The 72,089-nt window shown below is 41.7% G+C and overlaps 1 protein-coding gene across 1 annotated transcript; it reads left to right on the forward strand.

Annotated features, from left to right (window-relative positions):
- Positions 1 to 9,861: 9,861 nt before the first annotated feature.
- Positions 9,862 to 15,423, forward strand: LOC125164849 (uncharacterized). Its single transcript, XM_047857601.1, is given in 6 exon segments — positions 9,862 to 10,652; positions 10,654 to 11,033; positions 11,036 to 11,894; positions 12,140 to 13,558; positions 13,560 to 14,044; positions 14,047 to 15,423. Coding segments are annotated over 6 exon segments (5,190 nt in total). The 5' UTR covers positions 9,862 to 9,888; the 3' UTR covers positions 15,330 to 15,423.
- Positions 15,424 to 72,089: the final 56,666 nt, after the last annotated feature.

Below are 72,089 nucleotides of genomic sequence, written 5' to 3' on the forward strand. Positions count from 1 at the left end.
TAAATTAATGCAACCACTGAGGAAAAGAATATAGAGGTTCCTCAAAAAGCTAGAAACACTGTGCAGTCTAATAATTCCACTAGCAAGTATTTACCCAAAGAAAATAAAACATTATTTTGAAAAGGTATATGCATCACTATGTTTATTGAAGCTTTATAATAGCCAAGATATGGAAGCAACTCAAATGTCCATCAATAGATAAACCAGTAAAAATGTGGTATATGTACACAATGGAATATTAGTCATAAAAAATGAAATCTTGCCATTAGTAAAAATGTGAATGGATCTAGAGGCTATTAGACCAAGTAATGTAAGTCAGAGAAAGATAAATAGCATGATTTTACTCAGTGGAATCTAAAAAATAAAATAAATGAACAAACAAACAGGCTTATAAACAGAACAAACTGGCAGCTGCCAGAGGGAAAGTGGGTGAGGGGAGGAGCAAAATAGGGGAGGGGAATTAAAAAATACAAATTTATAGTTATGAAGTCACAGAGATGAAAAATACTGCATAGGGAATATAGTCAATAATATTGCACTAATGTGACTACATTTATTGTGGTAAGAATTTATAGAATTGTCATATCACTAAGTTGTACACATGAAAGTAATATTGTATGTCAACCATACTTCAATAATAAAGTAAAAGAAAAAGATCATGGTAGATGACATAGCAACTCCTTCTGGCCAGTAGATGACTGTCATGATGGCATATCACTTTGAAAATAGGACTAACCCTTTGACTACACTTGTAAAGACCTAATTGTATTACATTTGTGCTTGAATTACCTGGAGCCTTTTCTGTTTACTTACCATCCTGTAAATCAATCACTCTAGGTTTCATTTTGACAAGACTTAATGCAACAACTAATACATCCTGGCACAAAAAGGTGAGATTGATCATACCTCTTAGGTATTTATACTGAGAAATATCAAGAGAAGGTAAATACTTGAAAGATCATGAGGTATAGCTATATATAGCAGGGGTTGGCAAATTCATGCCCATGGACTAGATCCAATCTACTTCCAGTTTAAGTTTTATTGGAATATAGCCACACCCATTTGTTTGTGTGTTGTCTATGGCTACTTCCACTAAAACAGCAAAATTGAGTAGTTAAGACAAAGATTATATGGCCTGCAAGGCCTATAAGTATTTACCCTTGGCCCTTTCAGAAAAGGATTGCCAACCCCCAGGCCATAGAGTCATGATAGGCTCCTAATTTCCATTCTTAGTTCTTATGGCTATGCCCCTATTCACACATGAAGTCCATAATTTGAAGTTACCCTACTAAGTCTGTGCCTTGCAACATAAAGAGGCCAAAAGCAAGATTCATGAAAGCAGGAGGTTACTCTTATTAGAGAGACCAAAAGCTCTGATTACTCACTAACCTGCCCTAGCCTTGCCCAAAATAAAAGCAAAGTGAAATCAAGCTCGGATCAGGCATGTCAAATCACACTGTCAGATTAATTCCAAAGCAAAAGTTCCTCACAATTCAGGGACTCCTTGTATTTATTCACTGTCCTTTTAGACACCAAGTATATATCTGCCATCAACATTTGAACATTACAGTCAGAAAAGCCCAACTTTTTATTGCCAAATGGCATTCATGATCAAGAGAATCAGTATTCTCACATCTGTTAAGCAATAACATCCCAATCAAAAGCAGAGAAACTTGGTGTTTGAATTTGTTAACTTGTCAAAAAAGCTATGCAAGAAAATGAGTAAGTGCATTTAGCCATTTTGAAATACTAAAAACATAGCTCACAAAAATCAATTACTACCTTTTCCAATTCCCAAAAGTTCAAGAACTTTTATTGGGAACTAGTGTCTAAAGTTCAAGGACTTCTATAACAGAAATTCTATCCAGACTTCTGAGGTCACCACAAACCTAGGGTTGAAAGTAACCCTCTCTTGATTTGAGGATTCCCTAATTACCACCACTGAACTTAAAGCCAAGAAACATCCATAGAACTCCCCTTTCACAAAGCACAAGGCTTATAAGTGCCAAGATTCATTTTTGCACAATTTTCATTTCATTTCTGTGAGAAACATTCCCTTTTCCAATGTCAGATCAGTTTCTCATGTTATTCCACCTATGCCACTTTCTCATGTCACCCTTATTTTATAATATATTGCCTATTTCCTTCTGGAAATCACATTTCTCTAAATTCAGGCAGGTTTGTGTTAGGGTTTGGAGTTCTACCCTAATTACTAAGCTAATAAGGTGGCCTGTTACTATTTCATGAATGCTTATGGGAGACAGAAGACTCCTAGGTGAGAGACCATGGATATTATACTAATGGCAAAACAAGCAACATGAGCATTTTGGTTTCATGTCTCTAGGCCTCCCTGAGCCTCATGACAAAGATATGGCAGAGTCTAGGTAGAGGTCACAGTGGGTTTGCATTGCAGCCAAGGAACACTTAACTTGGGAAACTCACCATTTTATAGAAGCAGTAAATAAACCTGTTACTTTTCCCTGGAGGGAGAACGTTATCTCATCCTTCAGAGTTGCTAGCTGAAAACACAACCCTGAGAATTGGCCCAGGTCAAGAATGATCAGGGCCTTGCATTCTTAGAATACCCAAGAAACATGTATAGGAACACTCAAGGCCCATAACTGATTGGCAATGAGCTTTGAGAGATAACTGCTTCCCCCAACAGTTTGCATCCAGTTGATCTGTCTGGCATATATAATACAGAATCCACATGGAAAAGTTCATTCCTGATGCATCAAGCTAAGAAGAGATAACTGGAAAACTTCCTAAAGTTTGCTCAACAACAAGGTTTCTGACATTTTTGTGCTGATGAGGAATAATTTAAAACTCTCTTCCCTCCATGTTTTTTGCCCTGGGGTTTTTGGTAGTGATTGTCCACGATTGAACAACAACATAGCATTCACTGAAATTTGACCCAACTAAAGCAGATTAATTCCTGCAGCCAGTTTTGAGTATCACAGTGTATTAAGGCAGTTCTTTCGGGGGTGGGGGGGAATGATTTTCCAAGTAATCTCTATAGAATTTGTGACCTTAAAGAGCTAACATTAGAAATCTTTATTCTCATACTGCTTTTTCTCACTGTTTATCCTAATTCACTAGACTTTACTATAGTCAATGTGCCTTCTATCCTAGTGACATTTTCAGAAATGGAAAATAAGCAGTCATTTGCCTTGCTATAGTGGTAGTTATTCTCAAATGTTATGCTAATATAATTGTGCCTACTTATAATATTTAATATGAAAGTAAAATGAGTTTTTCTTTGTTAGAATGTGCCAACATTGAGAAGACCTTTCAAGTTTGTTTTTGTTTGTGAGAAGTGGCCTAGAACAACAACAACTGTGGCCACTGTTGTACATTTTACCTAAAACTTGCCCCATGAGCTTTCGAGACAGAAGTTACATTTCACAGAGACCAGATTGATACACTTCCCAAATTTGCTCAGTCCTACCTGCCTCTTGGTGCTTGGCTGCATGGTCAATAGAGAGCCCCAACTGTCACCATCATGTCATCTCCAGCTTTATCAGCTCTCTATGATTCCCCTAGGTAGAAGGCTGGACTCTGACCCTGTGGCCATAGCACCTGCCATGGCAGGAGTCACAGGGACCCAAGCCCAACCTGATAAGACTCTGAGGATACAGCTTCACTTACCACTTGTGGACTTGGCAGAACACCATGCACCATGGAGAAGGGGATCTGGCTTATACAGGCAGCTGCTGGAAAAGCTAAGTGACAACCCGAAAGTGCAGAGGATTTGATGCCAATGGGAAATGAGAGATACTTGGAAGCCAGCAGAGTATCACCCTTCATTCCTCCAGACCAGAAACCGCCATACTTTGGAAACAGACACTGTGGTAGATATGGAGATTCTCCATCCAGACCCCCCTTCAAGGAAGGGCTTGACTTGAAGCTGGGGAAGTACTATTAGCAGGCAGCCCCTAAGGGACAGTGGGAGAGAACTGATTTGCCTAAGCCACACCCTCCCAGGGCAGTCTGTCTACTCATTGAGGCCTGATATAGGACACCAATGAGCAACTTTAACTCCAGAGCACCTCCACCCTGTTGGTCAAGGCTTTGGCCTACATCACATTTCCGTTTCTAACTAGCCCTGGTTCCTTTCCCTTTCACAGGTGGACATCCTTTGAACCCCAAAGTCCATCTAAGCAATGACTTCAAGAGAATCCAAGCTATGAAAGAGATCCCGTGTGATCAATGAGAACATGACCAGTTTGGTAACATAGCACCTTTTTGCTTTTTCTGAAACTCAGGGAAACCAGAGTTAGATGAAAGAAGCAGAACAGAAAGCACAAAATGCAATGTTAAGTTGACCCTTGAGATTTCTAAGAATTCTTGTCAGAGAATTAAGAGAACACCAGGCCTGGATTCTTTAAATGCTTGTATTTGATATTCAAATGTGATACTTGATGATTTAAGTATGTCACTTTTAAAGTAAAAAGATGGAAAAATAAATAGCAAGGTATCAACAAGATAGCTAGTATACAGTTAAAAATCAAGACAAGATCAATACTTGATCTAAGATCATTACCTAATTTTAAAGAGTTTCAATTCAACAGAAATAAAATTTAAGGTTGTTAGATTCAGAGGCTTAGGTTTACAACTTAGTTTAATTGAAAAATTAAGGAGAAATTGAGCAGTCCACCATAACAATCAGAATTTTTTAACTCCGTGCTTACCATAAGTGTAGTCACCATCTGTCAAACAACATTATAATTTTATTGACTATATCCTCTATGCTGTACTTTTCATTGGAAATTTTAAATATACTCCAATCCACGAAATGTTTGTGTTTTCATTCAGCCTGCATTACACAAGCAGCTATGTGTATTCTTACAAAGCTATGATCAACTCAAGTCACCTAACACCTTGTATATGGTTCCTTCTTCTCCTTCCTTAATTTAATCCCCTCATTCTTGCTGCCCTCAAGTCACACACATCTTCCCCCAATAAACAATGTGCCTAAATTTTGTCTCAGGATCTATTTTCTAGGGAACATAGGTAAAGAATCTCAGAAAGACAAAAGTTCCTTTTCTAAGCAATGGCAAAAAAGATGTACTAATAATCTGTGTAACAGTTCACCTGCCCAGTGCATCCAGTAATCAATATATCAAGTTCTACTGGGTGTCAGACAAGTGTGATTGTAGGCACTGAGAGATACAGCAATAAACACTAAGTCCCTACCCTCATGAAGTTTGCACTCTAATGAGGGAGACAATCAGGTAGGGATAAGTACTATAAAGAGGGGGGAAAAAAAACAGGATATAAAGTGAAGGGTGTGATGGGGAAGGAAGTAGTTTTATGATTATTTTAATTGCCAATGAAAATGGCATAGTTGTGATTCACTGTAGCCTGGCATTAACTGATATTACTGAATGATTACATTTTGCAATATTTGCTGTCATTTTCCACTTCCCGTTATTTTACTTGGCTCAAAAGTAGCTTTTGTGCACACATCTGGTTGTTTGTATAGTTCGTGTCTGGATTTAGCTTTGAACCGAAAGTTGGTGGCTTTTACCACTATTCTTTCATTATAGAATGCCAGTGACAGGATACACATGCTGTGGTATGAGAAAGTGAGTGGTTTGAGACTATCAGGTGTTTAAGATCTTCCACCATGTAAGAGACCTGCCTCACTTTGGGACCTATTTTGTTCAACAATAGGGTTGAGAGAACTTCCAATTAATTGAAGGAATCTAGCAAGTTTTGGTCTATAAAAGCTGTAATTTTCCACCATTTTTCCTTTAAAAGTGTGTCTACTTTTGAGAAGTGAACATACAGTCAACCCTTGAGCAATATGGGTTTGAACGGTGCAGGTCCACTTATACGTGAAGTTTTTTAGTCAACACAATACAGTACTTCAAATGTATTTTCTCTATTATTTTCTTAGTAACATTTTCTTTTCTCTAGCTTACTTTAAGCATACAGTATATTATATAACATATAAAATGTGTGTTGAGTGTTGATGTTATTAGTAAGGCTTCCAGTCAATAGTAGGCTACTGGTAGTTAAGTTTTGGGGGAGTTTAACATAGGCAGTGATCATCCATATACCCCCCCACATGGTTCAAGAGTCAAATGTAGTTCATCAGATTTGAAGTGCTGTCTCATACATTCTTCTGTGCCTTGTAACTATTGTGTAGATTAGGTATAATACCTGCTTTATTAGGAAAGAAAAATCCCTCAAAGTCAGAACAGTTAAATAAAAGCGAGATCTCAACTCAGATCCATTTACATCCAAATACTCACCACATCCATGGTTCCAAAGTGAAATTACAGTTATAAAAAATTTCTGAATTGTTCTACCTTTAGTTTCCCTAGTTTACTTAACAGTTTTTATAAATTTCAAAACTGGTTGCTTATATTACCCTATCTGGGTAATTGACTCAATTAGGTGTATAATCATTTTCATTTCTACCACAAGATTACAAGAGTTAGCAGTTTAAGGCAGATGCCCAAACAAGTCTAACTTCACATATGAGACAACTTGTTTTAACAACATTAGCGCTCCTGATTAACTCTGAAGGGCTAGATCTGGACAGATGAAACCAAGATCTTCTCTTATAGAAGTAGCTGCTCCAGTGAGATACACTTTTCTTGTTTTTAGAGTGTTTGTACAAGAAAGGAAAATCTGTATGAAACCAGAAAAGATCCCAAATAGTCAAAGAGATGCTTAAAAAGAAAACCAAAACTGGAGGCATCACAGTTCCAGACTTCAGGCTGTATTACAAAGCTGTAATCATCAAGACAGTATGGTACTGGAACAAAAACATTTAAATGGAACAGGATAAAGAACCCAAAAATGTACCCACAAATGTATGGCCAATTAATCTTTGACAAAGCAGGAAAGAATATCTAATGGGAAGAAAACAGTCTCTTCAGCAAATGGTGTTGGGAAAACTGGACAGCAACATGCAGAAAAATGAACCTGGACCACTTATACCATATACAAAAATAAACTCATAATGGATGAAAGACCTAAAGACAAGACAGGAAACCATCAAAATCCTAGAGGAGGAAACAGGTAACAACCTCTTTGACCTTGGCCTCAGCAACTTATTAGACATGTCTCTGGAAGCAAGGGAAACAAAAGCAAAAATGAACTAATGGGACCTCATCAAGATAAAATGCTTCTGCACAACAATCAACAAAATGAAAAGGTAACCAGTGGAATGGGAAAACATATTTGCAAATGATGTATCAGATAAAGGGTGAGTTTCCAAAATCCATAAAGAACAACACCTCAAAAAACAAATAATCCAGTGAAGAAATGGGCAAAAGACATGAACAGACTTTTCCAAAGAAGACATCCAGATGGCTGACAGACACATGAAAAGATGCTCAACATTGCTCATCATCAAGGAAATACAAATCAAAACCACAATGAGATGCCACCTCACACCTGTCAGAATGGCTAGAATTAACAACGTAGGCAATGAGAGATGTTGGCAAAGATGCAGAGAAAGAGGAACCCTTTTGTGCTGTTGGTGGGAATGGCAACTGGTGCAGCTACTCTGAAAAACAGAATGAAGGTTCCTCAAAAAAGTTAAAAATAGGGGCACCTGGGTGGCTCAGTCGGTTAAGCATCCAACTTCGGCTCAGGTCACGATCTCACGGTCCGTGAGTTTGAGCCCCACGTCGGGCTCTATGCTGACAGCCCGTTCATGCTCTCTGTCTCAAAAATAAACATTTAAAAAAAATTAAAAATAGAACTACCCTATGACCCAGCAATTGCACTACTAGGCATTTATTCAAAGGATACAGGAGCACTGATTCAAAGGGGCACATGCACCCCAATATTTATAGCAGCACTATCAACAATAGCTAAAATATCAAATGTCCATCAATTGATGAGTGGATAAAGATGTGGTATATACATACACAATGGAATATTACTCAGTGATCAAAAAGAATGAAATTTTGCCATTTGCAACAATGTGGATGGAACTAGAATATATTATGTTAAGCAAAGTAAGTCCAAGAAAGACAAATACCATATGATTTCACTCATATGTGGAATTTAAGAAACACAACAAATGAACATAGGGGAAGGGAAGGAAAAATAAGAAAAACAGAGGGAGGCAGGAACACCTGGGTGGCTCAGCCAGTTAAGCATCCAACTTCAGCTCACAGTTTGTGAGTTCAAGCCCCACATCAGGCTCTGTGCTGACACTTTGGAGCTAGAGTCTGCTTCAGATTCTTTGTTTCCCTCTCTCTATTCCCCTCCCCACTCATGCACACTCTCAAAAATAAACATTAAAAAAAAAAAAAACAGAAGGAGGCAAACCCTAAGAGACTCTTAAAGACAGAACAAACAGGGTTGTTGGAGAGGTGTTGGGTGGAGGGATGGGCTAAATGGGTGATGGGCATTAAGGAAGGCACTTGGGATGAGCACTGGGTGTTATATGTAAGTGATGAATAAGTGATAAATCACTAAATTCTACTCCTGAAACAAAGAAGTTGAAACTTTCAAGAACAAAAAATAGAGACAAAAAAAAAAAAAAAGGAAAACTTCAAATTGCACCAGAAATTTTTATACAGATGTGAACCACGTGTGCCAACAGACTAAACAGTAGTTTTGGCCAATGAGCTTTACCAAGGACCATACTATTTTCTTTTTTATTTATTTTTTTTTTAATTTTTTTTCAACGTTTATTTATTTTTGGGACAGAGACAGAGCATGAACGGGGGAGGGGCAGAGAGAGAGGGAGACACAGAATCGGAAACAGGCTCCAGGCTCTGAGCCATCAGCCCAAAGCCCGACGTGGGGCTTGAACTCACGGACCGCGAGATCGTGACCTGGCTGAAGTCGGACGCTTAACCGACTGCGCCACCCAGGAGCCCCCATACTATTTTCTATCATACATTATCAACTCTATAGAACACACCATGGGAAAGTTACGAAACCCCTGATATCAGGTTCTGTTTTGGGGGAATCCAAAATGAGACACATACGTTTATATGTACTGATAGAGAAATATCTATATAATATGTTAAAAAGAATTATAAGTTATCTTTTGGTGTGCTAAGGTATGAAACAGTGTATTTTGATTCTGTTTTGTGGGAATACAGCTGATGAGAGACTAAAGAAAAATTACCAGGTGTACCCATAACCATGAAACAAAAGAAACCCCCCCTCCGCCATTCCTGGAACTAGCCAAGGTGTGCCGGTTGTGGTCTGACCTAAAGGCGGGAACCAGTCAAGTTCTGCTGAGTGTTCAAATTTAAATGTCAACCAATAACAGCTCTGTAACTATGGAAAGCTCCTAACTTCCCCTTAACTTGTTTGTGCCTGTCTATAAAAATGCTGTAAAAACCTCGCTCGGGGCCTCTTAGCGTCACCGGCAACAAGTGCACAGAGGTCCGGGTTCGAACCTGCAATAAACGACCCTTGCCGCTTGGCTTTGACTCTGGTGGTTTGTTCTCGGGGGTTTCTCGAACTTGGGCATATCATTTGGGGGCTCGTCCGGGATACCCCCAAGCCCACCAGACCCCAAGTCAACGGGTCGTTCTTGAGACCGATCCGTAAGTGAGCCGGCTCTGTTTCTGTCTGTCCATTTCTGGCTCTCTCCCGCGCGGGATCTGTATCGGTGACTGACACAGCCCTGGCGGACGCGCTATAGGGCAGTCAGTCGGGTCCAGTAGGAGACGTCCACTGGCACCCATCTGGGGCACCTTTTTGGGCCCATCGGAATTCTTCTGTCCAGGTTACAGACACCCGAAACGCGCTAGCGATCTATGTGTTGTGTTCTTTATTCTATAACCTTTAAGCATTGACCCCCTTCTCTTTCACAGGTGACCTGGCCTGGCGCAAGCGGGAATCCTCCTAACTTTACTATCTCTCCTTTTAATCCTTTTCTCCACCTCCAGGATACAGATGGGCCAATCTCAAAGCACTCCTCTTTCTCTCCTTGTTGCTAACTTCAGGGATGTTAGAACCAGAGGACAGAATTTGAGTCTAGACATCCGGAGGGGAAAAATAATAACTCTCTGCCGCTCCGGATGGCCAACCTTCAGCATTGGATGGCCACCCGAAGGAACTTTTTGCCTCCCTATAATCGCTAAGGTGAAGTCAAAGATTTTTCTACCGGGTCTCGAGGGGCACCCGGATCAGATTCCCTACATTCTAGTATGGCAAGATTTGGTAGAAAATCCACCCCCTTGGTTGGCCCCCTTTCTGTCATCAGGAACATGTAAGGTCCTTGCCATGCGGCCTGCAGACCCCCCAAAGCCAAAGATACCATCTGTGCCCTTGTATCCTATATTGCCTGGTAGTCAGGACCTACTATCCCTAGACCCTCCACCCTATCATCCCCCTCCCCTCGTACCCCAGGCCCCACCAGCGCCAGCCGCCCCACCGGTCGCCCCGCTAATTGCCTCCCTAGGGGAACCAGGAGGGCAGGAAGCAGCAGCAGCGCCAGGAGCAGCTGCATCGGGCCCCATTGAAAACGAAACCGACCACGAAGGGCCAGCCGGCCGAACCCACGGGCACACCCAGCGTGAGCCAAACCTTCGCCTCCCTTACTCCACTGTAGCCCTACCCCTGTGGGAAATAGGACCCCCAGATGAAACGGGCAACCCCCGACTCCAGTATTGGCCCTTTTCCACCAGTGACCTTTACAACTGGAAAACAGAACGCTCGATTCTCTGATAACCCTAAAGACCTAATAGCTCTTTTAGACAGTGTTATGTTCACCCACCAGCCCACCTGGGATGACTGTCAGCAGCAACTCCGTATCCTGTTCACCACAGAGGAACGGGAGAGGATCCAATTAGAAGCAAGAAAGCTGGTTCCCCGAGACGACGATCAACCGACACCTAACCCTGACCTCATTAATGCGGCTTTCCCCCTAACCAGGCCTCCACAGGATGAATGGGACTACAACACAGCAGAAGGTAGGGGAAAGCTACTCATTTATCGCCAGACTCTGATGGCGGGTCTCCGGGCTGCAGCTCGCAAGCCCACCAATTTGGCTAAGGTATATTCAGTCGTACAGGGAAAGACAGAGAGTCCAGCTGCCTACTTAGACTAATGGAAGCCTTTAGGCAGTTTACCCCCATGGATCCAGAGGTCCCTGAAAAACAGGCAGCTGTCGTTATGTCCTTCGTGAACCAAGCAGCTCCTGACATTAAGAAAAAACTCCAAAGGCTAGAGGATTTAGAAGGTAAACAGATCCAAGATTTACTCCGCATAGCACAGCGGGTCTACAACAACAGGGACACCCCAGAAGAGAGACAGATCAAGGCCACAAAGAAAATGACTAAAGTCCTGACCGCAATAGTCCAGAAAGAGCAGCCACCCCCAGAAGGCACTCAAACAGCACGCCCTCCCAGAGGACACTTAGATAAGGATCAATGCACCTACTGTAAAGAAAAAGGCCATTGGGCACGAGAATGTTCCAAAAAGAAACAACCCCGCCCCAGCCAAGGACAATGGCAGCCTAAAACAGCCCCCATACTGTTTACTCAAGATACCGAATAGGGAGAACGGGGTTCGGATCCCCTCCCCGAACCTAGGATAACATTACAAGTGGAGGGGACCCCGGTCCAGTTCCTAGTTGACACGGGGGCACAACACTCAGTTCTGGTCAAGCCCCATGGAAAAGTATATGAGAAATCATCCTGGGTACAAGGGGCCGCCAGAATAAAAAAGTACCCCTGGACAACTCAGAGGACTGTGGACTTGGGAACTGGGAAGGTAACCCACTCCTTCCTGGTCATTCCCGACAGCCCATGCCCCTTATTAGGAAGAGATTTACTTAACAAGATGGGGGCCCAAATTCATTTCCAGCCGGGAGGACCCACAGTGACAGACTCTCACAACCAGCCCATATCTGTACTCACTGTGAGACTAGAAGATGAATACAGGCTCCATCAGAAACCCACTCCTTGCGGGGCACCTGGGTGGCGCAGTCAGTTAAGCGTCCAACTTCAGCCAGGTCATGATCTCGCGGTCCATGAGTTCGAGCCCCGTGTCAGGCTCTGGGCTGATGGCTCGGAGCCTGGAGCCTGTTTCCGATTCTGTGTCTCCCTCTCTCTCTTTCCCTCCCCCGTTCATGCTGTGTCTCTCTCTGTCCCAAAAATAAATAAAAAACGTTGAAAAAAAAAAAAAAACAACCCACTCCTTGGGATCAGAGTATCGAGCCCTGGCTTCAACGCTTCCCAGACGCATGGGCAGAAACAGGTGGTATGGGGCTAGCAAAACATCGCCCAGCCCTATTTATAGAGGTCAAGCCCAAGACAGACCCCGTCCGTGTGCGCCAATACCCTATGCCCGCAGAAGCCAAAAATGGCATCACGCCGCATATCCGCCGCCTCCTTGACCTCGGAGTCCTACGCACCTGCCATTCAGCCTGGAATACCCCCCTGTTACCTGTGCGCAAGCCCAACAGTGGGGAATATAGACCAGTGCAAGACTTGAGAGAAGTCAATAAGCGGGTGACAGACATACATCCAACCATTCCTAACCCCTGTACTCTCTTGAGCGCCCTGAGCCCAGAAAAACAATGGTATACTGTTCTAGATCTAAAAGATGCTTTTTTCAGCCTACCATTAGCGCCTAAAAGTCAAGAGCTATTTGCATTCGAGTGGACTGACCCGGACAGGGGCATAAATGGCCAACTCACCTGGACCAGACTACCGCAAGGATTCAAAAACTCTCCAACCCTGTTCGACGAGGCTCTACACGAGGATTTAAGTGAGTACAGACAACAACACCCAAATATAACTCTCCTGCAGTATGTTGATGATCTCTTGATAGCTGCCGAGGCGCCCAAAACCTGCATCCAGGGAACCGAAGGTCTCCTGCGAACTCTGGGAACCTTAGGCTACCGGGCCTCAGCAAAGGCTCAGATCTGCAAGTCAGAGGTAACTTACCTGGGTTACTTACTGAGAGGGGGGCAACGCTGGCTAACGGATGCCTGGAAGGAAACCGTCCTTTGTATTCCTAGACCAAAGACACCACGACAGGTGAGGGAATTCCTGGGGTCGGCTGGGTTCTGCAGACTATGGATACCAACGTTTGCTGAATTAGCAAAACCATTATACCAGGCAACAAAAGACCAACAACCCTTTAGTTGGATGGAAGAAGCCAAACAGGCCTTCCAGCAAATTAAAACTGCCCTGCTATCAGCACCTGCCCTGGGACTCCCCGATGTCTCCAAACCCTTCCACCTATATGTGGATGAAAGCCAGGGCATAGCTAAGGCGGTGCTAACCCAACATTTGGGCCCCTGGCGCAGGCCAGTCGCTTATCTGTCTAAAAAGTTAGATCCAGTGGCCCCCGGATGGCCACCTTGTCTCTGGATGATTGCAGCCACTGCCCTAATGGTAAAAGACGCTGATAAGCTGACCATGGGCCAAGAACTACAAGTCACCACCCCGCATGCCATCGAAGGCATCCTCAAGCAGCCACCTGACCGATGGCTGAGCAATGCCCAACTCACTCATTACCAGGGACTGCTACTGAACCCCCACAGGATCATCTTCACCCCCCCGACAGCCCTAAACCCAGTGTCACTGCTGCCAGATCCAGACATGAACCCCACTTCATGACTGCGCTGACATACTGGCTCAGGTTTATGGGATCTGAGAGGACTTGCAGTACCAGCCATTATCGGATGCAGACGCCATCTGGTTCACCGACAGAAGCAGCTTCGTTCACCAAGGACAAAGGTATGTGGGGGCAGCCGTGACTTCAGAAACCGAGGTAATTTGGGCAGAAGCCCTGCCCCCCGGAACCTCGGCCCAAAAGGCAGAACTAATAGCCTTAACCCAGGCCCTAAAGTTAGGAAGAGATCTCAAGCTAACCGTGTACATTGATAGCCGGTATGCCTTTGCCACCGCTCATGTACATGGGGCGATATACAGAGAACGGGGGCTCCTCACAGCTGAAGGAAAAGACATCAAAAATAAAGAAGAGATTCTAGCCCTGCTAACAGCCTTATGGGAACCCAAAAGGCTAGCAATTGTACATTGCCCAGGACACCAGAAGGCAACAGACCCAGTTTCCTGGGGCAATAATTTGGCTGATCGGAAGCAAAAGACCTAGCCCGGCCCCCAACACAGTTACTGACCCTGCAGTTGCCAGACCCCGGACCCCGGGAATTGCCCCCCAGCCCTGAATATTCGGAAAATGATATTCAATGGATGAGTAAACTTCCTATGACCCGAGTCAAAGATGGCTGGTGGAGAGACTCCAAGAACAGCATTCTACTCCCAGAGAAGCTAGGATGGCGGGTTCTAGAGCAGATCCATCACAGCACCCACTTAGGTTCCCGGAGAATGTTGGACGTAATGAGACAGACTGGACTGAAAATCAAAAATGTCTCCGATAAGGTTGATCAAGTAGTCACTAAATGTACTGTGTGCCAACTCAACAATGCGAGTAGCAATCCTCAGACAACAGGGGCAAGACAAAGAGGGAGCAGACCGGGGACCTATTGGGAAATAGATTTCACTGAGGTAAAAGCAGGAAAATATGGATATAAGTACTTGCTAGTTTTTGTAGATACCTTTTCAGGATGGACTGAAGCCTTTCCAACCAAGAATGAGATGGTGCAGATCGTAGCCAAAAAGATCCTAGAAGAAATCCTGCCCAGGTATGGTTTCCCAGTGATGATAGGGTCAGACAATGGACCTGCATTTGTCTCTAAGGTAAGTCAGGAACTGGCTTCCATACTTGGGGCTGATTGGAAATTACATTGTGCATACCGACCCCAAAGTTCAGGACAGGTAGAGAGAATGAACAGAACATTAAAAGAGACCCTAACCAAACTGACCATGGAGACTGGCGCTAATTGGGTGGTCCTTCTCCCCTACGCTCTGTTCAGAGTGCGTAACTCCCCATACAAACTGGGACTCACACCCTATGAAATAATATATGGTAGACCACCCCCCATCATCCCTAACCTAAAAGATAACCGTGTCAAAACTGAGAACGATAATGGTCTTGAACTCTTGTTCTCCCTACAAGCCTTGCAGAGGGTCCATGAAGATGTATGGCCCAAATTAAAAGAACTTTATGAGACTGGACCCCCGCCTATTCCTCATCAATTCTGGCCTGGGGATTGGGTCCTCGTCAAACGTCATTGGCAGGGGACTCTGGAACCCAGGTAGAAAGGACCCTTCCAGGTCATCCTGACAACGCCTACGGCCATCAAAGTAGATGGAATCGCCACCTGGATCCATTACACCCACGCCAAACCAGTGGACCCGTTCTCAGACCTCATCGGACCCTCAAAGACAACCTGGACTGTTGACCGGACTAACGACAATCCTTTAAAATTGACCCTACGTGGCCAACGGACTGAACCGTAACTATGGTACTTGCCCTCCTCTCGATTGTTCTGCAAATTCTGTCTGTAGATCCAAACCCCCACAACCCCTATAATTTGACATGGGAAATTACTAACTTAGAGACTCATGAAGCCTACAACAATACCCTAGGAACTTCCCCATTAAATACCTGGTGGCCAGATCTATATTTCAATTTAGAAAAAGTTAGTCCATTAGAAGAAATGGAAGGAGGTAAATGGAGGCAACTGCAAAGGAGGGTGTCAATAAGTAGAAATGGATTTTATGCATGTCCAGGATTTAGGACGGGGGCAATGAGGTGTACATGTGGAGGGATTGAAACCCTCTACTGCGCAGCCTGGAGTTGTGTCACCTCCAATGATGGGGAATGGAAGTGGAAAGTAAAACCCCAATTTATTGAAATGTCCTATGTCCGACCATGTACCCGCACCAGGTATGATGAAAACTGTAACCTTATTCGTATAAGATTTACAGAGGAAGGGAAAAAGGACAGGCGGTGGGTCTTAGGACTCACTTGGGGACTCTACTTATATCAATATCCCTTCTTTGGGACTGCCATTCAAATAAAATTAAAAGTCTCCCCTCTTGTACAACCAGTGGGGCCAAATCAGGTATTAGGAAAAAAAAAAAAAGAAACAAGCCTATCCCCAGGCAGATCTCCACTACTCCCTCCAGCAGGACCCCGTCCTTACCCCAGGAGTAAAAGCACAAGCTGTCCAAGAAAATCAGAACCCAGAAGGCATAGACTCCCTATGGAAATGCTAACAGCAGTGTATGAGGCCTTAAACCGTTCGGGCCCTGAGGCGACAAGGGCCTGCTGGTTATGTTATGATATAAAACCCCCCTTCTAGGAAGCCGTAGGTCTAGCTGCCCCTTTTTCACAATCAGGAGAAGAGTCGCCAGCAGCTTGCAGGTGGAATCGAAAGAGCCCCGGCCTCACACTGCAAGAGGTCACTGGCAATGGGACTTGTATAGGAAAGGACCCCTCTAGCCATATCCAGCTCTGTGCCCCGACTAATTACTCTATAAATGAATCTAAATGGATAATTCCAGCTCCTGACGGTTGGTGGGTTTGTTCTAAGACAGGGCTCACCCCATGTGTTAGTAGGAATGTTTTTAATTCGTCAACAGAATATTGTATCATGGTATTAGTGTTTCCAAAGGTTATTTACCACCAAGAAAATGTTGTATATGATCTGTGGACAGAAGGGACGGAAGCAAGAGAGTCAATAAGAACAAAATGGGAGCCCTTTACGGCCATAACCTTGGCCACCTTATTTGGCCTCAGTACCATAGGGGCAGGAACAGGGATCTCATCACTAGCCATCCAGCACCGGGGGTTCAACAGCCTAAGGGCAGCCATTGATGAGGATATAGCCAGACTTGAGGACTCAATCTTGCACCTCGAAAAATCTCTGACCTCCCTTTCTGAAGTAGTCCTACAGAACCGAAGGGGGCTAGATCTAGTCTTCCTCCAACAAGGAGGTTTATGTGCAGCCTTGAGAGAAGAATGTTGTTTTTATGCTGACCACACCAGAGTAGTCCGAGAGTCCATGGCTAAAGTTAGAGAAGGCCTGGCCAAACGGAGGCGTGAGCGAGAACAACAACAAGGCTGGTTTGAGTCTTGGTTCAATCAGGCCCCATGGCTAGCCACCCTACTTTCTACTCTAGCTGGGCCCCTTATACTCCTCCTTCTCCTCCTCACCCTCGGGCCTTATATTATTAATAAACTAGTTGCCTTTATAAAAGACCGGGTTAACACGGTCCAACTGATGGTCCTTAGGACCCAATACCAACCTATCGTTACCGAAACATTTGAATCAGACACGTAAGACCCAAGATTGGCTCTTGAGGCACCAAAGAAAGGGGGGAATGAGAGACTAAAGAAAAATTACCAGGTGTACCCATAACCACGAAACAAAAGAAACCCCCCCCCCCCTCCGCCGTTCCCGGAACTAGCCAAGGCATGCCTGGTTGTGGTCTAATCTAAAGGCGGGAACCGGGGCGCCTGGGTGGCGCAGTCGGTTAAGCGTCCGACTTCAGCCAGGTCGCGATCTCCCGGTCCGTGAGTTCGAGCCCCGCGTCGGGCTCTGGGCTGATGGCTCAGAGCCTGGAGCCTGTTTCCGAATCTGTGTCTCCCTCTCTCTCTGCCCCTCCCCCGTTCATGCTCTGTCTCTCTCTGTCCCAAAAATAAATAAACGTTGAAAAAAAAAAAAATTAAAAAAAAAAAAATAAAAAAAATAAAGGCGGGAACCAGTCAAGTTCGGCTGAGTGTTCAAATTTAAATGTCAACCAATAACAGCTCTGTAACCATGGAAAGCCCCTAACTTCCCCTTAACTTGTTTGTGCCTGTCTATAAAAATGCTGTAAAAACCTCGCTCGAGGCCTCTTAGCGTCACCGGCAATGAGTGCGTGGAGGTCCGGGTTCGAACCTGCAATAAACGACCCTTGCTGCTTGGCTTTGACTCTGGACTCTGGTGGTTTGTTCTTGGGGGTTTCTCGAATTTGGGCATATCACTGACCCAGCCTCTGCTGCCACCTCTAAAACACAGTTTCTCTAGACAGTCACTATCTGTCCTCAACTCAGTGGCCTAAGAATGTACAATGATTAACTCTCAATATCAATGAATGCTACCTCTTCTGGGCCAAAACCCTCTATCCACTGAAAAGTAGGTGTGCTTAGATTTTGCTGTGCCTTTTAGAACATTTACCAAGGTCCCTAAAAGCTGTAACATTTTAGGAAGCCATGGCAGTTTATCAGCTGATCTTCAGAATGCCTATGGGACAGTTCCCTTAGAAGTACACAAGGAATTGCAGGCCAGAAGTTTCTAAATGAAAATCACAATTACAACTAGCAAGTGGGAGTAGTTGAGACTTGAAGTCTAAATACAACTAATAATTTTTAAATTTCATCTGATTATTTTTATTGTGCCTACAAAACTATTTAAAACATGTGGCTCAAATTATCTCTATTGGACAGAGTTGCCCTCCGGGCAAATTAAGAGGTAGTTCCCTGTGCTGAAAACAATTCCCAAGTATCAGGAGGTTACTATCTATAGTGGTACAAAAGGGTGGCCTTCCAGGCTGTGGATCCTCTAAGAAGGCCCTGACATGAGCTCTGCTCCTAAAAGGCACTCTGTATTATTTCTACTTCCTCCCCAATCCCATTTTCAAAAGACAATGCCAAGATTTCTAAGCATATTATTTTTGAGACAGAGAGAGACAGAGCATGAACGGGGGAGGGGCAGAGAGAGAGGGAGACACAGAATCGGAAACAGGCTCCAGGCTCTGAGCCATCAGCCCAGAGCCTGACGCGGGGCTCGAACTCACGGACCGAGAGATCGTGACCTGGCTGAAGTCGGACGCTTAACCGACTGCGCCACCCAGGCGCCCCGATTTCTAAGCATATTAAGGCAACCATTCTACTTGGGTTTAAGTAGGCTTTATCTTGTGGGTAGACTACAAGGAGAGTTAGGGAGAGTTACGTTAATTGAACATAAGGAACTGTGTGGATAAAAATATGGGCTGGCACTACTCAGGATATGGGCCAGGAACTGGTTTTTCTACATTGCATTAACCCACAGCTTTCCAGCCCTTTACAGTGTCACTATGGATTAAGAGCAGATGTCCATGTCCATGAGGCTGCTACTATTGATAATCATTCGCTTTATTTAGGAGATCCTCCCATAAGAGATCACCGGTACCTATGGCCCAGCCCACATGGCTCCTGTCAGGCCCCATGCTTACAATAGGGCAATTATTACAGACAATAGGAGTCTTTATGGGTCTTTTTCTTCTCTTTTGCTGAAACTTCAGGCTCAAAGTTTAGGACTTAAATTATCATGAGGCAAACAATGCTCTGGCCCCTCATAGGTAGAGCCATTTTGGATTTCTCTTTCCCTTGTGCCTATAAGAAACACCAGCATAAGGCTGCTATGGCCTGGATGATACTCCAACCTGAGGACTGGACAGTGGCCTAAAAAGCTCCTGTCCAGGCACTGGGACAAATTCTTGACTTTTCTTTACTGCAAAGGCTCTTCAAAGTGATAAATACAGGGGGTAACCATTGCAGATTGCCTTCTCCCAAAGGTCCTAAGACCTTTGAACCAAGTCAGGGATAACAAATTTTGCACTGAGTCCAAATGACCTGGCACTTGAAAAACATATTGAACTATCCTATTTTGTACAAGTTACAGAAGTCACACTTAAGAGACACACACAGACTATTCCTAGCATTTGTGCTTTAAAATGTTCTGAAGAGTTAATTCCTACAAACTAGATTCTAAGTAGGATGAAAGAAAGTTGAAAGAATAGTTGCCTTCCAAAAAACTTTCACATCCTCCTTAGAATACAACTAATTCTAATCTCCTTGGCTTATGTGTCACTTGCCAAGCATCTCATAATTAAGATCAGATTCCACTTGGCAGGGGGTTCTATAGGAAAGGCAATGGCTCTCAGGAGGAAACCTATGCTGAGTGTATCTACCTACCTACCTACCTATAAGGCAAGACACTAGAAGAGATAGTCAAGTTCATGAAGGCACTGGATATGGAGGACTTGGAAAGACACCATTCTTCCCACAAGAAAGGGTTTGTTGCTCCAGCTGCTGGGAGTACTGTCAGGTCTGACTTCCAAAAAGTATGTTTCTGCTGCAAGGCCACACCCTTCCCCTAGGGACCTACATCCAATTACTCACTGCAGAGGTCATACAAAGGCTGCCACTTCAGGCCACCATGGAGTAACTCTGATGGGCCATACACTTGTCAATGCTCCTGGGGATGGCCAAACACTGTTGCGTCTACACTGCAGTTTAACTGCAACTGCTTCTCAGTCCTGCTCCCTTTCCCATTCCTTTTACACGGTTCTTCATAATAAACTCGCACCTCAATATTTAATTCTGAAAAACTGAACCTGTAACACTAGGCAACAGGGGCTAGGAGGAACAGGATTCCACTCTGTCTTGCCAGAATACCTATGATCATTACAAAATTATTCAACTCTAACCTCTAATTCAAGAGACTGGCACAGACCTGGTATCTTAGGATGTGGTTATGGTTTCCCGACTCCTCTGGTTTCTAGTTACATGCCAGTTCTAACAGGTATTTATAGCCCTAGATTCCCATGTTATATTCTGGCATTAACTTCATGTTAGCAATTCACCTAGGGATTCTGTGTGTTTCTCATCTATCCAGCCTAAACACACAAATGTCTAAAGAGAGAAAATGGTTCTTTCTCTTAAAGTTAGGGGAGACCACAGTTCACTAAGGGCCATTGATGGTCTGGATAGAATTCAAGAACTGGATTCATATGTTCTGTAATGTCAGGGAGGATCCAAACACAGTACCACTAGCAGAGGGAGGTAAGTTACCAAATATCCACGTTCTCACCACTGAAGTGCTCAGAAATGGACACTCTGTACTGCTACATTTTCCAGGGCTACTTGAAAAAATGTGAATGCATTCTCTGCTCATGTAAATTTAACAGTGTCTATAAAATACACTAGACCAAGTGAGAGAACTGGGTTTTACCCCTAGTCCAAATTATCTGAAGAGATCTACCTGTAACTTCCAGAGGTGGTCACAAATCATAGTCCCAGTAAAAATCATACAGGACAATATAAAAACCACCTTGACTAATACAGAGTCCTTTAACTAGTATTCCATCTTATAATTCTACAGCTTTTCTGGAAGATCTAAAAATTATAAAAAAAAATTTAACAAAGCTGAATAGAAATATTCCTGGCAATCTGAATTCACCATTTGTATTTTTTTATTATGATTGGCAAAACGTATCGACCTAGGAGTCACTATACAAGTTGAAAATGCAGTAAAGAACCTGTGGGTGCACACCAGCAAATCCAACTCACATGGCTGCAGAGGTGGATGGTGAGGAGTTGCTGTCTTCTCTGCTTCTGCCCCCCCCACACACACACAAGGTCAACACCTCATGTTCATGTTGTTTACTTTACAGTGCTTTGTCCCTTATCATTCCCACCTGAGGAGGAAAATTAGATGAGCCCTAGTGGCCTAGAAAAGCTCCTATGTTCAGGGAAGAGATGTAGGTGATAAAACATTCTGAAAAATAAACCCATAAAAGACACACTTAGCCATAGTTACTGCTTCTGGTGACCCATTTTCTCTATGCACAAGAGAAAAATGTGCAAGTATATTTGTAGAAAAGGAACCATGCTGTTCAAACACAGGTACTTTTTGTGAATGTAATATCCTCTGCTACTATGACACAATCTATTCATCTAAGTGTGTGTCAATGATACATGGTAAGAGCTAACTCTTGTTTCTCAGGGGCAATCTGCTTTGCCTTAGCTTTCTAAGTCTATTTAGGTCTCTTTTCTCTTTCTGAATAGCTTTTGTTTTGCATCATCTGCAGAGATCCCTTTTCCTTTTCATTCATTCTCTATACCAAAAACTGACTTCATCCAGGGCTATATATGGAGATCTCCCTTATGACCAACTAGTTAATCACTGCTGGCTCCTTCTACACAGAAACCATCTCAGAAATAGCCAAGTCATGGCTCCAAGCTTTCCTGAGAGGATCTCACGGGACATGGAACTCCGCTGTATGATTGCGTGCTGCCATCTCCTGGCCAAAACACTGAATTCAGCCCTGGTACATTACCACAGTTCACCCTTGGGCCTTGTCTGAATTCTGCTTGCATTCCAGCTAGGATGGGAGAAGACCTCAGGAACTCCCACATCTTAGAAGGCATAGATCTTAGAAAACTTAATAACAATGATTTATGGACTCAAATCTCATCATTTCTGGACTTCACAAGCACTATACTCAGAGGAAGATCAGTTTAAATGGCCTATCTTATTTTTTGACTCTTCTAGTCAAATAAGCCAAGTGGGTTCCTGGATAGAGGAACTATCCAGGTATTAAGTGCATATTTGCCTTCACACATAATTCCAGGATTGATTCTTGCTGCCAGTAAAGGTAAGGTTGGTTCCAGAGTGACAGTAGGTAGAAAGGAGACTTAAGCAAAACTTCATATAAATACAGAGCATACCCTTATCAAGCTGCATGGGTAGATCAACTCTTGCTTCCCCATGCCTCCCCACAAAGACAAATTGACAAATTAAAGGCACCATTTCTACCAAAGATCCTAGGATCTTCTCCTTAGGATCTGTATCCAAGCCTAAGTATTCAGCCTGACTCACAATACAACAATTGCTTAGTTGGAATTTTAAGTTAAAAATATGGCTTTACTACAGCAGTAACACTAATGATATGCCACTCTGTAACCTGTAACTTTAGAACTGGCTTGATAGCAGCTCCCCTATGGATGTCCAGGTGCCAAGTGCACTTGAATGGGCCCAAGTTCCTCCATTACTCAGTATCATAGGCCTGCCTCTCTGATCTAGGATTTCCAAAGCACAGAGTTACCAACTCTGGATATGATTTGGCACACTGACTCATGAGGCTAGAAAGGCAGGTACATTTTATGTCCACTAAGTTCAGACATGTTTTCACTGACCTCTCAGTTTTTTTAGCCTTGGAATTCTCACATGTTAGGAAATGTGGAAGATAAGCCTTCACAGTTAACTTACAAAAAGTCCTAGAAAATAACATTAGACCTCTGACATTGGTCACTACTGATTTCCATCCTATTTTGAAAGACAAGAACAATGGCAGGTGACTCCACACTTGTTCACAAATTAACCAGGCTAGATGTCAGGGTGTACCAACTGGACAAGAAATCATCACCACCTACCCTGCCCAAAACTGACAGATGTCACTCAGTCCTCATTCCCTAATCTGCATGGGACATGGGATCTGCCATAAACCCTAACTAGTACTGATCAAGTCCTGCAGTACTCCAGGGGCAACTTGTATCTTGCAACTTTTTCCAGTAAATGAGAGTAATGATTTTATTTCAGTAACTTCCTCAATATCCAGTAATCAAAAGATCTCACAACCCTTCTCATCATGGCCCAGGTACCAAAGGCAGTGATGTTCTTAAATCACATGTGTAAATTCTTCAGGTATAAGAAAACCATCAGCATTACTAACAGTTGTTTGACAATAGGGAAGAGACATAATTATGTTACAAATGGTAGCTAAACACTAATTTCAATACCAGAGCATCTCAGCTATGCTCTATGATTGTGAACATCTCACATATGCTTGAAATATGCCTTTGGAACTTCCTACTTAGGGACTGACAGCTCCAGCTGTTGCATTGCAAACCAAGTTAAAGTGTAAAGAAAAAGAATATATACTGATTCCTGGATGGAGGACACTAGCCTGGCCATCTAGTCAGGGTCTGGAGGGAAAAGGACTGGAAAATTAGACAATGAGATCTAAGAAAGGCAAATCTTGTGTATCCATAGGCCCTATTTTCATATCTTCTATTAAACCTACTACAAAACATCCATCACAGAAGAAGCATGGAATGGTCAAACAGACAAAATGTCTCTGACAGATGACAGCAGCCAGACCTCATCAGCCAATAAGCAAATGATTTGCAGTGGGCATGGAGCCTACATAGGTGCCCAACTACATGGAATGCCATATTCCAGAGGCAATCTGCTGTTGCCTCTGAATGCACCAACTGTTAAAGAGGAGTAATGAATATCTACTTCAGCACTACTTGTAAAGGAGACCACTTGGTAGCAATTATATTGACTATATAAAACCCTTTCCATTTTAGAAGAGCCAGAAATTCAATCTCCCAGGAACAGATAACTAATCTTGGTATAGGTTTATCCTTCCTGCTTGCAGAGACTCAAATTGTACCACTACTCTGGGGGCTTCTGCCATGTTCCATCCACAGGAATGGAATCCTAATCAAAGCACCTAACCAATAGAACACTTACAGAAAAGGTGCAGAGTGAGCCCCTGATCATGAGGTCCACTGATCTATATCAAAACATGCAACACCATACAAAAGCAACTAGCCTTTCTTTCAGCAGCAAGTTTAAAGAGCCTTCAGATAGCATAACAGAAGCACTAACTCAGAGTTGGCATGCTGTAAGTTTAGGATCCCTCCCTTCATAATGCAGTCTTTACATTAAAGAGACATCTATGTGGTATTGTATCCCTAGTAAGATTAGATCCAAGAATCAGGAGGTAAAACCTAGGATGATCCCACATTTCATCATTCCAAATGACATATTGAGTCATTCTGTGAGTCATCATAGTTACAGGGATAATGGACTTTGGTCAGCAAGAGGAGGTTTGGCTACTTTAACATGGTGGGAGCAAGTAAAAATGTGTATGAAACCCATTTAACTATCTCTTCATACTTCCTTCCTTGTTCCATTTACCTCAGATACATCCAGAAGCCCAACCATGAAAAGGGTATATTAGGTTCAGACTCCTTAAGATGATGGTTTGGGTCACACCACCAGGTAACTCAAACTTCAGGTGAGGTGATAGCCAAGGATGAAGAGAATTCAGAGTCAAGAGTGGAGAAAGGACAAGAAGTGTATCAATTGTGACCCAAGATAAACTCCAGCAAGGGGAGCTGTACGTCACTTCACTTACAGCCTCTGACTTTTTTCCTCTGGAATAGAGGACTTTGGAAACCATAGAGTTTCTCTGAAGACCCAGATAGAGGAGTAGATGTGTCAGCACAAAGGGCAGTCTGGCGCCCATTAAAATCCACCCCCTGCATAGATAGATTCCAACCAGTGACTGAATGCAAAAGGAATATTGAGTAAGTCCCATTCTTGGGAGACTTGGACTCTTCTGAAGGTGATTCCTGGTCTATTACTTGCCTTTGACCTTGCTAAGTCACTTAGTATTGCACCACAGTCTAAGGCACTCCCTACCCAATATTTATTCCCCTTTCTTGTAGCCAGTCAGACTTGCATTGCAGTTGATCACTCCCCCAAGAATCTTCTAGTTCCCTCTAGATTTCCTTCACAGAGCTTTCTCCCACCACAAAAAAAAATCTTGAAGATGAACCCCATCTAGGCATCTGCATCTCAGAGGATAGAGAATAATAGTGTAAAACTTTTGGGTCTCAGATAAAAACTTAAGCATCCTAATCCATTCAAATGAAAAAGTAAGCTTGTGTGTATCTATAGATACCCCAAAGCTACCTTATTCCAAAAGGCAGAAGAGTAGCTAGGTACAGATCCTGAATTACCTTAACACTATGGATATTAACTTTATACCACATTGATGGGATTCCCAAGATATATGGATACTCCTTTCCAAAATTTAGTCAAGCATAAATGTTAGAAGGCATGGGAACTATAGAAGTTTCCATCTCATATTTGCTTGGGGAAAATTATTTTGAATTCTTCTGTTCTTGTCTTATGTTCTACCATATGCCATTTCATTCTATTATTGACCCAGATGAAATCATCACTATCCCAAATATACCTACCTTTGACCCCACACCCATCATCCTGCTTCAAGAAGCTGAAAATCAAGCATGTGAAATTTATATAGAGCTAGATAAACCCAGACTGACCAATGATGCCATGACTCAGATCTGTTCCTTTGAATTACAGGCTCATTGGATCCAGGCTGGTGGGTACCTGGGTGACTCTATATTACCAATGCTAGCATAAGGGCTGATGTTATTAACTAGGACATCACTCAGCCAATCCTTGCTTTAAGTTTAGCCATTTCTAAACAGAAGTTCCAGAAGTGGTGGTAGCTTCCTAAATTTTCTAGACTTGCATTATTCATAACATACTGTTTTCAAAGCACTGCTTGGTCTTTATACAAGTGACATGGGCAAACTGCTCCCCCTGGATTTGAGAGACAGGTGGATATAAGGGGACCCAGCTTACAGTGCAGACTCAAGGGACAACCACATGGGAACCAACAGAGGGGAGGAAAAGGAAAACACTACTTGACAATTCCTGGAAGCTGAGTGCAGAGAAGCCTGAAATTTAAAAACTTCAGAGGGAATCAGTCATAGGGAACCCACACATCATGACATTTACTTCCAGGAGCTCAACTGAATTTCCACAATAAGAATCTGAGAAAAAGGACACCTGGGTGGCTTCGTCGGTTAAGCATCCAACTTGAGATCAGGTCACGATCTCATGGTACATGAGTTTGAGCCCCACATTGGGCTCTGTGCTGACAGCTCAGAGCCTGGAGCCTCCTTCACATTCTGCATCTCCCTCTCTCTCTCTGCCCCTCCCCGATTTGTGCTCTCTCTCCCTCAGAACATTAAAAAAAAAAAAAGAATCAGAAAAAAAATCCCATCTTGTTCTGGCAGTAGGAGAGAAGAACCATTTGAAATTTTCCAGAGCACTCGTTTATTTTTTTATGTTTTATTTTATATTTCACACACACACACACACACACACACTCACACACACACTCACATACACACTCACACACACACTCACACACACACTCACACACACACACACACACAGAGTGTGAGCAGGGGAGGGGCAGAGAGATGGAGACAGAATCCGAAGCAGGTTCCAGGCTCTAAATGGTCAGTACAGAGCCTGATGCGGGGCTCTAACTCACAAGCAGTGAGATCATGACCTGAAGTCAGAAGCTTAACCGAGATACACAGGTGCCCCAGAGTTCTCTTGTTTTTCTTAATAATCCTGAACCTAACCAGCTGGAATATTATCAGAGCCTAACTGGCCTGGAAGAGAAATGCCAACTCCCGCTCACTTAACCATGTCTCCCAACTAAAAGGACAGAAAAACAACTGATAAAACATTTGTGAAATGTATAGTTCCAAGGCATAAGACCACACACACACAAAAAAAGCCTGAGACTTAGTCATATGATCATGGTATACTTCTCCTACACCTTCCCACATTATCAAAAGCCTATTTACAGCAGTTCCCTTTACCTAGTAGATCATGTCTGGCATTCATGACAAAATTACAAGATATAACAAAAGGTAAAATGACAGAAGAAAAAAACCATTAAATTTTATATTATAGTCACATTGTTTCTTTTATCAATCTTCTGCATGGTATGGTTCCCACACTTGGACAGAATCAAGATGACACGGATTCCTCATTTGGACCCAAGAATACCTGAGAAAAATCTACTCATAATGGCCAGTGCATGGGCACATTGAACTTCAAAGTAAAAGAACAAAATCCTCTGGGCATGTCAGCAATAAGACAAAGTCACTCATAATTTCAGCAGAAATACTAAGCCAGAAGACAGTGTAGAAGCTTTACTATCTAGAAAATATGACCCAAAGATTCATAAAAAACAGGACTGATTTGCACGAGTCTATAAGATACTGTTAACAAGACTCAGAATATTGCTGCAACAAGCCCTTCCTTTGGAATCCAGTGGGGAACAAGTTTGTACAACAAAAATGACTGATGATTGCCAATATTAAGACTAGTGTCCCTGCAGGAAGCAGTGCTAAGATATACAGGGTACAGCAAGAAGTGTTTTTATATTAATTCATTGTGTACCTCTCCTCCATAGTGACCTAGCTCAGCCTCCAGGTGGCTCCCGGACAGTGGCTCATCCGACTATGGTATTCCCTCTAAAAACTTCTCAGCATGCTCCTAGTGGAAATTTTGGAGCATTCCAGAAGATACTGAAAATTAGATCTTGGAGAAACAGAGCAAAGGACTTCACAAGTCTACCTTGAAAGAATTTTCTTCTTATGATCAAGCTCAAAGGCAAGTCTGAAGAAAAAAAATGAGGGGTCACATTCCTAGGATAGACATTTAGAAAGGTATTACATGAGGGAGTAAAGGTAATATAATCTATGCTTTGTCCTTTTCCTCCTGTAACCATAAGTCATTAATGAACCATGCTGAAGGCATGCCTACATCCCCTCAAGTTCCTTTTTACCATTTCTGTGTCCTCTTGGCTCTGGTTCTCATGTGACTTCCAAGGCCAGCTCCTGCATCTGTTTCAGAGCACCATCCTTGGATTATTGTACCTGTTTTGCTGGTATACTAAAAGATTCCTAAGTGCCTGAAGGCTTATACCTCCTCACTTCCATCAAATAAGGGAAGCTATTAACTAATGATTGTTAGATACACAACTTTGAAAGTCCAACTCACAATGTAATTACAGTTTAATGCTCTCCTTTGGAGGATGGAGAATACAGTGCACAAAATTTTGCCAGAGATCACTCTTCCTTGGCTTACCTATCAATCTCTATTCTACCTCTCTACGCCTTATTTCTTCTGGAATACTCTCTTAATTACTTCTGTGAATCTCTGTCTTTTGTGAGGATCTCAAATAAAACCCATTACATATTTGGTCTCACTTTAAATTCATGACAGTCATGGTACTTCCAGTTTTACAGATATGCTTCTTGATTTAACAATGTTCAGAATGAAGAGACTGGGGTAGGCATTTTCTTCTTCTAGCTCCAGGCCTCAGGGAATCCCTGTATCAGAGGCTATCAGTGTTCAGCCCATATCTCCTTAAATCTCTCTCCCATATTTGACATAATAGTTCCTTGTGATTCGGCTGCTAACAGTCAGCACTTATGTCTTGACCGGGGGGGCTACCTATAGAGCTCAAAGGACCTGAAATTTATGTCCCCTCCCCCACTAGCAGGCTTCAGGAAAGGACATATGGGGTAAGAAAATAATTCTTTCATTCTCTTGCTCTACACTGATACAACCGAAGTACCACTTATACTGTCCCCAGAGGTAATCTGCCATATTGACCCATGTTTGCCATTCACTGAACTCTTCTCCATCTCATGCCCTTGTTCTGCCTTCTCTTGCCTGTCTTACTTCTTTACTATCCTATGGAATTTTTCTTAGTTGTAAGTCTTAATCACTCACAAATTCTCAACCTAGGGTCTGCTTCTAGAGAACTGAACCTAACATATACTTTGAACTTCTGGCCAGCGTCTAACCCAGCTGTCTTTCAGATAGAAGCCTGTGCTGACAGGTGGGTGCTATGTATACCAATGTAGTTCCATCCACCCAAGAGGATGCTGCCAATCACCTGGTCACTTCACATTTAGGCACCCTTTAACCACCACTACAAAGCTTCTATTTTGACCACAAGGATATGGTCCTAGAAGAAATAAGCCATTTTTTTCTGATCTGGCAGAAAAAAAGTTGAGGCACCAAAGGAATCTCAAAGTTGCTGAGTTCATCTGCTGCACCTTCCCCCCAGAATCCATGGGGGTACATTATGCATGCCACGGAAAAAGATCAGAAACTGACCCTACTGGAGTCACATATCCTAAGCTCTGGAAAGTATGAATATGCCTATTCTTGTGATTTCCTGCAGAACCACTTCCTGAAGGAAGTAAAAAGTCCTTAGAATCAGTGACCTTCTGACCAGACAGTGTGGACAAGATGAGCCCCCGATTAGCTGGTAATTACCTTTCTGAGAGCTCAACCTCAAGTATGACTGGGGCCATCCAAATTCAACCATCTGAGCTCTCCCGTGCTAAGCTGAATATTATCCTTGATCCTAAAGCTTTTGCCACATGCTCATTAGTGATGTTTCAGCTGGTTTCAAATCAACCCTTAAATATATCCAGTATCAAAAAATCCATCAATTTATTCTAAGTTGATTAAATAGCCATTGTTAGTATTTTGTCCCCAAGATCTACAACACTGTATCCATAACCAAAGGGTAGAAGTAGAACGGTTCCTGACACCATTACACCCTAAGATCCACTTGGTGATGGGTACTTCCTGTCCTTACAACTTTAGGCCCTGCAGAATTCATGGTTCTGATGTCCCTGGTAGAATACTTCCATCAGGAGATATAGCATGGGTTCCATGGGACCTAAAGCTACAACTGGTCACTCTAAAGAATCTCTTTTCTATAGGCCAGCAGGCAAATAAAGAGTTACGGTTATGGCAGGTGTCACTGACCTTTAGCATCATAAAGGAAATAGTCCCTATTTCATAGGAGAAACCTAGGTCTATACGTGTGGGGTTGAATGCCTCTTAGAAACACAGTAGTGACAAGTACACTTTGGAGCATCCATGACCTGAGCCTTAATGGTATAGGTCTGGGTACCCTTACTGAGCCAGCAACTAGATCAGCAGAAATACTGGCAGAGGTTAAAGTTGAAGGCAAAAGATGAATATCAATTACTACCTAGGGGCTTGTTGCAACTATGGGACAGTAGCTTGTCATAATGATCATGTTGTTATAAGTTTATTTGTAAAAATTTAGTTTTCAGGGGCACCTCAGTATCTCGGTTAAACATCCAACTCTTGATTTCAGCTCAGGTCATGATCTCACAGTTCCTGGGATCAAGCCCCACTTTGGGGTCTAGCACTGACAAGCACAGAGTCTGCCCGGGATACCTTCTCTTTCTCTGCCCCTTTCCCAACTCACATGCATGCACGCTCTCTCTCAAAGTAAACATTAAAAGAATTGTCAATCAAGATGTTGACCAGCCAAAACAAAACAAGTTAACTCAATATGGGCACAAGTGGATCCAAATGTGTGAGTGGTAGACTGAGCTCTTATTTGCTCAGGCCATCCAGAGATCATCTACAGGAAGCTCCATAGGCCAATTGATTCCTACCCGTGTTCTCCTACACAGGATCATGTTTACATGTGAGTCCTGAGTGTCCCAGAAGAAGCCTCATCCAGGAAAGGGAAGTACTGGTAGCCTGTCTTTTGGGAGTCTACCTAAATCACTTCTCAAAATCTTCCCACCAAAGTTCCTCAGTAGAATTAGCCCATTTGCCCACAGTCACCTATTCACTAATCTATTTTCGATGGTTTACCTGCTTTCCCTAACTCCTTCCCTATGCTCCCTGAAATCCCTCTCAGTAATTTACTTCTACCCAAATCCTTGTCTCAGGGTAGTTATTTGGAGAACCCAAAATAATCAGGAATTAATCTGAATTGGCTGATTTAACTTGAAAACAAATGTTAATTCATATGGGATTCCTGGGGCTTAAGGGTCATTTTAAGATAAATAGACTGTTACATTTTTCTACTTTTAGAAGAAAAGCATTCCTTTCTGCTTTTTTCTTAAATATGTAAGGGACCAGTCTTGCAACTATATTAATTTAAAAATGGCAATTTGAACACTGAAGCTAAGAAAAATATGATCTATGGAGAAGCCACTTAATCCATGAAGATATAAATGCTGAAGTACACAATGCTAAGGACAGAAATACAGCCATGTGAAAAGGGAGGAATCTGAGTACCTGTCCTTAAGTCCTATTGTTCTGTATTGGACGAATTGTAGAAAGTACTAAACCTAACAGCACCTCAAGCTGCAACCAGGCATTAGAAGAGCAAAACAGCATATGAAAACCCCAAGAAAAGCTCACGAGTCACAATAAAGGATGATTTGAGGAAAACTTGTCCTTTTCCAAAAGTAATCAACCTGCTAGCACTCAGATATTTCCCTCCTGTCATTATAGCCAATGAGCACCCACTGTCTTTAGAATTCATCTCCATTATGGTGGGAGTGTCCAACATATATCCCATGGGCTACATCAATATAGTGGACCATATACAGTGACTCCACTCATAAACACCTGCCCTTTTCCAGGTTGTAATTGCTTCCTATTCCCTTCTATAGTATGCATAGTCATGGTCACCAAACAGGTCTACATCCTAATTCCCAGAAACTGAACTAGGTTACATTGCAAGGGGGAATTAATATTGCAGATGGAATTAAGGTTGCTAATCAGCTGACATAGAACAAGATTATCCTGAATGATCTTGGTTAGATGGTATTATCATGAGAGTCTTTAAACATGGACAAGAGACAGAAGAGTCACTGTCAGAGTACAGGGATATAAAAAGACTAAAATAGCTCTCACTTGTTTTGAAGGAGGCCATGAGCCAAGGAACACAGGCAGCCAAAATAGCTAGAGAAATGAAGAAAGCAGATTCAGTCTCCCATATAGATTCTCCGGAAAAGAATGCAGCTCTACCAACACCTCCATTTTAGTGAGGACACATTTCAAAATGTAAGTGGTAATGCATAAAATTATATCTAGTGTGATTCTACTTCATGGAAATTTAAGTATACATGTAAAATCCCCAGAAGTAAGGAAAGGTAGTTTCTTCTATAAAGAGGAACTGGGTTGCTTGTGAGAAGTATAGCTAAAGACTAAATTTTTCCAGTGAATAATTTATGACCATGATGAACATAAGTCCAAAAGACACAAGAAGATATGCAACCAAAATTGACATAAAAGCAAGTTTGGTTAGAAAACGTGTTACCTACTGAAGTCTGTAACACTAATATTAAAAAACTTACAAATAACACACTTAAGAGGTAAAGGGTCAAAAGACTGGCACAGGTTTTAACAAGTACCTATGAAGCACACAAAAAATGTACACGATTCTCAAGTAGAATTGTGCTCTCATTTCTAATTGAAGAATGGCAAGAATTAGAGAATGCTACTTATTCTGGCTAGGTTGCAAAAATATAGGCACTCCCATTGCTAATACAATTATAAGGGAAATTACTAAAAAGCATTGGAAAACATCTACATTTTGAACTTTCCACCCTAATTACTTAAAATGGTCTCCCAAATACAAGGGAGATGAAATACAGTGTCTCAAACAAACATTTATCCCAACTTTGCACAGTTATACCCATAATGGTGCTGTGCTGGTGGTGATATAAAGTCCTTCAATCCCGGACGACTACTCCAGCAAAGAGGACCTAGTGGCATAAAGCTGGGGAGGGGTACCCAAGGAAGAGAGTCTTAAGTTTATGTCTCATTTGATCAAGGACTATACACAAAGAAGCTCTTACCCTACAGGGGTCGGTCTCCATGTGATTTTACTTTTGGAAAATAGCTGTTTTTGTATACAGATCACCTTCATTATGCTTTCTCATAGTACGCAACACCATCATTCACCAAGATTTCCTACTCAGAAAATCCAGTTCTGTCAATGATTTCCCCACACCTGCCATACTTACCACTAATTTCTGTTGATCATTACTTCTCAGTAAGGACTAATGGTCTCCCATCCATGAATGCTGATATTCTGACCATGGTACCTATTTGGTTATTGGAAGCTACCACAGCTAATCCAATCCCTGCTGCCATCTCTAAAACATTCATTCTGAAGAGCTACTATTTTTTCCTCAACCCAGGTGGTATAGTAACCCGAAACTATCACATCTCAGCTAACCTAAAATAAATGCTACCTCTTCTGGGCCAAAGAACCTCTAAGTCACTGAAAATAGGTCCATTTAGAGTCACTGTGCCTTTTAGAACAGTTACCAAGTTCCCACAAACTAGAAAATTCAAGAAAGGCTGGGTAGTTCATGAGCTCATACTCAAGCCTATGGGGACACTTCTTATATTAATAGGTAGGGAGCTGGTACCTGGGGCAGAAGATTCTAAATGAGGACCACAGTTATAACTAGAAAGTCAGAGCAGCTGAGACTTGAACCTAGGTCAAATCCCAATAATTTAATTTCATCCAATTTTGTGTTGTTATTTTATAACTACTAGACTATTTAAACATATGGCTCAAATCTATTGGACAGCACTGCCCTCAAAGCTAATAGGAGATAGCTCCTTGGACTGAGAACAATTCCCAGCTACCAGGATGATGATCACTATGGTGGTAGAGAGAGTGGCCATCCTGGCTGTGGAAGCTTTAGCAAGGCTCTAGCATGCCTGCTATCTTTGTCATTCTGGTCTGCTCCTTGGAAGCCTCTCTTATTACACACACTTCTCCCCTACCTCCATTCCATTTTCAAAATAATACCAAGGGGGCACATGGGTGGCTCAGTCAGTTAAGTGTCAGACTGCAGCTCAGGCCATGATCTCACAGTTCAAGCCCTGTGTCAAGCTCTGTGCTGACAGCTCAGAGACTGGAGCCCACTTCAGATTCTGTGTCTCCCTCCCTCTCTCTGCCCCTCCCCTGCTTGTGCTCTCTCTCAAAAATAAACAAACATTAAAAAACTAATAATACCGAGATTCCTAAGTATATTAAAGCAACCATTCTATCTGGTATGAATAGGCTTTATCCTGTTGATGGACTGTAAGGAGAGGTAAGCAATTCATAGCCAAGAGAAACAGTGAAACAGGTGTGGGCTAGCACTAGTCAAGTATGGTCCAGGAGTTGGGTTTTTCCAGATCACATTAACAGTTTATAAGAATGCCCAGAACTTTACCATGTCGTGATGAACTTAGGAGGTTTCTGTGTCTGTGAGGCTGTTACTGTAATTATTGGCTTTGCCTAAGAGATCCCATTTAAGAAATCATTTGTACCTATACACAGCCCATACAGTCATGGTCAAGCCCCCATGCTTACACTAGAATTATTTCAGGCATTAGGAGCCTAAGGTAGGTTCTTCCTCCTCTTCTGCTGAAAGCCCAGGCTCGAAGTTGAATACTTAGGTTATTGTGAGGCAAGCAAAGGGTTAAACTCATACCCCTACTCCCACCGTGGGTAGGCCACTTTGAATTCTCTACCCCTTGTACCTTAAGACAATCAGCACAAGACTATGGCCTAAAGTACTCCAATCTGAAGATTTGGACAAGTGACCTAAAGAGCTCCTCTCCTGGCACCAAGACAAATTTGTGGCTTTTCTTCACTGGAAAGGCTCTTCAAAGTGGCAAAAACAGAGTAACACTGTAGATTGCCCTCTCCCAAAGGTCCTAGGACCTTGAACCATTTGACCTGAGCAGGGAAAACAAGTCTTCATGGGATCCAAACCATGAAAATAGTATGCTGAACTGTTTGTCAGTTTGGACAAGTTACAGAGGTCACACTTAAGAGAAGTTGCTAGATATGATGAAAGAAAGGAAGTGAAAAAAAAAATACTTGCCTTCTGCACACTTTCACATCCTGCTTAGAATAGAACTCTAGTCCCCTGTGGCTTCTGTCTGACTTGCCAAACATCAAGTAATTAACATCAGATTTCACTGTGGAGGCTCTGTAGGAAAGTTGGTGGCCCACAGGAAGAAAGCTATGCTGAGCACAGCCATGTGTAAGAGGAGCTCAGACATTAGAAAGAATGGTCAAGTTCAACAGGTTACCAGATATAGAGAACTTGGAAAGGTAATAGCTTATGCACTTTAAGAAAGGGCCTTTTGCTCTAGTTCCTGGGGGTAGAGTCAGCTGCCCCCTCCTTCAGGGTTTATCTCTGCTACAAGGGCATGCCATTCCCCTGGCAACATACTCGCAGTTACTGATTGCGGAGAACATACAAAGGCCTGCCATCTCAGGCCACCATGGAGCAATTCTGATGGATTGACACACATCAGTGCTTCTGGGGCCCAGTCAAACATTGTTGTGTCTACACTGCAGTTAACTGCAAGCACTTCCCAATCTTGCATGCGTTCCCAACCCCTTGATAGGATTTTATCCAAAGAGAGATCTTCATACCAAACTCCACCTCGATATCTAATTCCCAAAAACCCAACCTGCAACATTAAGCAAAAGGGGCATGAAAGAACATGATTCCACTCCTTCATGCCTGGCCTGCCTTTTCAACATCACAACGTAGCCCTTCAATTCTAAATTCTCTCAAAGAGTTCAGCACAGTTCTGGCACCTCTAGGACATGCCATGACTTCCATACTCTTAGTTTCAGGCTATATGCAAATTATTATTGCTCTTTATGCCGCTGGATTCTAATACTTTTTATCCTCTGGTCTGGTTTCCTACCTAGTGTTAGCCCCTCAGCTGGGAATTCTGGGTGTCTGTCATTTATCCAGCCCAAACACAAATGTATAAAAAGTTAAATATGTTCTACCTCATAAAGTCAGAGAAAAACACAGCCCACTAAGGCCATTGTTTCAAATCAAGATCAGGAACAAGCTTCACATGTTCTGTAATTCCAGGGAGGATCCCAACACATCCACCACTAGTAGAAGGGGGATATACCAGACATCCATGTTTCCACCACTGGAACGCCCAGTGAAATTTGAACACTGTAGTGCTACAACTTCCATGACACCTGAAAAATGTGCAGATGCATTCTCTGCACATGTAAATTCAATGTGAAATATGTTAGGTCAAGTCATAATTGGGTAGTTTTTTTTTTTTTTACCTAGCTCAGTACCCAAGCTGATTTCCTTATGTTAACCTATAACTTACAGTAGTCGTAAAATTCAGACCAGCCCCAAAGTAGTAAAAATTGGAAATGGTTCTAAGAACTTCCTTGGCTAAAATTTTAAGGGGGACTCTGAGGGGAGAAAAGAATAAAATATAAATACATACATACCAAAAGCAACAAAGATTAGAAAGAACCAGAGAACACCACCAGAAACTCCAACTCTAGAAGCAACATAATGGCAATAAATTCATATCTTTCAGTACTCACTCTAAACATCAGTGGACTAAATGCTCCGATCAAAAGACATAGGGTAACAGAATGGGTAAGAAAACAAGATCCATCTATATGCTGTTTACAGGAGACCCACTTTAGACCTAAAGACACCTTCAGATTGAAAGTAAGGGGATGGAGAACCATCTATCATGCTAATGGTCAACAAAAGAAACCTGGAGTAGCCATACTTACAGCAGACCATCTTGACACCTCACGCCAGTCAGAGTGGCTAAAATGAACAAATCAGGAGACTATAGATGCTGGAGAGGATGTGGAGAAACGGGAACCCTCTTGCACTGTTGGTGGGAATGCAAACTGGTGCAGCCACTCTGGAAAACAGTGTGGAGGTTCCTCAGAAAATTAAAAATAGATCTACCCTATGACCCAGCAATAGCACTGCTAGGAATTTACCCAAGGGATACAGGAGTGCTGATTCAGAGGGGCACATGTATCCCAATGTTTATAGCAGCACTCTCAACAATAGCCAAATTATGGAAAGAGCCTAAATGTCCATCAACTGATGAATGGATAAAGTGTGCTCTATATACACAACAGAATACTACATGGTAATGAGAAAGAATAAAATATGGTCTTTAGTAGCAACGTGGATGGAACTGGAGAGTGTTATGCTAAGTGAAATAAGTCAGGCAGAGAAAGACAGTTACCATATGTTTTCACTCTTATGTGGATCCTGAGAAACTTAACAGAAGTCCATGGGGGAGGGGAAGGAAAAAAAAAAGGAGGTTAGAGAGGAAGGGAACCAAAGCATAAGAGACTCTTAAAAACTGAAAATAAACTGAGGGCTGATGGGGGGTGGGAGGGAGGGGAGGGTGGGTGATGGGTATTGAGGAGGGCACCTTTTGGGATAAGCACTGGGTGTTATATGGAAACCAATTTGACAGTAAGTTTCATATTTAAAAAAAAAAGCTGTATCAAGAGATGCAGAAGGGGGGGCGCCTGGGTGGCTCAGTCGGTTAAGCGTCTGACTTCGGCTCAGGTCATGATCTCACGGCTCGTGAGTTCGAGCCCCGCGTCGGGCTCTGTGCTGACAGCTCAGAGCCTGGAGCCTGTTTCAAATTCTGTGTCTCCCTCTCTCTGACCCTCCCCATTCATGCTCGGTCTCTGTCTCAAAAGTAAATAAACGTTAAAAAAAAAAAAAGATGCAGAAGGGAATTATATCATAATCAAGGGGTCTATCCACACAGAAGACCTAACAATTGTAAACATTTATGTGCCAAATATGGATGCACCCAAATATATAAATCAATTAATCACAAAGAAACTCATCAATAGTGATATCCTAATAGGAGACTTCAACACCACACTCACAGCAATGGACAGATCATCTAATAAAAAAATCAAGGCTTTGAATGACACACTGGACCAGATGGACTTAACAGATATATCCAGAACATTTCATCCTAAAGAACGTACATTCTTCTCCAATGCACATGGAACGTTCTACAAAATACCACATACTAGGACACAAATCAGCCCTCAGCAAGTACAAAAAGATCGAGATCATACTGTGCAGATTTTTAGACCACAACACTATGAAATTCAAAATCAACCACAAGAAAAAATTTGGAAAAGTAAAAAATACTTGGAGACTAGGAGAACATCCTACTAAAGAATGAATGGACCAACAAAGAAGTTAAAGAGGAAATTAAAAAGTATATGGAAGCCAATGAAAATAACACCACAACCCAAAACCTCTGGGACACAGCAAAGGCAGTCATAAGAGGAAAATATATAGCAATCCAGGCCTTTCTAAAGAAGAAAGATCTCAGATACACAGCCTAACCTTACTCCTTAAAGAGCTGGGGGGGGGGGGGGGGGGAAGCAAATAAAATCCAAAAACAGCAGAAGACTGGAAACAATAAAGATTAGAGCAGAAATTAATGCTATCAAAACCAAAAACAAAACAAAACAGACCAATGAAACCAGAAGCTGGTTCTTTGAAATATCAACAGAATTGATAAACCACTAACCAGTTTGATCAAAAAGAAAAGGGAAAGGAACCAAATAAATAAAATCAAGAATGAAAGAGGAGAGATCACAACTGACACAGCAGAAATAAAAATAATAAGAATATTATGAGCAATTCAACATCACTCATCATCAGGGAAATATAAATCAAAACCACAATGAGATACCACCTTACACCTGTCAGAATGGTTAACATTAACAACTCAGGCAACAACAGATATTGGTAAGGATGCAGAGAAAGAGATCTCTTTTGCATTGTGGCAATGCAAGCTGGTGCAGCCACTCTGGAAAACAGTATGGAAGTTTCTCAAAAAACTAAAAATAGAACTAGCCTACAACCCAGCAATTGCACTACTAGGCATTTATCCAAGGGACACAGGGGTGCTGTTTTGAAGGGACACATGCACCCCCATGTCTATAGCAGCACTATCAACAATAGCCAAAGTATGGAAAGAGCCCAAATGTCCACTGATGGATGAATGAAGAAAATGTGGTACACACACACACTGGAGTATTACTCAGCAATCAAAAAGAATGAAATCTTGCCATTTACAACTACGTGGATGGAACTGGAGGGTATTATGCTAAGTGAAATTAGAGAAAGAAAAATCTTATGACTTCACTCACATGAGGACTTTAAGAGACAAAACAGATGAATATAAGGGAAGGGAAGCAAAAATAATAAAAGAACAGGGAGGGGGACAAAACAAAAGAGACTCAAATATGGAGAACAAACTGAGGGTTGCTGGAGGGGTTGTGGGAGGGGGGATGGGCTAAATGGGTAAGGGGCATTAAGGAATCCACTTCTAAAATCATTGTTTCACTATGTGCTAACTAACTTGGATTTGAATTTAAAAAAATAAAATTAAAATAACTAGAGCAAAAAAAAAAAAAAATCTGCCTTGACTAATACAAGTCTCTTAGTGTTCTGTCTCATAACTTTCCAGCATCTCAGGAAAAGCTGAAACTTCAGAATTATTTGAACCAACATTCAGAGATACTTCTTGCAATCTTATTTACCATTTGTACTTTCTTATTATGATTGATAGTCTTTCTACCCAGGAGTCACTATGCAAATTGAAAACGCACTTAAGAACCTGTGAGTGCAAACCAACAAATCCAGCTACACATTGGTGCAGGAGTGGATGGTGATAAGCTGTGGTCTTCTCCCCTCCCCCCCCCCACAAGGTCCACATCTCATGGTCATGTTTATTTTACAGTACTTTGTGCCTTATTCCTACCTGAGGAGGAAAATTAGGTGAACCTCAGTGGCCTAGACGAATTCCTATGTTCAGGTAAGAGATGTAGGTGATAAAAATCCTGAAATGAACTTATAGAAGACACACTGCTTCTGGTGTCCCATTTTGTCTATGCATAAGAGAGAACTGTGCAAGTTTATTTGTAGAAAAGGAACCATGCTGCTCAAGCACAGGTGCTTTCAAAGATGTGATATCCTCTACTACTATAACACAATCCACTCATCTAGGTGTGGGTCATTGATATACAATGAGAAACTTACTTGCTTCTCTGGGGCACTCTGTTCTGCTTTCACCTGAAGAATCTGTTTATTCTTCATGTTAAAGAGCTTTTTTTTGCATCATCTGCAGAGATCCATTTTCCTTTTCACTTAATTCATTCTCTTTCCCAAAAACTGTCTCCATCTACGGCTGTGTACCCAGGACCTCCCTTAGGACCATCTAGTCAATCACTGCTGGTTCCTTGTACAAAGAAGCCATCTCATAAACAGGCCAGCTGGGGCTCCACCTCACTTGAAGGGTGTCAGGGAACATGGAGCTCCACTATAAGATTGCGTGCTGCCATCTCCTGGCCAAAACACTGAACATAATCCCAGCATGTCTGCCCCACTGTTTATTCTTGGACCTGGTCCGATAACCCCATATGTACTTTTAGCCAAGCTAGAAGTACTCACGAATACCCACATCTTAGAAGCCATAGGTTTTAGAGAACCAGTTGGTAGAAATGTCCTGTGGAGTCAGAAACCTATTTCTAGACTCCAATGCCATTTTGCTTACAGAGGAATCCAGCTCAAATTGCTGATCGTGTTTCTGAGCCATCTAGTCAAATAAGCCAGGTGAGGGGGTCTACAGAAAAACTATTCAGCTACTAAATGCAGACTTGCCTTCACATGGAATTCTGGGCCTGATTCTTTTGCCTTCTGGGATAAGATTGGTCCGTAATGATAGCATGTAGAAGGAAGACTTCATATTAATAAAGAACATCCCTTATTGACCTGAATGGGTAAATGAACTCTGCCTCAGAACTGCAACCCTGAGAATTCCAGGCCTAGGTTTGACATTAATGATTGTTCCTTGAGACCTGGCAGTTGGCCATCCTGAATAAGAATAAGGGGACAATAAAAATGTAGCTAATATTTGCTATTGGTTCCTACTCAACACCAAGTTCAGCTGGGAGATATTTCTGAGATGACTTTGGAGGGTGGTATTATACTTGAGCAACAGCTTCTTTGCTAATAAAATTGTAAGTATACCACAATGGTTACTGTGGGTGCTCTCCCTTACACAGTACCAAAGTCTACCAATTAACAAAACTTTTAAAGCCAAACACTGATTTCATTGCCTTTCTGACAAGCTTCCCATTTAGACATCAAGCATTTGTCTAGTTTTACAAAACTTTAGTTGAAACCTAATACACTGAACTCATATAGGTAATTGCTAAGGTTTCTCAATTACAAGTGCAGCTGAGATCAGGAATCATTAAACCATCTGGTTAGCTCTACTCCAATGAATAAGGAATTAACTTGACAATTCCAACTTTTCCTCAGATATAAGTGGGTTTTCAACCATCTTTGGGGGATTCAGTGGTCTACAACACAATCCTAGTCTTCTTGCATTTCATGCCCTGTTCTAATATATGTAGTTCCAAGTCCTCACCAAGACGACCCCAGTAATAGAAAGAAGGGTCAGGACTACATACAAGGGCTGGCAAGAGTAGTACAAGTAAAGGGAACTGCAAAACAGATACAGCTTGTACCCAAAGACTCCAATTTTTCTATCCCTCTCACTGGTACCAAGGAATCTCCTCCGAACCCTCTGAGGGCAGAGCATAGGGTTGCACTGAGGCCTCAGACCCTGTTGACACTAGGAACAGAGGAGAACTTCTCCCTGACCATGAGGCAGAATCATGTCCCACCAATTCCCATCATGTGGTGATGTCTGAGATTCTCTAACCTTCTTCCAAAAAAGAGCTCCTGGTCTCACATGACAGTCACAAATTTCACAATGTGGATGTGTCTTCAAAACAGACTTATTGAATTTTTCCACAAAATCTGGTCTTCCTCTCCGGTCCCTCATCAGAACAAACAAGAACATTTAGTTCTATCATGTTCTAGAGCTCTTTCCAGAAAAGTTTGATATGTACAACCAAGTGTTTAAACAGAGATCTATTGTTTTCGTTTTTCACGTTCCTTGTACACCAAAGTTTAATTTCCTCTGAGGTACCTGGATCTGTTTTCCTAATACCACCTGAGCCAATGGTATTCAAAACAGCAGCCAAAGAGACTTCTGGTTTCTACTACCACCATGTAGGGAGCTTAGAGGTCACCACTCTGTCCCAACAAATAAAATACCGAACAGACTTTAAAATTCTTTCTGGATGCATAGGAGAAAGGAAGAGACAGGGCAAAGTGCTCCCCATAGATTGGAGACAGGTGAATACAAGATTCCCTGCTTACAATCACAGAGACTCAAGGGGGAACCAGCACAGAGGAGGAAATCCTGAACTGTAAGTGACCAATTTGGAAAGTTCAGTGCAGAAAAGTCTGAGGATTTAAAAAGTCAAGGAAGCCTGTCCAGAATATGAGGTTTACCTGCAGGAACTTGACTAGGTTTCCCCAATAAGAATCTAAGAAAATCCACTCTTGTGTTTAGCAGGAACAGAAGAGGAACCGGTAAGAACATGCCAAAGCACACTATTCTTCTAAACATGGCCTCCCTCTCAGGGGCAACTAGTGCACCAAACCTAACCTCTGAGGTTTATCACAGCCTAACTGATCTAGAAGGGATATACTCAATTGCACCCCACTCTACTCATTTCTCCTACCTGTATGGGGAAAAAAACTATATATAAATACCTGTGAAGTTCATGGTCCCAAGGCTTAAGTCACAGAAAGCCTGAGACTTAATCATATGGTCACAGGCCATTCCTCCCAAACCTCCCCATGATATACAAGGTCTATTTACAGTAATTCCTTTTACCTGGTACAACCTTGTCTGGTTATCACAAGAAGAAAAAGAGAAAGACAAAGAAAAAAGGGTAAATAAAAAAAAAGAAAAGAAGAGACAGAAGGCGAGACCAAGGGAGGGAGGGAGGGCGAGAGAGAGAGAGAGAGAGAGAGAGAGAAAGAATGAACGAGGGGGCGGGCACGGGGGGGGGTGCGCAGGAAGGAGAAGGGGGAGGCAGAGAAGGAGAGAGAGAGAAGAATGAAACAAGACATACCAAAAGCAAAATGGCAGATGAAAAGACATTAATTTTTGTAGGAAGTCCACTACACTTAACTTGGATCTTCTTTGTGTCTTCTACTGATCCCCTGAATGGATGGTTCCCACACTTGAGCAGAACCAAGAGGACATGGATTCCTCAATTGACAGCATGATCTCCAAGAAAAATCTACTCATAATGGCTAATGCATTAGCACATTGGACTTCAAAATAGACCAAAAATCTCTGGGCATTTAAGCACACTACCAAGTTACACATAACTTCAACAGCAACACTAAACCAGAAGACAGTGTCGAAAATTTGAATATTATCGAGAAAATATAACCCAAAGACTTTACAAAAAACAAAAAACAGAACTTTTAAGAGTAAGTAGACAAGCTGGTAACATAAGATTCAGAATACTGCTCCAACAATTCCTTACTTTGGAATCCACTAGAAAACAAGCTTCAGAATAACTGGCGAGACACCAATATATAGTATCTGTGCCAGGAACCAGTGCTAGGAAAGTACAGTATGTAACAAGAAATGGAGTGTTCCTATACCCATCTGTCTACTTCTCACCCATGATGACCTAGCTGAGACTCTAGGCAGCTTCCCTGGCAGCAGATGATCCAGTCATGGATGGGGTACCCTCTGGACAATTAACAGCCAGTCATTTGGTCAAAAGAAGAACATTTAGTCCCCTCATATCAGAGCAGACAGCTCTTGGCCCAGTGAAGTTCTAGAATTTCAGAGCCTCCAAGATGGACGGATGTCACACTTGAACAAAGCATCAGGATGTATCTGTACTTACACAACAGCCTGTTCTCCTAGTCCTATGAGGTTTTTTTAAAGGCCTCATAGGAAACCTGTCATCTGTATCAGGGTCGTTCCTCTTAGGTATGGATATGTATTTTGTTTTTATTGCCATCTAATCTTTAAAGCTAGGTTATAAACTGTGATGTAGCACCTGTTTCCCCCATTTCAGGAATCAAGGACTTATTCTCCCAGCCACTGGGAATGCCATGGACAGGTAGCCCTCAACTGACATCTCCTTCAGGCCTTAGATCAGCTGAAGAGAGCCTACTCATCTGAGATCACACCCCCTTCCATGGTGGCTGGCATCTAATGATTTAGCAATCTGAGAGAATATAAGCCCAGACTTCTCATCCCATGTCAGGTAGCTCTCAAGGATCATCCCAGGCTGACAACTCTCCATAGGGATGGCTCAGGCTTTGGTCTGATCTGCATTGCAATTCAACTTCTCCCTCCATCCTATCTTGCTTCCCTTTCACAGGTGTTGACCCCAGGAGAATCCCCCAGTAAACTTCCTCTCATCTCCCATCATAGCTCTTCCCTCTACCCCGACGCTCATCCTGTGACACTTATATGAACATGTGATTTTTTTCATTAAGTAAATATGCTGCTCTAACCTACTCCTAAGTGTAATAGAAGCAAAGCTGGAGCCCAGGCACAGAAACCTCCAGCAGTTCAAGTTGGATAACCAAGAAGAAAGGGATAAATTCGTAGAAACATACAAGTATCCAAAACTGAATCAGGAAGAAATAGAAAATCTGAACAGACACATTACTAACAAAATTGAATCAATAATCAAAAAACTCCCAACAAACACAGAGCCCTATCTTCAGAACTTCTATTCCTTGTGTTACTAGAAGAGGATTTGCTGACTGCTGTCCCAGAGAAACATTCTGAACACATTCTCAGGAGTTTAAAACTAAAGAAAGAGGCACATGAACCCTACATAAATAGGCCCTATTGCCAAAGGCTGCAGATTATAGATGAAGACTATCATGATTTGAAATGCAAAACTCTACAAATACAGGCTGTTTTGGAAGTCTTCCTAACTCTTGCAGATTCCCGTACCTCCACCTTCCAAAATCTTATTTGGGCCTTGGAATAGAGAGCAAGGACTCTACAATACTTGACAGAACTTTGTTCTGGTGATACAGCCCAAAGGCCAGCCTGTAAGCCACAAGGGGTTACGACAGACATGTAGCAAAGTGTTAGTCAAAGGAATAGGACTTGCCACCTGTTTTGTCTTTTCCACCCTCTAGCCACAAAATCATTGATGAACCATGTGGGAGGTAATACCTATATCCCATCAAAATCCTTTTTAACTTTTCTCTGTATCCCCTCAACCCTGGATGCCATGTGTCTTCAAAGGTCAGCACCTGCAACTGTTTTGGAACACTGCCCTTGGATTATTAGACTTGTTTTGCCTGCACACCCAAAGAGCCAGAATGCCCAGGAGTTTACATTTCTCCAAACAAGGTCAGCCAGTACTAATCACTGGCAATTACAGGAGTGTGGAAGCCCAGCTCACAACTCGCTTGTAGTCTAGTACTCACTTCCCATCTGCCGTGAGATCTAGATGAAGACTACAATGCACAGGATTTTATCAGAGATCACACCTTACTTAGCTGTCTACCAGCTCCTGTCTGCCCCCCTATTCCTTCACTTGTTTCCCCTAGGAATACTTCCTTAATTACTTTCACATAAGTCTCCCATGGTCTGTTTCTAGGGAACCAAACTAAACAGACTTGATCTCATGACAACTCACGACACTTCTAGTTTTGTGTATCTGCCTCTTGATTAAACAGTGTTTGGAGGAACAGACTGGGGTGAGGATTCTCCTTCCTAGCTCCAGATTTCAGGATGCCCTCTATCAAGGTCTGTCCCTGTTCAACCCACATGGCCTTAGATCCCACTCCCATGTTTGGCACAGTAACTTCTGGTGATTTGATTACTAACAGCCAATGGCTGTGCCTTTGTTGGGGATGGTGTGTGTGTGTGTGAGACAAACTCAAAGAGCCTGGGAATTTAGTCCCCATTGTGGTATGTTTTAACCAATGGTGAATGGGGTAAAAGGGATTAAATACTCTCCCCTTTATTGAAAGAATTAAGGTACAACATATACTGCCTGCAGAGGTCCTCTGCCATTAAGACCTTTGTTTACCATCCATTGAATTCTGCTTGATATAATGCCCTTGCCTTGCCTCCTCTTGCCCATCCTATTTCTTTAATACCCCATGGAGTTTAACTGGGCTTTAAAAGTCCTGATCACTCACCAATTCTCATCTTACCCAATACACACACTCCACACTCACAGCCCCTTAGCTAATTCTTTCACAGAGAGCACCCGCCTCTCACCACAAACTTCCGTGTGTTCCCGGGTACTTGCAGCCATACAGATGATGCTGTCAACCACCTGGTCAATTTGCATCTGAGCACCCTCTCCCTACCACCTACAGGGGTTGTATAGTTTGACAAGTATGGGGCCCTAGAGGGAATGAACCACTTTCTCTGGAACCTGGAAGAAAGTTTTGGGAACCCAAGTAATCCAGAAGTTTCTACGTGAGTCCATCAACTACATCCTTCTTCCCAGAATAAATGAGACCACACCCATACATTTGGACAAACATCTGAGCCTGGCCCTACTGGATCCACATCTTTGGACTCTGAAAACCATGAATATGATCATACTTGTAATTTCCTGGAGAACTACTTCCTGAAGGTAGTAAAAGACCTGAAAATGAGTGACCTCATGACCCCAAAGGCTGCAAGAGGAAACCCAGACTAGCATGGAGGCACCTTCTGAGAAGCTCAACCTCAAGTATAACTGGAGCCACCTGAGCTTAGCTGACTTGACTATGGTTTTTTCTGTTTGGGGCTGTTATCCAGGATCCTAGGGCTTTTGTCTCATGTTCATTGGTGAAATGTTTCATTTGATTTCAAATCAACCCTTAAATATCCCAAATAGCATATCCTATCCAACTTAAAGTTGAAGGGAGCCAGATTTAGCATTTTGTGTCCCTGAAGAGATACAATACTATAATCATAACCAAGAGAGAATTAGCATGATTCCTGTCAACATACACCTTACAGTCAGAGCAGAGATGGGATACTTTCTGTTCTCACCACTTTAGGCCTGGCTGGATTAGTGGTCCCCAGAGAAGAAAGACTTCCACTGGGAAATATAGAATATATTCCAGAGAACCTAAAATAATAGTCAAGCTAGGCATCTCATACCTTTGGCCAGGAGGCAAATGGGAAGTTTATGGTATGGCAGGGATCATTGAGCCTGAGTGTTGTGAAGAAATAGTATTCCATTTTGTAGGAGAAACCTATGTCTAGACTTGTGAGGTTGGGTATTTCTTAATGACATTGTATGGTGACACTTCAGCAACCATAACCTGACTAGAGTAAGGTAACTACATACTCAGGATATGTAATTGGGTCTCCTTATGCGTAAATCATCTAGATCAGCAAAGGAACTAGCAGAAGATAAAGAGGAATCTAGAACAGGTAAAAAGGGAGATGATTAATACCCACTGCATTCTAGGGACTCATTGCAAGTGTGGGCATAATGGTTGTGACAAAAACTTAAAATAGGTGAAGAGTGTAAAAGCTGTTGCTTTTTTTTTAAAACTCAAGTGTAACATAAGATTAGTTTCAGATATACAATATGATTCAAGAATTTTATACACTGCTCAGTGCTCATCTGGATAAGTGCACTCTTTATTTCAAGATTTTTTTCAAATTCAAGTTAGGTAACATGTAGTGTAGTACTTGTTTCAGGAGAATTTAGTGATTCATCACTTACATATAATACCCAATGCTCATCCTAACAAGTACCCTCCTTAATATCCATCACCAATTTAGCCTATCCTCCTCCCGCCTCAGCAACCCTATTTGCTCTCTATAGTTAAGACTCTGTTATGGTTTTGCCTGTTTTTATCTTTCCTTTCCTTCACGTATGTACACCTATTTTGTTTCTTAAATTCCACGTGAGATCATATGGTATTTGTCTTTCTCTGACTTCTTTCACTTAACATAATACACTCTAGCTCCAGTCATGTTGTTGCAAATGGTAGGATTTCATTCTTTTTGATGGCTGAGTAATATTCCTGCATGTATGTGTATGGATAAAGACAATATGGTACATATATAAAGAGTGCTCTTAATCTCCTATCCGTATCATCCATTCCCCACCCACCTCCCCTCTGACAACCAACATTTTGTTTTTGTATTTCAGAGTGTGTGTCTCTTACCCTTTGTTTTGTTTTTTGAATTGCACATTATTGAAGTCATAGGGTCTTTTCTGATTTATTTCACTCATTATACCCTCTCGGTCCATCCATTTTGTTGCAAATAGCAAAAGTTCATTTGTTGCGGGTGTGTAATATTCCATTGCATATATAGACCACGTCTTTCATCCATTTGTCTATGGATGGACATTTGGGTTGCTTCCATATCTTGACTATTATAAATAGTGCTGCAATAAACATATGTATTTTTTTGAGTTAATGTTTTCATTTTCTTTGGGTAAATACCTAGTAGTGGAATTACTGAATCATATGGTAATTTAAAAATTTTTTTGGATCCTCCATATTCAGTGGCTGCACAAATTTACATTCCCACCTGCAGTGGATAAAGGTTCCTTTTTATCCACATCTTCATCAACACTTATGTTTTTTTTTTTTAATTTTAGCTATTCTGACAGGTGTAAGGTGATATCTCATTGTGGTTTTGATATGCATTTCCATGATAGTGATGTTGAGAGCATCTTTTCACGTGCCTGAAAGGTCATCTTTACATCTTTGGGAAATGTCTTTTCAGGTCCTCTGCCCTTTGATTGGATTATTTGTGGGGTTTTTTGGTGTTGAGTTGTAGAAGATTTATATATTTTGGATATTAATCCCTTACCAGCTATTTCATTTGCAAATATCTTCTCCTGCTCAGGGAGGTGGTCTTTGTTTCCTTCACTATGTGAAAGCTTTTTACTTTAGTGCAATCCCAAGTTTAATTTTGCTTTTGTTTCTCTGATCTGAGACATATCTAGGAAAAATGGTTCTATGGCTGATGTCAAAGATTACTGCCTATGTTTTCTTCTACATGTTTTATGGTTTCAGGTCTTACATTTAGGTTTTTTCATCCATTTTGAGTTTATTTTTGTGCATAAGTGGTCCAGTTTTCCCGGCACAATTTGTTGAAGAGACTACCTTTTCCCCATTGTATTCTTGTCTCCTGTGTCAAAGATTAATTAACCAAAAAAGTGTGGGTTTATTCCTGGGCTCTCTTCTGTCCTGATCTATGTGTCTATTTTTGTGCCAATACCATACCATTTTGATTACCACAGATTAGTTTATCTTGCAATCTGGGATTGTCATAGCCCCGGCTTTGTTCTTTCTCAAGATTGCTTTGGCTACTCAGTTTTTGGTTCCTTGTGAATTCTAGAATTATTTGTTCTAGTTCTGTAGGAAGTACTGTCAGTATGTTGATAGGGATTGTATTAAATTTGTAGGTGGTTTTGGGTAGTGTGGACATTCTAATATGAGTTCTTTCAATCCATGAGCATGAAATATCTTTCCCTTTTGTGTCATCCATTTCTTTTACTGTCTTATACGTTTTGGAGTATAGGTATTTTACCTCCTTGGTTAGGTTTATGTCTTAGTATTTTATTCTTTTTAGTGAAATTGTAAATGAGATGGTTTTCTTAATTTCTCTTTATGCCACTTCATTTATGTATAACAATGCAACAGATTTCTGTATAATTTTGAATTCAGTAGTTGCAGAATACGTTTATCAGTTCTTTTTTTTTTGGTGGAGTCTTTAGAGTTTGATATATCATATCATGTCATCTGTAAATAGTGGCAGTTTTACTTCTTCCTTACCAACTTGGATGCCTTTTATTTTTCTTATCTCATTGCCATGGTGTAGGACTTCCAGTACTATGTTGAATAAGAGTTGTAAGAGTGGACATCTTTGTTTCTGATCTTAGAGGAAAACTCAGTTTTTCAGTTGGGTTAGCTATGGGATTTTCCACATATGGCCTTTTATTACATTTATTTACATTCCCTCTAAACCTGCTTTGTTGAGTTTATGGATACATGTACTTTGTCTAATGCTTTTTCTATATCTATTGAAATTGTCCTATGTTTTTTATCTAGAATGGTTTATTTTTTTAATATGGCAACCAGTCAAGACAATGAAGTCAATTTGGCCCAGAAGAGCTTCCAAATGTGTAAGCCATGAATAGGCAAGAGGAGTTAGTGTTTGCTCCATTTGTTGAGGTCATCCAGAGGAAACCTACACTGTTTCACATGTCAATGGCTTTCTGTGTGCCCACGTTTTCTCCTGCCACAAGTCCATGCCTATGTGTAGGGCAGGCCAACGGTGACAAGAAGTTGTCCTCCAAGGGACTCTCAGCCACTAAGAAGATGAGAGGGATGGTCCGACCTTTTGAAGTCTGACTAGATCATTCCTCTCAATTATCTGAGAGGGTCCCTTTGCAAAATTGGTTCAAGTTGCTGTCAATGCTCACTCAATGTATTTAGTGATTTAGGTCTTCACATTTTCACTTCCCTAACTCCCTTATGTTATCTGGAATCCCCTTCCTACTAAAAATTTCATCTAAACCCTGGTCTCAGTGGAGCTTTTTGGAGAACTCAAATTAAGCAGTAATGGACCTCAGTTGACTGATTCTCCTCATAATTAAGTCTTAACCCAGAAATGACTTAATGATTGGCATATTTAGCTGGGGCTCAAGGGTAGAGTTAAATTTGGGTAGAAATCAAAGATATTTTAGCTTTTCCACTCTAGTATGAAAAGCATTTAGGTCTGTCCTGTCTACACTTAGCCTCTCAAATCTAAGTGACCAGTCTTGTAGCTTCAGTATATAGATATGGAATAATTTGAACACCAAAACTTAAAAAGACAAAATTAATACTGTAATTAGAAACTACTCAGAATCCATAAAGACATCATTTCAAAGTACACAAACCTAAGGAGACACATGGTCAGGCCACAGGGAATAACCTAAGCACCTGTCCTTTACTCACTGTTCTGCAATTAGACACAAATGCTAGAAAGTACCAAGTCTAATGGCACCTCAAGTTGCAACCAGAGGTAAGATCTCAGTAGTTTATAGATACCAAGAAGAACACACAAAGTTAAAGACTAGAGAAACCATAACCTTTTTCTAAAGAGCAAGCACAGACACACTGGTTTTTGGGTCTGTCCCTTTCAGTCTCCACAGCCAATGAGCACTCAGTGTCTTTAGAAGTCATGTCTATTATTGTGGGAGTGTCTCTCATATATCCCATAGTAATATCAATATAGTGGACCACACTCAATGACTCCTTTCATGAGCACTTGTCCCTTTTCAGGTGGAGATTGCTTCCCATTTCCTTCTGTGGTACACAGATTAAGACTCCCAAAGATGTCTACATGTTAACACCTAGAAACTATGAATAGGTTAGGTTACATAGCAGGGGGATTACAATTGCCGATATATTTAAGGCTGCTAATCAGCTAACCAAACTGGAAAATTATCCTTGATGATCACAATTGGATAGTGTAATCACGGGGGGTCTTTAAATGTGGAAGAAGGAGGCAGAAGAGCTACTGTCAGAGCTGAAATAGATGTAAAGACTCAACTAGCCATCACTGGGCCTGGGCCTGAGCCTGAAAGAGAGCCTTGAGCCAAGGAATACAGGTAGCCAGTATAGCTGGAGAAGAAAACAGGTTGAATTGCATCTATATCCTCCAGAAAAGAATGTAGTCCTGCCAACACTTTAATGAAAGGAGACTCCTTTCAGACTTTTTAAGGGGTTATGCACAAAACCGTGTCAATGGTATAATTCACTTTGGAAATTTAAGTATATGCATAAATATCTGGAGGAAATAAAGATAGTACCTTCTAAAGAGGGAAAATAAGTTGCTTGGAAGAAAGAATAGAAAGGAGACTCATTTTCAGTGAGTAGTTTATGACCATGATGAACATTAAAAATTTCCAAGTATAAGAAACTATACAAGAACTGATGACTGGATAAAGTTGTGGTTTATATATACAATGGAATACTACATGGCAATGAGAAAATCAAATCTGGCCATTCGCAGCAAAATGGGTGAACTGGAGAGTATTATGCTAAGTGAAATTAGCCTGGCAGAGAAAGACAGATACCGTATGACTTCACTCATATGTGGATCTTGAGAAACTTAACAGAAGACCATGGAGGGGGGAGGGGGGAAAAAAGAGAGGGAGGGAGGCAAACCATAAGAGACTCTTAAGGACTGAGAACAAACAGTAGATGAGGGGTGGGGGAGAGGGGAAAGTAGGTGATGGGCAGGGAGGAGGGCACTTGTTGGGATGAGCACTGGGTGTTGTATGGAAACCAATTTGACAATAAATTATATTTTAAAAAAAGAATAGATCTATGGCAACTAGTTGAACTAAAAGTACATTATACGGATGTCTAAGATCCCTAATATTCAAAAAACCTTAAAAGGTTTTTGGTGAAGGTAAGGAGTGAAAGGGATGCCTGGGTGGCTCAGTTGGATAAGCATCTGACTCTTGGTGTCAGCTTAGGTCATGGTGTCACCGTTCATGGGTTTCAGCCCTAAATCAGGCTCTGTGCTGACCACCTGAGCCTGCTTGGAATTCTGTCTCCCTCTCTCTCTGCCCCTCCCTTGCTCTGGTTCTCTCTCAAAAATAAACAAAACAAGAACAACAATAAAAAAGGTAAGGAATTAAAGGCCTGAACTAGTAACTTTTAAATAGTACCCATAAAGCATAAAGCTGTACTCAATTCACAAGCAAAATTATGCTCTCATTTCAAATTGAAGGAAGGCAAAGATTTCAGAAAGCTACTTTATCCTAGACAAGACATGCAAGAAGACATGCACCCCTATTGCTAATGTCGCCACAAGTTATTAAAAACCATTGCAAAGCCTACTTACATTTAGACCCTCTCACTCTAAGTCTTTAAAATGGTCTCCCAGATACACAGGAGATCAGATACATACAGTCTCTCAAACTCAAGGACATCCAAAACCTGTACCATCTTAACAGTCGTGTATTGCTATAAGAGTAAAATTAATTCCCTCAACTTCTGAGAACTCTTCTAGCAAAGAGGAACTAGTGACATTAGGAGTTTGGGAACTGGGAACAGGATCACGTATTGACAAATTAACCAATAGACATTAACTTCACATCTCTTTCAATCAAGTACTATAGAGCAAATCTCTCCCCCTATAGGAGTCACCCTCATCAAGTGGTTTCACTTGAAAATAGCTGTCCCTGCACAGAGACCAGATTCCCTTCATTATGCCTTTTCCTAGTATATAATCACCATCATTCACCAAGATTAACCCAGCAGTTCTGTCCATGACTTTTCCCACCTGCCACACCAGCCACCAACTTCCATTGATTACAACTCCTGCTCAGTGCAGACTAATGGCCTCCACATCTATGAATGTAATGGATATCCTCATGTGGTGAGGATACTTGATGCTACCATGATTGAATCCCTGCTGCTACCTCTAAAACATTCTCTCTGAATAGCCACTATTTTTCTTTAACCAAGTGGTATAATAACCAATGGTCAACTCTCAGCCAATCTGAAATGAATGCTACTTTTCTGAGCGAAAAAAACATGTAAGCCACTGTAAATGGGTCCATTTAGAGTCACTGTGCATTTTTCAACATTTACCAAGTTCTCTGAAAATTGGAAAGTTTTAGGAAGGCCGGGTAGCTTGTGAGGTATTTAACAAGCCTATGGGGCAATCTCTCTATCAGTAGGCAGAGACTGGTAACTGGGGAACAAGATTCTAAATGAAGATCACAATTACAAGTAAAAAGTGGGGGTAACGGATTTGAATACAAAGCTAACTAAACAAATTTAGTTTCACTTATTTACTATGGACACTGCAGTTTTTATTATGTGGCTCACGTTATCACTGTTGGACAACGCTGCCCTCGGGCCTAGGGCTGGGGAAAAAAATCCCAAATATCAGGAGGACAATCTCTATGGTAGTACAGAGGATGTCCAACTCAGGCTTTGGATGCTCTAGCAAGGACTGGCATGCTTCCTACTTTGTCATTCTGGTCTGCTCCCAGAAGACCGTTATTCCTACAATCCCCACAATCCCATTTTCAAAATACAATGCCAAGATTTCCTAGCTGATTAAGGAATCTATTCTATCCAGGTCCAAATAGGCTTTATCCTGCTGATAGATTACAGGGAGAGTTAATAGAAATCAGGAAGAACAATGAGAAAAGATATGGGCTGGCACCACTCAAGATATGGCCAACTTGCATTAACACAATTTCCCAGAACACCCCAGTCTTTTAAATGTCATTCTAAACAGAGAAGATTTCTGTGTCATGAGGCTGCTACTATAGTGAATCATTAATTCTGCCTAGGAGATCTACCCATAAGAGATCACTGGTACCTACATATGGCTCACGTCACATGTCAAGACCCAATATATACACTAGGCTTTTTCCATATAACAGGAGCCCTTAAAGGCTCTTCCTCCTCTTCCTTCCTCCATCTTTTCTGAAAGCACATGATTTAAGTTAAAGACTTTGGTGATCATGAAGCAAGCAAAGAGTTCTAGTCCTGGCCCCTCATGGATAGAGCCATTCTGGATTTCTCTCCCAAAAGTGCCTCTAAGATCACTGGTGTAAAGCTGTTATAGCCTGAAGAATATTCCAACCTGAGGATCTAGACAAGTAGTCTGAAAAACTCCTGTCAAGATACTAGACCAAATATTTACTCTTTACTGGATAGGCTTTTCCAAGTAGTAAATGTAGGGGATAACCATTGTGGACTGCATTCTGCCAAGGTCTTGGGACCTCAAACCATTTGACTTGGGCAGAGAAAAAGAAGTCTCCCGTGTGGTCTAAACCATCTAGGACATAGAAAATCGTATTCTGAACTATTTAATTTTGTACAAGTTACAGAGCTCACATGTGAGACATGTAGACCTCTTATGTGTTCTAAAATGGCCCTCAGAGTTAGACTCCTACCAACTGAATTCTCCCACCTTAGTTTCTAGGTATAAAGATGTTGAAGGAATAGCTGCCCTCTGTACACTTTCACATCCTACTTAGGATAGAACTTTCACCCCACTTATATCTTCTGTTTCACTTGGTAAACATCCAGTAACTGAAGCTCAGATTCCATTTGGGGGGCTCTTTAGAAAAGGCAGAGACCTTCTGGAGGGTAGCTATGCAGACCACATCCACATGTATATAGCAGGCCAGAAACTAGAAAGGACAGTCAAATTCAGAAAGTCACTGGATATGAATGATCTGGTGTTATCTTTCCAAAATTCACTTCAAGGAAGAGCTTTTTGCTCCAGCTGCTGGAACCTTGTCCACAGTTTGTCTTTCCTCTGACAGCCCATATCCTCTTCCTGACTGCAGACAGCCTACACAGGCCAGCCATCTCAGGGTACCATGGAATAATTCTGGCGGGCCATACAAAGGTTGATGCTCTTATGGGCTTGTGTGAGGCACTGTTGTGCCTACAACTTCAGTTAGCTTCAACCACTTCCCAATCCTGCTTCCTCTCCAATCCCTTTTACAGAATTTCATCTCTAATAAGGGATCTTCATGTCAAACTCCACCTCCATATTTAACTCCAAGCAACACAACCTACATAACTAGGCAAAAAAGGCTTAAGATGAAGATTCTATTCTTTCTTGCCCAGGTTGTCTGATCATTATGACAAAATCCTTCAATTCTAAACTCTCTCAAGTGGACTGTATAGTTCAGGCATCACAAGAACATGTTGTGTTTTCTAGATTCTTCCTCCCAGAGTTATGGGAGAGCACTACCTACTAAGGGCCATCAACAGTCTGGATAGGGTACATGAACAGGATATACATGCTCTGTAATGCCAGGGTGGTCACCACGAGAAGAGGGAGGTCAGAGAAATTGAAACCCAGTAACTGATACATCTTCCAATGAGGTCTGAACAGGAGGGTGAAAGTAGATGTATTTCCCATGCCTGTAGATTTATTGGTATCTAAAATTTGCTCATCTGGAGCATCTGGGGGACTCAGTTCATTAAGCATCTGACTTTGGCTCAAGTCATGATCTCACGGTGGGTGAGCACAAGCCATGCTTCTCTTGGTCTCCCTCTGCCCTTCATGGGATTCTACCTCCTTCTCTGTCCCTCTCTCACTTGCTCCCTCTCAAAAAAATTTTGCTAAACTAAGTCAGAGAACTAAGTTTTACACCTAACCCAATACTTATTTTAAGCAGATGCTTCTCCATAAATATCCAGATGGGGGAACATGCACACCATAGCCCCAAGATAACAATCATAGGATTATAAAGACTGCTTTGACTGATAAAGAACACTTTTGCTAGTGTTATATCTTAAAACTTTTCAACTTTTCTAGACAAGCCAGAAATTCAAGATTTCTTAAACCAAAGTTCAGTTGTAATCTGAATTCACCATTTGTAGTTTGCTATCATCAGCAAATGTTTCTGCCTAAGAGTCACTACGCAAATTGAAAATGCACTAAAGAACCTGTGGGTGCACGCTAGCAAACTCAGCTGCACACAAGTACAGGGGTGGATGGTGATCAGCTACTCTCTTCTGTTTCCCACAAGGTCCACACCTCATGTTTATGTTGCTTAATTTGCAGTGCTTTGCCCTTTATCCCCACTTAAGGAAAGTTAAATGAGTCTTAGGGGGTCTAGAAAATCTCTGTCCAGGGAAGAGTTGTATGCCCTAAAACATCCTGAAAGGTGAAACCATAGAAGGCACACTTAGCCATACACTTATTCCTCCTGAGCAAGTATTTTTCTCTTTGTAAAGAAAATGTGAAAGTGTATTTGTAGAAAAGGAACCATACTATTCAAGCACAGGTACTTTTGAAAACATGGTATCCTCTGCTACTGTGACCAATCCACTCATCTAAGTGTGGTATGTCATTGATACATGACCAGACCTAACTCTGGCTTCTCTGAGGCACTCTGCTGTGCTTTAGCCTTCAAAGTCCACTTCCTCCCATCTGAGGTCCTCTTTCTGCTAAACAGCACAACTGTTTTAATTTAACCCATTCTTTACCAAAACTGCCTCCATACAGGGCTATTGACTCTAGATATTCACAACTATCAACTCATCAATCACTGCTGATTCCATTGATGGTTTCCTCTCAGACAGCCCAGGTGAGCCTCCAACTCAGAGCTCTGCTGTATGATTGAGTGCTGCCACCACCTAGGCAAAACGCCCAACTCAGTTTCCAGTATGTCTGCCCCACAGGTCACCCTCATTGTTTTTGAGAGCAACAAGCACTTCACCCACAGAGAAAGACCAGCTTAAGTGTTCTAACCGGTTTTTGGCCCATTTATTCAAAAAGCCAGGTGATGAGGTCTATGTAACTAACCAGCTACTTAATACAGACTTCCTTTCCCATGAAATTCCAGGCTTCTTTCTATCCACTGGGAGAAGATGGATTCCCACCCACAAGGAAGGTGGATCTTCTCATGGAAATTCCTACCGAAATACAGAGCAGACCCTTATTTATCTGCTTGTGTAGATGAACTATTGCCTCAATATGCTTCTCTCAAAGGCAAGAGAAAGGCAACATTTCTACCAAAGATCTAAGGATCTTCTACCAAGGATCTGTAACCAAGACCAAGTTTTCAGCCTGGCCCACAATACAATTGGTTTTAGCCTAGTTTGAAAATATCTGTGTGTGTGTGTGTGTGTGTGTGTGTGTGTGTGTGTGTGTGTATACATACACATACAGCTTTATCATAGCAGTACTTCCAATATGCCACTCCATAACCTGTAACACCAGAACTGGCTTGACAGCAGCGCCCCTGTGCACACACAGGTGCCTAGTGCATTTGAGTGGACCCAGGCCCCTCCATCAATCAGAATCCTAGGTCTGCCTGTGATCTAGGATCCCTCCGGTGACCTAGAAATTTCCAACTCTGGATATAGTTTGGCACACTGACTTGAGAGAGTAGAAAGGCAGGTATATTATATGTGCCTTACAGTATTCTTAGCTTGGAAAGCTCATCTGCTAGGAAATTGGGAATACCAACCTTCATACTAATCTCAATACAGGAATTCTGTCAAAGAGCGTTATACCTTTGACATCAATTTGTTACTGATTTTTATCTGCTTCTGAAAGGCAACAATGACTGGTGCCTCCTTACTTGGTCACAAAATGAACAGGGCATAAAGTCAGGGTCTACCAACTGAGCACCTCCACCATCACCTTTCTTCCCAAAATTGATACACATAACCCATTCTTTGCCAAAAACTGCCTCCATCCAGTACTAGTCCTAAGGGATATATCAAGTATACATCTAGTCCATCACTGTTGGTTCTTTCTACACAGAAAGCCATCTCAAGAGCAGCCCAACTGAAGTTCTAACTCGCCTCTGAGGAGTCTCAGGGAACACAAAGCTCCAATACATGAACAAGGTCTTCATCTCCTGAGCAAAACACTAACCTCATCCCTACTATATTTACCCCACAGTTCACTCTTGAGCCTTGTCTGATTCTCCACCTGCATTGCCACACAGGATGAGAGATAACCTCAAGACCACCCATATCTTAGAAAACATAGAACATCTTACAGTACCTTAACAATGTCCTAGAAAGTAACAGACCTCACTGATTCTAGAATCCTAAAACATCTCTCATAAAAGATCTACTCAAATACTCTTGATTCTCTGGTCAAAGGAGTCAGGTGAAGGGATCTATAGAAATGCTATCTAGCTTTTAGGTGCAGCCTTGCCTCCATATGGAAGGCAAATTTGTCAGGTAGAATAAGATTGGTCTCTGAGTGACATCACATGAAAAGCAAACCTTTGATGGAAGGCTTATTATAAATACAGAGCATCCCTTATTGATCTAAATGTGTAAATGAAATCTGCTCCCTCTGGAGACAAACTGATAACCTTCCTACCCAGGATTGAAAGATATGCAACCAAGGCTAGTCTTCAGCAACCCACTATGTAAAAGTTGACAACTTTGATAAGTAAAAACAAAAACAAAAACCAGGCCAGATCAGTAACATCAGTAATATGCTACTCCATCTGTGACAATAGTAGCTTGATAGCTACTCCCCTGTGCACACCCAGGTGGTCCATTGAAGCTGTGTGGGCCCAAGTCTCTCCAATCAAATCATAGACCTGACTGATCCTGCATTTTTCCAGTTACCTGGAAGCTCCCAACTCTGGATACAGTTTGGCACACTGACACAGGAGACTTGAAAGATAGGTAAATCATGTCATTCCAGCTTAGATATATTTGTATATACCTCTTACAGGATTCTTCTTAGACTGGAAAGCTCATCTGTTAGGAAATGGGAAATATCAGCCTTATTATACTAAACTCAATACAGAGATTCTGTAAGAAGGCATTAGATTATTTTTATATATATAATTTGTTACTATAGACTTCCATCCCATTCTGAAGGACAGTAACAGGTAACTCAACACACTGGTCTGACTAAAGCCTGGCTTGAAATCAGGACACACCAACTAGGCAAAAAAACAAAAACTATCACTATTATCATCAATATCCCTTCTGCCCCAAACTGACAGATACCACCCAGTCCTCATTTCCTAACCTGCAAGTGCATGGGCTCTGCCAACAGGCCTAGCTAACACTTACCAGGACCTGCAACCCCAACAGTTTTTTGGTGTGGTTTTTTTTTCCCCCACTCTCCACTTTGCCAGTAAGTGAATCACAACTATACTTCAAACGTTTCCTTAGTTTACTATCCAATAATCAAGTATCTCCTATTCCTAATTGGAAGGGAGCAGACAGCAAAGGCAGTTCTATTCTTCAACTATAACCCAGATTCTTCAAGTGTTTAAGAACTTCTGTCCACACCGACACAGTTTTAGGATTAGGAAAGAAATTTATGTTCCAAACGCTAAAGATTAGGTCCAATTCCAAAGCATCTTGGCTATACTTGGATTGTGACAAACCCTCTATTTAGGGAACAGTAATTGATAGTTCCAGCTGCTAAATTACAAATCAACTAAGTGAAATGACAAGTGGCTCAAGATGAGAATATGTATTGCTCCCTTGGCCGTGGCCAATTGTCTAGCCATCTAGATGGGTTCCAGATAAAAAGGGACTGGAAAAATCAGAAAGGATGAGGTCTAGGAAAAAGCATATTGATATAATATTCAGATTTTCATATCACATGTTAATACGCACAAGTTCTAACCAAAGAGACACTGAATAAATGGTCAAAATCGTTCTGCCAGTTTTTACCCAGCATTCTTCAGCCAATGCATAATTGAGTACTGTAGCCATGGTTACAGGGATGAAGAGTACATACATGTCTAACTACATGGAATGCCAATTTTCAGGCAATCTAGCTACTGTTGCCTCAGAATACACAACCTGTTGAGAGAACTGTTGAATCCCCAAATGGCACTATTTGTTAAGTAGACCAACTTGCCACTTGACAGAAGTTGACTATCCTCACTACGTTACACCAGTTCCATTCTAAAAAGTCAAAAATAAAAAACCCAGAAATTTAGCCTACTAGCAATAGATACCTAATCTTGATATAGGTTTGTCTTTCCTGCCCACAGAGCCTCAAACAGTACTACTCTAGTGACTTCTACCATGTTCCATCCATAGGCCTGGATACCAGAGTGAAGCACCTGACCAATGGACTCACTTCACAGAAGTGGTAGAGAATGGGCCCTCTGATCATGAGTCCACTGTTCCTATCACATCATACAACCATTCAAAACCAGTTAGCCTCTTAGAAAACAAAGCATTCATAAAACACAGGAAAATCACTAACTCAGTTAATATGCTGTAAGTTTGGGATGCCTTCTGTCAGCCTGAAGTCTGTCCATTAAAAAGTCATTATCTATAGGTTATTTTATCCCTACTGAGAAAGATCACATGGGCACAAGAACCAAAGGATAAAGATAAGAGCAGTCCCATCGTCCCTCACTCCCAATCATCTGAGTCATTTCTTGAGTCACAGTTGCAGGGATATTAATTAGCAGAAAGTTGGACTATTCTGACATGATGGAAGCAGATAAGAATGTATGTTGAGGGGTTCCTGGGTATCAGTCAGTTAAGCATCTGACTATCATTTTGGATCAGGTCATGATCTCAGTTTGTGGGATCAAGCTCTGCATCAGGCTCCATGCTGACAGCACAGAGCCTGCTTGGGATTCTCTCTCCCTCTCTGCTCTTCCCCAGCTCACTCACATACTCTCTCAAAAATAAGTATTTAAAAATGAATGCATGTTGAAACCATGTGATCCATGTGGTTATCTCCTATTTCCTTCCTGGCCCCATTATAATTGATACTTCAGCAGCCCAAGCTTGAAAAGGTATGAACAGTACAGATTCAGAGTCCTTAGGATGACAGTTCAGGTCACACTACTAAAGTAATCTAAAATCCAGAGGAGGTGAGAGCCAAGGATGAAAAGAATTTACAGTGGAGAATGGAGAAGGGATAAGATGGGTTACTAGTTATAATCCAAGATCAACTCTACCAAGGAGAGCTGTATTTCATCCCACCTATATCCTTTCTCAGTCTCCCCTTTGTAACCTGCAGGAATCATGAAGTTGCTGCTTTGTGGACCTGGGTAGATAAGATCTGTCAGCACAAGAGACAGACTGTGACAGTCATTTAAAAAGCCTTATTTCCCATGGATTATATCCCAGTTAAGCACATCAGGAATATTGAGGAAGTCCCATTTGTTGTGGGAGACTTGGCCTCTGAGGGGACACTTTTTGCTGTTACTTGCCCTTGATTTTGCCAAGGCACTTGGTATTGCACCAGTCTAAGCCACTTCCTATACAACGTTTCTTTCATTCCCTTCAGTCAGACTGGCGTTGTTCTAAATACCCAAGAAATCTATCTGAGGACTGATAGAACAAACTTCACAACTAGAGAGAGAAGAGCCCACATCATCAAAGGCAGGAGGTATGGAGACAGGATTTGTGGGAGAAATTTATTGTGGGTGCTGCAGAGGGGAGGGAGCCCTGGTCACAAGGAAGGGAGGGAGGGGGAGAAAGAGGGAGCCCTGGAGGGGTGGGGAGGAGACAGACACACAGAGCTAGACAGTCAGCCAGAGAGGAACACACAAGGGATCATACAAAGAAAACATGTCCCCAAAGCCATTGACTGAGAAACCAGAGGGGCTGATTCTCCAGGGTTTTTGTAGTCAGTGGGGCTCAAAGACTGAGTTTTAGAGGTCCGTGGGTTGACCAATGTGGAGCCTTGTGAGTGCAATGCTCCGGTGGAGAAGGGCAGATAGCCCTGGAGCAGACAGCATAATCTGAGGAGTCCCTGGGATTCATGGGAGAGGTGGTACCCTCCCCTTCATGGAGCACATTTGGCAGAGGTGGCATTGCCTTTCTAGGGACAAAAGAGTTAGCAGGCATTATTATCCTCTCCCCCCACTCCACCCCCACACACACAGGCACAGAGACACCTGCTGAATGTGACTAACCTGGGCACTGGCTCTTTGTTATGCTCTACTCCAAACTCCATGCCCTGCACTTTGGTGTGACTTTCTTTCATCAGTCCCAGCTCCGCAAGACCCTTCCATAGAGGACCAGCATGGGTCCATGACATGCCAGTTCCCTAAAGTTTGATGTTTTAAAATTCAGCTGGCCAGCCTGGGATAAAACACAGGTGCACTGTGCTTACAAACAGGCAGATGGCCAGAACACAGACAAGGTAAAGGCAGGGAAGGTATCCAAGGAATACCTGAAACACACGAATGGAGGTTGCTCTTCTGAGAGAGTTTCCTGAACATTGGCAGGCATGAATGCCCCTCTCTAGGGAGAAGGGTGGGAGGCTGGCACCATTTCCTTCTGCCACCCATCAGCATAAACTTCAGTAAGCAACATAGCACCAACAGTGGCTGCCAACACTCTGCAAGTGTTGCTTTTCTCCATAAGTATGCCTGAGAACCAGGGCAGTGGGCCCCTCCAGAGAAGCCAGCACAAACCATGGAATGCTATAAAGCTTTAGCTTTAACAGAAATAGCATCAGGTCGGGGGCGCCTGGGTGGCGCAGTTGGTTAAGCGTCCGACTTCAGCCAGGTCATGATCTCGCGGTCCGTGAGTTCGAGCCCCGCGTCAGGCTCTGGGCTGATGGCTCAGAGCCTGGAGCCTGTTTCCGATTCTGTGTCTCCCTCTCTCTCTGCCCCTCCCCCGTTCATGCTCTGTCTCTCTCTGTCCCAAAAATAAATAAACGTTGAAAAAAAAATTTAAAAAAAAAAAAAGAAAAGAAATAGCATCAGGTCTCTTAACAAGCAGTCCAGAACATACCTAGTTAAAACTCCCCACACTCTAGCCAAGGTCCAAACACTTCCCACTTCAGGCAAGGAGAATCTCTGTAGAGGACTGACCTGAAGGAAAGAATGGCTAAAACACAGCAGCAGAGTACACACAGCATATTACAGAAACACTTCCTAAAGCACCAGGACTTAGACTGTAAATGATCTCTTCCTTATAAAGAGATTACTCTCAGAAGCAGGAAACCTAACAGGCTTTCCTAACATACAGAAGACAACAGAGACCTAGACAAAATTCCAAGATGGAGAAATTCATCCCAAAATGAAGAAAAAGTCACAGCCACAGATCTAACCAGAACAGATATAAGTAATCTGCCTGATCCAGACTTTACAACAACAATCATAAGGACACTATCTGGGCTTGAACAAAGCATAGAAGACACGGAGGAGTCCCTTACCACAGAGATAAAAGACCTAAAAACTAGTCATGCCAAAATGAAAAATGCAGGAACTAGGACTTAAAACCAACAGGATGGAATGACCACAAGGATAAAAGCAGGGACCAAGAGATAGAGAATATAAAATTATGGAAAATAATGAAGCTGTAAAGAAAAATATTAGATCATGAATATAGACTTAGGGATGAATACAGACTCAGTAACTCCTTAAGTTATAGTAACATTTGCATCATAGCAGTCCCTTTTCCCCAGGGAAAAGGGGTCAGAAGGTTTATTTGAGGAAATTATAGCTGAAAACCTCCCTAAATCTGGGGAAGCACACAGACATTCAAATCCAGGAGGCACAGAGAACTCCCATCAAAATCAACTAAAGCAGGCCAACACCAAGACACATCATAGTTAAAATTTCAAAATATAAAGAAAAAAAAATCCTAAAAGGAGCAAGATCAAAGTAGTCCCTAAGTTACAAGGGAAGACAAAGTTAGCAGCTGATCTGTCTACAGAAACTTGGCAGGCCAAAGGGAGTGGTAGGATATATTCAACATGCTGAATGGGAAAAATGCAGCCAAGAATACTCTATCCATCAAGACTATCATTCAGAATAGGAAAGATAAAGAGTTTCCCCAAACAGGGGCACCTGGGTGGCTCAATGGTTCAAACATCCAAATCTTGATCTTGGCTCAGCTCATGATATCAAGGCTTGTGAGTTTGAGCCCTATGTAGGGCTCTGCATGGACAGCACAGAGGCTGATTAGAATTCTCTCTTCTCTCTCTGCCCCTACCCCCAACTCATACTTTCTCTCTCAAAATAAAATGAATTTTTTTTTTTAATTTCCCAAACAGGGGCTTCTGGGTGGCTCAGTTGGTTAAGTGTCTAACTTCGGCTCCGGTCATGATCTCAGTTCATGGGTTCAAGCCCCACGTTGGGCTCTGTGCTGACAGCTCAGAACCTGGAGCCTCCTTCAGATTCTATGTCTCCCTCTCTCTCTTCCCCACCCCTGCTTATGCTCTGTCTCTCAAAAACAAACATTAATTTTTTTTTAATTTATCAAACAAAAACTTGAGGAGTATATGACCACTAAACCAGTCCTATAAGAAATATTAGAAGGGACTAAGTGGGAAAGACCAAAAGCAACATAGAAAGGAAGATAAATTCTCCATAAACAATAAAATGGCACTAAATTCATATCATTACTCTAATTGGAGTAAATGGACTAAATGTTCCCATCAAAAGATACGGTGTCAGAATGGATAAAAACTAGACCTTCCTATATGCTGCCTGTAAGAAACTCATTTTAGACCTAAAGGCACCTGCAGACTGAAAGGGGATGAAGAGCATTTATACCATACAAATGGATGTCAAAAGGAAAGCCAGAGTAGCCATACTTCCGTCAGACAAACTAGATTTTCAATGAAAGACTAACAAGAGATGAAGGAGGGCACTATATCATAATCCAACAAGAAGATCTAACTATATTTATTCCAAATTGAGAGCACCCAAATATAGAAAACAAAGGAATGCACTGATAGAATAATAGGGGACTTTAACACCCTACTTACAACAATGGACTGATCATCTAAGCAGAAAATCAACAGGATACAATGGCTTTGAAGGACACATTGGACCAGATGGACTTCAGATATATTCAGAACATTTCATCCAAAAGCAGAATACACATTCTTTGAGTGCACATGGAACATCCTGCAGAATAGATCACATACTAGGTCACAAATCAGGCCTCACCAGTACAAAAAGACTGAGGTTATACCATGCATATTTTCTAACCACAATGCTATGAAACTTGAAGTCCACCACAAGAAAAAAAACTTGGAAAAACTACAAATACATGAGGGGTGTTAAACGTCCTACTAAAGAATGGTTGAACCAGGGAATTAAAGAAGAAAGAAAATACCTGGAAACAAAGGATAATGAAAACAATGATCCAAAACCTTTGGGATGCAGAAAAAGTGGTCATAAGAGGGAAGTATATAGTAATACAGGCCTAGCTCAATCTGGAAAAATCTAAAATACACAACATAACCTTACACATAAAAGGAGAACAAATTAAGCCTAAAGCTAGCAGAAGAAGGGAAATGAAGATTAGAGAATAAAGGATATAGAAACAAACCCCACAGAACAGATCAATGACATCAGGAACTGGGTCTTTGAAAGAATAAAATTGATCAACTCCTAGACAGACTTATCAAAAAGAGAAAGGACCCAAATAAAATCATGACTGAAAGCAATCACAACACCACAGAAATACAATTATGAGAGATTATAAAAAACTATATGCCAATACATTGGACCATCTGGAAGAAATGGAGAAATTCCTAGAAACAAACTACCAAAACTGAAACAGGAATAGAAAACTTAAGCAGACCCATAACCAGCAAAGAAATGGAATCAATCAAAGAATTTCCCAGCAAACAGAAGTCCAGAGCCAAATGGCTTCCTAGGGAAATTCTACCAGACATTTGATGAGGAGCTAATACCTATTCTTCTCAAACTGTTCCCAAGTATAGAAATGGAAAGATGACTTCCAAACTCATTTTAGGAGGCCAGTGTTACCTTGACTCCCAAACCAAAGACCCCACTGAAAAGGAGAATTACAGGCCAATATCCCTGATGAACATCAATGCAAAAATTCCCCCACATACTAGCAAATCGTATTCAACATTACATTAAAAGTACCACAAACAAGTGGGATTTATTCCTGGGCTGCAAGAGTGGCTCAATATTCATAAATCAATGTGATATACCACAATAAAAGAACCGTATGATCCTGTTAGTAGAGGCAGAAGTACTTGACAAAGTGCAGCATCCATCCTTGATAAAAACCCTCAACAAAGTAGGGATAGAGGGTCAGACCATATATGAAAAATCCTCAGCTAATATCCTCAATGGGGAAAAACAGCTTTTCGTCTACAGTCAGGAACACTACAGGGTTGTCTACTCTCACCATGGATATTTAACATAGTACTGAAAGTCCTAGCCTCAACAAGCAGACAGGAAATAAAAGGAATCTAATCAGCAAGGAAGAAGTCAAACCTTCACTCTTTGCAGAGGACATAATAATCTATTTGGAAAACCCAAAAGACTCCACCAAAAAGTTGCTAGAACTAATACATGAATTCAGCAAAGTCGCAGGATATAAAATCAGTGTATAGAAATCTGTTGCATTTCTATACACCAATAATGAAGCAGCACAAAGAAAATCATGCAATCAATCCCATTTATAATTGCATCAAAACCAATGATACCTAGAGGAATAAACCTAACCAAAGAGGTAGAAGATCTGTACTCTGAAAACTATAGAACACTTATGAAACAAATTTAAGAAGACACAAAAAAATGGAAAAACATTCCATGCTCGTGGATTAGAAGAATAGATATTGTTAATATGTCTATACTACCCAAAGAAATCTATACATTTAAAGCAATCCCTATCAAAATACTGCCAGCATATTTCACAGAACTAGAACAATTCTAAAGATTCGTATAGAACAAAAGGCCCTGAATAGCCACAGCAATCTTGGCAAACAGCAAAGGCTGTGGCATCACAATTCTCAACTGAAGGTTATATTATAAAATTGCAGTCATCAAAACAGTATGGTATTGGCACAAAAACAGATACATAGATCAATGAAATAGAAAACCCACAAATGGACCTACAACTATATGGTCAACTCATCTTCAACAAAGCAGGAAAGAATATCCAATGGAAAAAAGAATCTCTTCAACAAATGGTGTTGGAAAACCTGGACAGCAACATGCAGAATGAATCTGACCTTGGCTGGAGCAACTTCTTACTAGACACATCTACGGAAGCAAGAGAAACAAAAGCAAAAATGAACTATTGGGACTTCATCAAGATAAAGCTTCTGCACAGCAAAGGAAATGATCGACAAAACTAAAAGGCAACTTTTGGAATGGGAGAAAGTATTTTCAAATGACATATTGGATAAATGGTTAATATTCAAAATCTAAATATCTTATCAAACTCAACACCCAAAAAACAAATAGTCCAGTTAAGAAATGGGAAGACAACATTTCCAAAGACAACATTCAGATGGCTGACACATGAAAAGATGCTCAACATCACTCATCAGGGAAACACAAGATTATGATGAAATATCACGTCACACCAGAAAGAATGGCTGAAATTAACACAAGAAACAGTTGGCAAGGATGCAGAGAAAGGGGAACCCTTTTGCACTATTGGTGGAAACGCAAACTGGTGCAGGTACTCTGGACAGCAATATGGAGGTTCCTCAAAAAGTTAATAGAACTACCTTGTGATCCAGCAACTGTACTACTAGGTATTTGCCTAAAGGATACAAAAATACAGATTCGAAGGGAAACGTGCATGCACCCTGATGTTTATAGCAGCATTATCAATAGCCAAATTATGAAAAAAGCCCAAATATCCACTGACTAACAGATAAAGATGTGATACCCATACACACATACACACACACTGGAATATTACTCAGACATAAAGAATGAAATCCTGTCATTTGCAAGGATATGGGTGGAGCAGAGTGTATTATGCTAAGTAAATTAAGTCAGAGAAAGACAAATACCATGTGATTTAACTCAAGAGGAATTTAAGAAACAAAATAGAGGGAAAACATGGGGGGGGGGGGGGTGGGGAGATGAGGCAAGCCATAAAAGACTCTTTACAATAGAGACAAACTGAGGGTTATTGGACAGAAGGTGAGCAGGGGGATGGGTTAAATGGCTGATGGTATTAAGGAGGGTACTTGTTGTGATGAGCACTGGGGGGCATATGTGAGAACTTAATAAATTCTATTCCTGAAAATATTGTTACTTAAATTCCAGTTAACATATAATGTAACTTCAAACTACAACAAAAAATAGTTTTGGCTCCCAACCAAAGACTGAAGCACTATTACATTTAGCTATGGAAATAGGCCTGTAGGTATCTGCAAGTCTACTCCATTCAAAACAAAGATTTAAGCCATCTAATGTAGATGAGGTGGATAAATGCAGCTCCTGGGATGGCTGAAGTATGTGGATCCTATTTTAAAAAAACAAAAAACAAAAACAAAAACCCAGTCCCTACCACTTACTTCTAAACCAATTTAACACTATTTGCCAGGTTACCATCTCATATTTGCTTATGGGTATTTTGGATTTTTCTCTTCTGGTTTTATGTTCTGCCTTATGCCATTTCTCTGTTGCTAACCCAGATCAACGTATGCCCTTCCTGGGCATAATTATCTAATGTGGGCCCCAATGTCCTCATCCTGCCCCAAGAAGTATCCAAATTAAGTGGCTAGAGGAACCCAGACTGACCAGGAAGTTTCTTTTGGATTGGAAGCTCAGTGGATCCAGGAAATCTTGGGTGACTATTACCAATGCTAGCACTAGGGCTGGTGTTAGCCATTACACTTTGCTAATCCTTTGTTTGGCATGCAGTTTTCATTTCACTTTAAGTTTCTTCCTTCCTTGCAAACTTTAATCACTTCTAGACAAGAGTCCCCAAAGTGGTAGTAGTTTCCTAGCTTTTCTCAACTTCCATTACTCATGAAAGCACCACCTTTCCATTATGAAAGTAGCACTCGTGCTGGTAAGAAGTATATCAGAAAAGCCATATGGATATGGGCTTATTTCCATTTTATACTTGCCTTTGCATAGCCTTTACAACTCTTTAGTAAACTCATTCCCACTCCAACCCCATTTTAAATTATCTGGAAGCTCTTTTAGTCACCCTTCTAACTCCTCAGATTTAGTAACTACCAAGTTGGCTTTAACATTGCAAATGGGGGCGCCTGGGTGGCGCAGTCGGTTAAGCGTCTGACTTCAGCCAGGTCGCGATCTCGCGGTTCGGGAGTTCGGGCCTCGCGTCGGGCTCTGGGCTGATGGCTCAGAGTCTGGAGCCTGTTTCCCATTCTGTGTCTCCCTCTCTCTCTGCCCCTCCCCCGTTCATGCTCTGTCTCTCTCTGTCCCCAAAATAAATCAACGTTAAAAAAAAAAATTTTAACATTGCAAATGAAGCAAATCCGTTTAATTCCCACATTTCAGAGATATTCCGTTGGGCTGTAACAGTTAAGATTCTTTTGGTTGTAAATGATGGTAAATCCAAACCATAACTGTTTTAAGATAGAAATACATCGGCAAAACTGACACATCTAAATTTGTGTCTCCAGGTGAAATTGGTTTAAAGAGGCTCTACCTTCTAGGAAATTCCAAAGTCTCCTCTTATGATACCAAGTCCTCCACCTTGTTACCTTTGTCCTATTTCTTCCATATATTTTTCTGGAAACTAAGTTGCTCATTTTCAACAATATCTCCTTGTGTTTTAATGTCTGATAGCATGCCCATCCCTGAACTAGTCACTGTACTCATGGATATGTGGGTAGGCAAATGGAATATCCTGGTGAGCTTAAGTCTGGTCTATGACAGAATGACCAAGGATAGAGGGAAACTGAGAAAGGATTCCTTACAAGAAAGTCAGGAGTATGTTTGGCTGAAAATACAGAAATAAATGTTAAACAATGTAAGTCTGTAATACTTAAGCCCAGAGTAGAATGATTAGCTTTCAGAGTTCACAACTTCTGAGGAGTTGCCACCATGAAAATCCCAGGTCCAGCTTTGACATTAGTTATTATCCCTTGATATCTGTCAAGATGACCTTCCCAATTAAAAGGAGGCAAAAAATAAATTCTAGCTAGCCATCTGGTATTAGTATGCTTACCCAAAAACAAAGTTTACCTTTAAAGGTTATTTCTTTTTTTTTTTAATTTTTTTTCAACGTTTATTTTTGGGGGGACAGAGAGAGACAGAGCATGAACGGGGGAGGGGCAGAGAGAGAGGGAGACACAGAATCGGAAACAGGCTCCAGGCTCTGAGCCATCAGCCCAGAGCCTGACGCGGGGCTCGAACTCACGGACCGCGAGATCGTGACCTGGCTGAAGTCGGAGGCTTAACCGACTGCGCCACCCAGGCGCCCCTAAAGGTTATTTCTGAAGGTTTGAGATATGGGTATTATACTTAAGCAACAGTTCCTTAGACAGCTAATGAAATCGTAGGTATACTCCAAGTTACTATGGTACTCTCCTACTTGAGAGGGTCTCTCCCTAAAGGACTACTAATTAACAGATTCTGCAAAACAACCAGGGCAAAATAGTGATTGTATCACATTTCTATTCTATTCCAGATACATAGAGAAAACCACTTGGGGGCTCCTGGGTGGCGCAGTCGGTTAAGCGTCCGACTTCAGCCAGGTCACCATCTCGCGGTCCGTGAGTTCGAGCCCCGCGTCAGGCTCTGGGCTGATGGCTCAGAGCCTGGAGCCTGCTTCTGATTCTGTGTCTCCCTCTCTCTCTGCCCCTCCCCCGTTCATGCTCTGTCTCTCTCTGTCCCAAAAATAAATAAACGTTGAAAAAAAAAAAAAAAGAAAAAAGAAAAAAAAATTAAAAAAAAAAAAAAAGAAAGAAAGAAAACCACTTGACTACTTTTCAATGATTTGAGTCTAAACCCAAGGCATATGAAATTCAGGCCTAGAGGTAATTGGTAAAATTTATCGATTCCAAGTGCAGCTGAGATCAAGAACCATTGGACCAGCTGATTACTTCCACCCCCTCGGGATCTAGAGTTAACCGAGGATCCTTATCTAGCCTCCAATATAAGTGAGTTCTAAATCATCTTTTGGGGACACATATCTCCTTACCCACTTTCTAGGTTTCTTACATTTCATACTCTGTTATTGTTTGTAGATCCACATCCACAAAGAGCTCCCATATTAGAAAATGATTAAGAGCCCACTCATATCCTGTGGTGGGCAGTTTAACTGCCCAGCTCATGCCCCCTGACTAGGAGACTAAGGCAAGCCCATTTCTACAAGACACAGGACTGTTTTTTCAAAGAATTTTTAGTACAAGATTTCCTATCAGTCTACTCAAGCCTCTTCTAGGACTTCAAATCTGAGGCTTTATACCAACCTTCCTTCCTTCCCTATTTGCAGAATGAAGTTTCTCTGCCTCCTGAAGTTCCTTTTCCCTCATCAGTTTCATCTTCAAGTTCCTATACATCTAGTTCCTATACATTTGATTCCACACAAGAAATCACCAGTTTCATCTCAATCTTGGCTCAAGACACTAGTAATCACTAAGTCCCATATACATCCCCCAAACCTACAGCTTCAAGTACCTGGCTCTATTAGAGATTTGCAGTCCTAAATTCTCACCAAGTCTCTGCCTTAGTGCCCAATCCCACCCATGCCAACCTAGCCCAGTAACTCAAATGTTGGGATCAAGAAACCTCGAGATTATGAGAGTAACTCTAGGAAGAGTTTGAGACCTGAGATCAATGGAGATGCTAACAATTGCATTTCATTTCCCACTCTAATATCTGTAAATCCATATCCAAACCAAGGGGATCTCAGTAGTAGAAATAAGGGTCACTACTATACACAATGGCTGACAAGCAGCAGCTCAGGCAGAAATAAAAAGGAAAATGGCAAACAGATACAGTTGGTTCATAGCCAAGGACTCCATTCTCCCATCCTTCGCTAGACCAAGAAATCTTGGAAGCATTGAGATCAGAACCTAGAGT

The sequence above is a fragment of the Prionailurus viverrinus genome, chromosome B1, assembly GCF_022837055.1.
Source record: "Prionailurus viverrinus isolate Anna chromosome B1, UM_Priviv_1.0, whole genome shotgun sequence".
Taxonomy (NCBI): domain Eukaryota; kingdom Metazoa; phylum Chordata; class Mammalia; order Carnivora; family Felidae; genus Prionailurus; species Prionailurus viverrinus.